We start from the raw sequence: 72,089 nt of genomic DNA on the forward strand, positions 1-72,089 counted from the left end.
AAACCTTGCCGATCATCACCTAATCTCAACTGCCTGACTTCACAGCTGGAGCTCGGCAACCGAGCTGCTCTACCACGGCCATGCCATGCTTCATACCCAAGCGCCTAACCGGATAAACACATGGAGGACCGGGCTAGGCGGGATCCCGGCAGAGCCTAGCCCGGGTACCTCCTTTGGTCGGCCTTCTTGCCGGTCAAACAGTCTCCTCGGTTGACCACGCCTTTTCGGGCGCCGGTCACTCAGCTTGTCTGGCTTCAGCCATCCCCTGATCAGGCAGCTCGGTCCAACCAAGCGCTATCTAGCCGAGCTCCTTCTTGGGTCGGGGCGGCTCACACTTGGCCCAAGTTCTGCCCAGCTCAAGTTCTGGCAGCCCACTTCTTGGCGGATAGTCAATCATCTCGGCTCCATGCACCGTTGGGCTCTCAATCTGCTCGGCCGTTACCTCGGCCCAACTCCTGATCATAAATCACCCTCTCAGATATATACATATATGTCAAGGATCATCATTCGTTCAATGTATCAACAAGAAAGGATATATACATATATTTGAGACAATTTTCTCTGTGTGGATATGTACATTGTCTTCCTTTCACTAGTTTCACTATTACATTTGTGGTTCTTCTGGAGGTAGTTCAATTGGTTCAGTCCATGACCGGCCAACTTCGGTCACAAATCTCTCTATGAGTTCTGCCCTCAGCAACCTTATCTCTTGTGTGGACAATTTGGAGCTGATAGGTTCATGCTTGCTATATTGTTTCATTATATAGCAGACAAAGAGGCCACAATCCAGACTGCATACAAATTATAGGTATGGTTAGTTTTAAGTAACATGCAATTCAAATTATCTTATTTATAGATGTATGAAACTTACGAATCGCTTTCTTGTTGTGGAGCATTGTTGACATACTCAAAGTCGTAACTTGTGTTTTGTGAGTTTATTAATTTGAAAGAGGGTTGTGATTGAGCGTCTCTTTCAAGGCAAGCTTTCAAAAAATTCTCCACGTAATCTTGCTGCAAAAAAATAATTTTTATATAACAGAGAAATTTACGGACAAGTCAATGGTTTTCGATGAAAATTATCATCACATAAAGATGATGATGGATCAGAGAAATTTGCACTCGTTACCAATTGTTTTGCATCTTTGAAATATTTGTCTTCTGCATCATCCCTCCTTGGCCTCAGTGAGTTGTAGAACCTCCATAAATTGTCTTGTTTGTCCAGGACAAGTAAGGTCCAGTGATTTCCATGTGTGGACTTCTCATTACCTCCAGTATTTATTGGGAAATGGAGGAACCTATAGTTCCTCCATGCTGTTTCAATGTGCTTGTCAAATAAGGATACTCGAAAAGTTTGATTTTCTGTCATCTTAATGAAATTCTGTGCTCAGAGAAAATCAAAAAATGGTTTTGTTATGACTAGTCACACAACTGACTTCAAGAAGTATATTAAGAAGAGAAAGTAGAAAGTAAATTCCAGAGAAAATCAAATAAAATAGTAGTAACATACTAAGCACATGGATGTGAAAAAAAATGAGGTTGGTTATTGTCTCTCTCTCATTTGGTCAGCCAAAAGGATCTCTCCATAGCCATCAATGACCTGAAAAATATGATTTATAATTGTAATATTGTTTTATAAAGGCTGATGGAACATTGCAGAGAAATTTTGATGAAAGGGAAATACTTACATTGTTGGCAATTTCTTTTTGCTTTATTAGGTTTCCAATGTCTTCAAAGGTAATGAGATTCAACTCACTTGTCCAAATTAAAGCTCTACAAGATGACAAAGAATGGATTGAATTGTTGTTAATGCAACATAAGTTTGTAATTTGTTGTTTGCTATGTTCTATTTTGTTTGTTGTACTTACTCAAGCCCAGACACATTTGATATGTGCTGCAAGATGTCTTTTATATGATCTTTTATCAATCTTGAAATTGGAAGAGTTTATGGAAAGACCCAAGATTTTCTGATGTTTATAGGTTGAGGCAAGATGTACGCATCAGCATCAAGCACTTCTTTGTCCTTCGTGCTTTGCTCAACTTGCTTTGCAGCTTGTTTTGAAGCTCTAGTCACTTTCGCAACTTTGGGATATTGGAATTCTGGATCATGCTGCTTTTCCTTCCTTTCTTTTGCCTTTAAATTTTTTATCATTGATGTCGGATCTTTTTTGACTGTAGACAGTGAAAGTATTAGGAAAAGTGAAATTTCTCTGAAGCAACAGATGATATTTCAATATGTAAATTTATTTAATTCAATATTTTGCAGTTACCATAGAGTTTCTTCTTTTGTTTCGGTTGTTGTTTGTGTGGCATTTGTTGTTGTTGGGTTGTTGGTTGTTGTTCCACTTGCATTTCAACTATACACAGGAAAAATCAAACAAGCCCCAAAAATGGAATAAGAAAATATACAGAGAGATGAAATGAGGAGTAGAAATATAACTAATGTGTTCAGAGAGATGTAACTTCCAGAGAAAATTACCAATGACAGAGAAAATTATAATAAATAGAAATTTCTCTGAGTTATGTTGGCACAAGGACATAACTTTTTGTGGCTCAAGATTTTCACTGACCTTGTGGTTGAAGTTGTGTTGGTGTTCGGTATGGTTGTGTTGCTAGTTGGACGGATAGTTCTTGAACTTGTTCATGCAATTTAGCATTTTCAGTTTCAAGCTCCGAATTTGAACACCTCAACTGTTGAATTGTTTTTGTATCATCTGCTTTTTCAACCTCCAACATCCTTAGTTGCATTCGGAGTGTGCTTTCTTTTTCTTGAAGTTCTGAGTTATGTGATGTCAGGATTCTTATTGAAATATCCTTTTCAGCAAGTAATTCAATCCAATTTCTGTCTTCTTCTTTTCTAGATTGAGACAGTGCCTTCAGTCTTTGACGTAGATCAGCAATTTGGGCATCCTTTGATTCCTCAAATTCTTTAGGCTGATGCATTGTTGAGCCACAAATGCCATCATGTTGTTGGTCCATCGGCTTATTATTTTCTTCTTCATCACTTTCATCCTTGTTCTCTTCTTGTTGTTCATCTTCTTCTTCATCTTCTTGTTCACTGTCTTCTTCTTTTTGTTCTTTTTGTTCTTTGTCTTCTGGTTCTATATCTTCACTTTCTTCACTGGTTTGTTCTTCTGTGCTGCTTGCTTGATGTTCTTGTGCATTGCTGGCTTCATATTCTTCTGTGTTGCCTTCTGCTTGTTCATTCCCTCCATCTTCAGATGGATCTTGTAATGTCTCCTTGAATATGACAATTGCCTTTTTTAATTCTTTCTTCGTCTTTTTGCCAAGACAGAACTCCTCAGATGGGTTTTTGACTAGCTACTTGTTATCAATCTATAACAGGAGACTGTTTTATTAGAGAAATGTTACAAAATTCACTGAGAGAAAAAATTCAAATAAGGAAAATAAAATTCATCTAAATGATACTAATGGGAAACAAACTTCAGAGAAAATTGTATTGGGCCAGAGAAAATTAGAGAGATGGAGTTAATTTTATGGGGCAGAGAAAATTATGAAACAAGCAACATAATTTAGATATCAGAGAAAATCAATCAAGGCATATAAGTTAATGTTTTACTATATTTGTGTCAGAGAAATTTGAATTCCAGTGAAAATTCATTAGAAGGGTAGAAATAAACAGTGTTTATCAAAGATGCAAGGCACACAAGTGATGGGCAGAGAAAATTACACACAAGGAGATAAAATTTGATGGGCTAGAGAAAATTATGTAACAAACAACATAATTCAAATATTAGAGAAAATCAATCAGGGCATATAAGTTAATGCGTTACAATTGTGGCCAGAGAAATTTGGATGACAGAGAAAATTGATTACAATGGCAGAAATAGACCAGTGGTAAGCAAAGAAGAAAACATAAATTGATATTTCAGAGAAAATTAATCTTAATCAATCAATGCACAAGGAGGGAAACAAAGCAGTGGTCAGAGAAATTTTGGAATTTCACTGAGATTTCAGTAGCAATAGGAATCTAACCTGTCGAGGTGCAAGAGAGTGGACTGGTGTCTTCTGGAGCTGTTTCGTCAAGGTTTGAAGGTTCCACTTGGCACATCTTGGGAAGTCTGTTGTGTTACTGTCTTCCGAGTCAATGATAGTTGCATGTTCACATAGCCAATACTGTGATGAAAATGAAAGTAAATAAAATTTTGTAAACGCACAAATTTGTAAGTATGATAACTGCAAATTTGAATGGATATTATACTTACCAGCAATGCAATGACACACCCTGTAACTTTTTCTGGAGTTCTGTGCAATGCCATGATAGAATCAATCAATGTTGATGTGATTGCTTCCGGCCAATCATACTGTTTCATTGATTCAAGAGGTTCCACATACTTTATAAAAACCCAACCTATTGAATTCCCACTTGTTGCAAAAAATAGGGTGAGACACAAGTACAATGTAACAATGATTGCTACATCTTTGAAGTCAGTTGGTTGCTTGCCTTTCATTGCTTTGATCAAGGCATTTTTAAGAACAGGACCAGTGAGCCTTGTGTCCTTTTGGAATCTTCTCCTGAGGAATGCAGATTTTGGCTTTTTAGAGTATCTTAATGACATGGCTCCTTTACCTCATTCCAAACCAAAAATCAAGGTCATGTCATTTGTTGTAAAGGTCAGGTTCTTCTTCCCAACTGTGAATGCTTTTGTTTTTTCATTGTAACATTGGATTATGGCAACTACATCATCATCGGATTTCCTAGATTTCTTTGGATCCATCCTTCCAGTGGTTAGAGCTTGGCTCAAATACCAGAATGGGGTCTTTTGAAGCTCTAGAAGATGTTTTGAACTGAATTTAAGTGTTTGAAAGAAGGAGACGACAGATGAGAGGTTGGATCGGAATTGAATGCTGTAGTGAGCTCTCTTTCTGTGGAGTTTAACAGGTTTTTTCCCCCTTGAGCTTGAGTCTTTTGAAGTTGGGGTACTCATCTGGATGCTAGTTGCTTCATCAGCTTGGACTTGTGTGTTTTGGAAAGGAGTTTGTGGTGTTTTAGTGCTGGTTTTTGATCTTAGATGATAAGAGGACTGAGAGAGTTGTTCTTTCTTGCTTGGTGTTTTTAGTGTTTTGCTGCTGGTTTTTGATCCTAGTCCATAAGAAGACTGAGAGAGTTTCTGTTTTTTGCTTGGTGTTTCCGGTGTTTCGCTGCTTTTATGTTTTGCCATTTCTAGACAATGATTAAAGCATAGAGATGTCAACATTAAATCCCAGAGAAAAATGGACATGTCAGAGAAAATTACAAATAAGGGAGAAAATTGGAGATGCCAGAGAAAATTACAGATAAGGGAAAATTACAGAAAATTTGAATGCCAGAGAAAATTGGACATTAAAAATTAAATGTCAGAGAAAATCAACACAGCATCATAAACATGGAAGAGAAATTTTCAATAATTGTTTAAATTACAGATAGAAGTAAACATACCAGAGAAAATGAATGATAGAAAAAAGTAAACATGGCAAGTGAAAGAAAATTTCCATTCCACAATTAGCAAAGATAAAATAAACAAAGTAATGTAAACATGCCACTGAGAAGTACACCATATTGAAATCGAGAATTGAACAAAATAAACATACCAGAGAAAAATGCACATTCTGGAGAAAATTACACATTCTTGAGGAAATTTCCATTCCAGAGAAAATTTCAATTCCTAATATTAAAATGCAAGAGAAATTTACATACAGAACCAGAGAAAATTAACCATGATAGAGACACTCAAGGGACGAAAGTGGCGCGATGTGGTCAGAGAAAATTATAAATACCAGAGAAACTTAGACAGGGGCAAGAGTGTAATAAACATTGCAGAGAAAGATACATATTCCAGAGAAATTTACAAAGCAGAGAAATTCAGAGACAAAATGACAGAAACATGTTCAAGAATAAGATCAAAATTCAGAGAAATAACTTTTTCTCAAAGTACATATGGCAGAGAAAATTCAAAGAAGAAACATTCATTCCAGTCCATAATATTAAAATTCCAGAGAAAATTAAAAATGACAAAGACACAAGGGAGGAAAGTGATGTGATATGGTCAGAGAAAATTATAAATACCAGAGAAACTTAAGACAGAGGCAAGAAAGCAATAGACATTCTAGATTAAGAAAGACATTGCAATTAAAAATACATATTACAGAGAAATTTACGGAGCAGGAAAATTTATAGGCAAAATTACAGAAACATGTTCAAGAATAAGATAAAAACACAAAAAATTGTTGTGAAAATAAACATGCCAGAGAAAATTGAAAGAAGAAACGTACATTAATAAAAAATCAGAGAAATTCAAATACCAGAGAAATTTACAGATAAAATCACACAAACATGTTGAAGAATAAGTTCAAAATACACAAAAATAATTTTTTTCAAATTCAGGTAGCTTTTTATTACGAAATTGAAACCCTAATTTATGAAAGGTTATTATAAAATGCTATTAACTGTGTTTCAAGAGAAAATCTAGTTGTATTGTAGAAAAACTCACCAGAGTTAGGATGAAACTTGAATGACGAGCTGATATGGCCCGCGATGAAGATGCGACGTGACGAAGATGGACTGAGATGATGATGAGCAGTGAAAACGAAGCTTTAACCTAGGTCAGAGAAATTTGTGAGGAAGGAATGGGAATGATTTTTGGAGAAGATAACGAAACTCTAATGTCGATGGTGCAGATGATGTTGAAACCCTAATTCTGCTGTTCTCCTGTTCGTGAAGATGCTGGATGTTTGGAATGTAACTGAGACGTCGGAATGAGTTTGCTTCTGTGTTATTTTGGCGAGGGTATTTTGGTCCACAAAATAATTAAAAACGCGCGCTAAGTTGTTTCAGGGACGTGATGCATCACTATCTTTTTGTGTGTCATTTATCCTCTAAATTGTTATAATTAGGGACCTTAAAAAAATTCCCCAAATAAAAATAGAAAAAACTATAAATAAGAAGATTAACTATTATAATTTTGAATTAAAAGATATAAAGTGATGATAAACAGTAATTTGCCCATTTATTTATTTGGACAATATTTTCCTAATTTGGCAAAGGAGAACATATTGTGCTTGGGTCCACTGATTGGCCAATTAGTAGCTCTTTGGTTGGATCTTGTTAAATCATTAGTCCGTTACCTTTTTTGTTTTAAACGGAACATTAGTCCGTTACCTTCGTATTACCTTTTATACACATCCACTAGAAAAATTATATTGGCTAATAAGACTAGATTGAAAAAAGATTAATCAGTATTTTTGGTTTGAATTTTCTGAGTTAAGTTTTTTTTAAAAATTGAGTATTTTGATTTTCGTATTTTTTTGTTTTTAGTGAATATTTTTCAAATTTTAAATATTTTTTTTGTTTTTTTAGATGTACCTTACTTAGATGTATTTAAAAAATAAAAAAATGTGAAAAAATATTTTAAAAAATTAATAAATACATAAAAATATAAAAAATGTACTGAATTATTGTATTTTTTTTTATATTTTTGGTATTTAGTGAATTTTTAAAAGATTTTTTTTACAATTTTTTTTTTTTACTTTTTAGGTGTATTTATGTTAGGTGTGTCTAAAAAGTAAAAAAATTGCTTAAAATATTAAAAAAAAATCAGTAAAAATAAAAAAAATACGAAAAATAAGAAAGTAAAATTTTCTGAAAAGTGTTTTTAAAAAAATGGAACCAATCAAGCTGATGTCATCTACAGTTTTCACATAATTATAATTTTAAAACATTATATTTAATTCATTAATAATTTGATAATTATACGGATGAAAATAATATTATCGTTTCTTTTACACTACAATATATATTTTATCTTACTTATCTTTGTATTTTCACAAAATTTATGTTAATTTGATCCATTTAACCTTACAAAAAAAAATTATTGTAATTATATTAAAATTATAGACTTATTTTAGTTTTTTTCAGATCAAAGAGTTGATCAGTATAATTTATCCAATTATATTATCCTCTTAGGACAAATACAAGTGATTCTAAATTAAATTTGATTGGCTAAAACAATACGATTTATCATTTTTGTATCACTTTTTAAAAATAATAGAACAAATAATGCTCTATTTGGTCATCGAAATGAAAAGAAAAGGAATGGATTGGAATATTGATTCATTAGCCTTTCATATAAACTGATCATTCATTAAAATGGTAAAAGATAATCTTATTTATAATGTATTTGTCATTATGTTTTTTAAGCTAACGAAACATAAAAATAAATATTTTTATAAATAATAATAATTTAGACTATTAAAAAATGCATCATTAATAGTACTAATGTATTGGAAATGACAAAAAAAAAAAAGAAGCAAAAACAAGACATAGAAAGTAAGCGGAGCCCACTGTTACATCATTAGTACTATTTTTAGTGCTCCCAACATTTTTCTTTTATAAAATAATCATTTCATTCTCTTATAGAAATGACCACCAAATAGTCAAAAGTTAAAAGGGGAATTACTTGTCAGTAAGCTCAGAAAAAATAAATTAAAACTCAATGGTAAAATTTATATATTTTAATAATTAAAATGTTATATTTTTTTCATAATTTTGTAATTTTTTTTCATTGTAGCACTGTATAGTATTTTTTTTTTTTTTGGTATTAAAATAAAAGAGTTGCATAAGTTTCGCAAATCCCTAATCCCAAATTAAAATATTACTTGAGACCACGGATAAGGGTGCTGCGTCGAGAAACAATGAAGGATCAAACCAAGATGAGAGTGTTTTTGGACTAGTAATGTTAGAGATTTTAAATAATTTATCAAATGTGTGAGATTCACACAAACCTATATATGTATAGATCCCATATCCGTGTGAAGAATTTAATAAAATATTTAATAATTTATTTGAGATCTCTAATATTTTTCTTTTTAGACAGATCGCTAACCACTAACCTACCTTCAAACCACTGAACCCACCCATCCGGGGCTGTAGCACTGTACAGTTATTCCCCAAAGTTAAACGGTTCGACCCAGCGCGTGGCGGGAACCCGACCGTTGTAATTCCTCCGTTTTTGTCTCAAAACAATTACCTAAATCCTGAGCCGTTAGATCCATCAGAAAGCTATCATCGAACGGCTAGTGAACAGCAGAAGAAGACGAGAAGGAGGACAGACCATGATAATTGATGGACCTTCTTAAGAATATGATCTCACTAAACCAAATTCATTTATAACTAACTGTTACACAAAAGAAGAATTCTCTCTCTCTCTCTCTCTCTCTCTCTCTCGACTTCCTTATTTTTGGAGTCTCCGTTACTCCACGCTTTCTTTAGATTCCTTTCGAAATCTGGTTCAACGTCGCCTCTGATCTTGTAACTCTCTCTCTCTCTCTCTCTATATATATATATATGTGTGTGTGTGTGTGTGTGTGGATGTGTTATGTAATGGAGGCTGTAATGGAGTTGATGTGCTAATTTGTTAGAATGTTTGTGCTTTGATTTTTTTTTTTTTTGGATGACTATTTGTGTTTAATTTGTAGTATGGAAGGTTAATTAAGTAAAAATTTTGAAATTGATGCAGATAATTGTGGAATGCGAGCGATTGATGCTTGAATTGTGTGGCCATGGCTGGTGAAATTGAAGAACCTTTTAGTCTTAGTTTTCGGGTATTATTTTCAGTTTTATGCATGCAAATTATGGATCTTAACTGTGATTTTCGCTAATGATAAATGATTTGTGTTGGTGTAATCAAACTCCAACAATTTGCATTTTGGTGATTGGTTCTTACTACTAAATACTTGTTTGTTTCTTCTCTTTCAAGATTTCCATTGGTAGTGACCAAATTACTGCCTTTTTGTGCTCAAAATTTCATTGTTGCAACCAAGCCGTGCCCTTTATTTGCCTATGCTGGTGGATTTGGCTAAGTACTAGCCATGGAACTAAGAATTGGTTTGGGAGGTGGCTTTTTTGGTGTTTTTTTTTTTGGGCTAAATTATGAGGTGAAAAACCGGAATTGTCTGGTTTGAGAATGACTTTTTGACTTTTTATACACACACAAAAAAAAAAAAAACCAAAAAGTACCAAGGATGAAAATGAATTATTGATTTTTTTTTTATTTCTTTATGACTTTTTGACTTTTTTAGTGGTTTTTGGCTATGTTAGACTCTTTTAAAATCAATGTATATCTCCGGTAAGTCACCAATTATCTCATAAGTTTAGGCTGTTAGAGAATAGACACAACAATATAAATAAATACAGAGTGACTTGAAGCCAAGAGCTCCCCACACCAATTGTGTCAAAAGGTAAGGCTATTCCGAGATGAGCCCAACCGACAATGTATATCTGCAATCCAACAATATACACAAGACATTGATTTAATATTTATTTATATTTTAACTTTCTGTTTACATTTTAATTTTTAAGATTGATATATACATTATATGTGCATGTGTGTATTTGTCGATGGATCCGTAATTTTGGGATGTCATTTATCAGTTTTGTTTTTTAAACATTGGTTCTAGCTTTCCCTCTAAATTGATAATGTGTTGTGTTCTATGTTCTATGAAAGCATGTTGTCGTTAGATTGAATTGTATTTCATTGTTGGTAGCATTGAGTAGGGAGTTCCACTTAAGCACTCATTTCCATGGATATGATCTGCACTCATCTTTCTACATAACTTACATTCAGTTGTATTTTTGTGGGAATTTAAAGTTCGGCTTAATATGGTTAATAATTGCAGCTTGTGCTTTGTAATGAGAGCAATGATCCTTTCTCATTATGTAGGGCAAAATTATGAGACAAAACATTCAAGATTCAAATCTAAAAGTTTTATTTGGCATCAGTAAGCTTTAGATATGTCAGCCTAGCTGGAGCAGCAAATTTGGGGTATTGAAAGTTGAGCGCAAGGCAAACATTCTTTATTAGAAAAAATGAAACATGTATTAAAATTCTGGAATTAATTGTAGGTATTGCTAGTGTTGCAGAGACCATTCACCATAAGCATTTCTTTTGTGTATGAGCTGTGATGTGCACAATTGTATAATTATGTTAGTTGAATTTTATGAGTCTGCAGATTTTTAAATTTTATTTGAACAGACTATAATACCTGACATTGACTCATGTATTAAAATTCTGGAATTAATTGTAGGTATTGCTAGTGTTGCAGAGACCATTCACCATAAGCATTTCTTTTGTGACTGAGCTGTGATGTGCACAATTGTATAATTATGTTAGTTGAATTTTATGAGTCTGCAGATTTTTAAATTTTATTTGAACAGACTATAATACCTGACATTGACTCATGGCTAAAACGCACCTAATGACTGTCATTGCTGATTTTACTACATATGTTTTGCTTCAGCGAAGATATGACCAACTAATAAATTTAACTTGTCTGTTCTTCCAATATAGTGTCTGTGTTGCGGTCTAATTTTTCTTCTTTTAACAAAGCTCTTCTTAAATTGGGCAGGCAGATTCTATACACAATGGATCAATCTCATTTGGAAGGTTTGAAACTGAATGCTTATCTTGGGAGAGGAGATCATCCTTCTCGCATAACAGGTATCTTGAAGAGGTTGAGAAATACTCGAAACCAGGTTCAGTAACTGAGAAGAAGGCTTATTTTGAAGCTCATTTCAAAAGGAAGGCCCTTTTGAGCCGAAGTTCATCCGACAGCCAAAATGGTATACAATGCCAAACTAGTGAAAATGACACCTCAGAGAACATGGATTACAAAGATGAATTTGAGCACACTAATGAAGGTGGTCATTCTGTACAATTTGACGAGAGTTTTGATGGTTCAGAATATGATGGAGATTGTGACTTGATGGAATGTGTACGAGGTGACTTGAGAACTTCATGTGCTGAACCTCAGTTTCAAACTGATCTCAACAATGTCAATGAAGCTGAGCAAGGAGTTCCTGAACATGTCAACCCTGACAAAGCATATCAAACTGGAGCTGGAAGCTTACCTGCCATTGATGCCGATCAAGGAAAAGAAGTCATAGAGAACCTTAATGACAAATCAGCAAATGTGGGTTTGACATGTAAGCCTGTGCATCTGTCGACTAATTGTCACTCCACTGGGAAAGATGATAGTGTTAATTTGGAGCACCGACAAGAATCTTGCCCCAAGGTTTGTGTTTTTAGCATGTTATAGTTTGATAGCACCTCTCTCTTTCTATACTAGTGGGTCAAAAACTACTGTCTTCCTGTATATTTTTTAAGAGCAATAATGCAGTGAACCAGAAGATATGTCTAAAGATGAGCTTTATGGCTTTGTTTTATCTTACAGCACATGATTGTGTCATGCATACAATTTTTTTTTATATATTTTTCATGGATGGAAAAATCAGATCTTGCCCCATTGTACTTTTCACGTGTCTTACTTGATGCCCTGACTCTAGGTGGGGACCAAATTGGAAAGCAAACTTGCAAAGCCCAGATTGAAGTCTTCCACTCAGGTTCAGAGAAATGTTTCTAGTGAGCCATCTAAATGCTCTGCAAAGAAACATATTAGATCAAAAAGCGAAGACTCACAGAGCACAAAAACAGAAAAACACTCGTCGCACACAGCCATTCTAACCACACGTTGGGTATGCAGAACTTCAAAACCAGAGGCAAGTATTTGTTTATGATCTATAAGTACCTTTGAATATACCGAAGTAATGGTTCCAATAGGATGTTGCCCTGGCCCAAGTTAATGTTCTTAAAATGACAATTATGCATTTTGTTTTTTTGTTTTTGTTTCATTGATATTTTTAAGTAGCATTCCCTTATTTTGGAATATTGTTCATTTGTTCTTCCCTCATGTTATTGGCTGGTATTCTTAACAGGATCCTAAGGGTTCAAAGTCAAAAGTTATTCATGATAACAGAAGGTATTTTATTCCTTTCGAATTTCTGCACAAGGAAAATCTATATCTGCAATGGGTATGCTGCTAAAAAATACTTCTCATTAGCAGTGAAAAGGAATTGAAGACAAAAAAGGTTGTTCATGAACCTAAGCCTTCTGCCTCAGAGAAGCTTGTTCCTAAAGCACGTCAGAATGCAAACAGGTTTATGAAACATCATATGCAATGCTTCATTACTTGGATGTTTTGACCTTCTGAGGTTTGACATAGAGTTACTGTTGTGCAGGCCCAAGCAGGTTGAGAATGCAACTAAGTCAGGCATGAAACAAAGCTTGGCTGTGTTCAATTTCAAAAGTGAGGAACGGGCAGAAAGGAGGAAAGAGGCAAGAACTCATGCTGTTTTATTAATTTTTATTTAAAAAAAAAAAGAAAAGGAAAAGAATCATGGCTGTGACTTGTTCATTTGTCTGTTTTCCTCTTTCATCTTAGTTTTACATGAAGTTGGGGGAGAAAAAGCATGCAAAGAAGGCCGGGACAAATCAAATTCAAGCAAATAAACTGGTACATAAATTCTAGCAGTTAATTTTTTTTTTTTTTGGGTATTGAAATTAAATAAATTTGGTGAACATTCTCTGAATAAACTCATTTTGTATCCATGTCATATTGCTATTACACCATATCTGGATTCTTTATTATCAGATTCAGATTTTTCTTTGATTTCTCTATGTTAAATAGTGCTAACAAATTTACCAGGAGATACAACCAAACTGTGATCATTTGTTGGACTAGACTTAATTCATATTGAATCAAATTGCTTCATTTCTGTATAGATTTTTATTCAGATAATATATTACTGCCTGCTTGCACTAAGAATAATTTGAAGATGCTTAGATTGGAAATTACTGTATCTGCAGGAGAAGACAGAAGCTGACATTAAACAATTCCGAAAAAGTCTTGATTTGAAAGAAACACCGAAGGTTTGTAAACAAGTCTGTTAACACTGACATTTTGTGTATGCTTTATTCTCATATCTGGAGAAACTGACAAGTTCATATATCTAATTTGTCTTAATAATGACTTGATTATGATTTTAACATGAAACATGAGTAAAATTACAATATGTCCCAAACTTGGGAGAAGTTTTCTCATTACACCTTATATATATACACTTTCTAAAATAGATTTTCCCTTCACACAAATATAGGCTTCCTGCAGGGGGCTTCAGATCCTTTGAAATGAGAAGGCATGGGTTCCATCTACTTTACCATCCAAACCACAACCCCCCCCCCCCCCCCCCCCCCCTCTAGTAATAGGTTGCTTTGAATACAAATACAGGGAACAGTTGATGCTTACAGCACCAAGTTCTAATGGAATCTTGTTGCAATACTTATTTTGAGCAGCGTTCTATGGTTGATTCGTGATTTTTTATTGTATATATATGAAAACTGCTTCAAGATTCATTTTTCTATGAAGTCACTGTTCAGATCATAATCCTTCCCAGAGTAGATTCATAATTTTTTTTTTTTTTTAATTTATTTATTCAAATAGAAATGATTACAGGAAGAAATTCTGAAAGGGAACAGAGAAAGAATAACAATTTAATTTTAAAAAGGTGGAAGTAGGTAGTAGATGATATGCAGTACTAAAAAGAAGTTGATTGGGACATAAAGCTAATACTTCATTTTAAGAAGTTGAGAAGTTTGTTTGCTTCCAGCCGTTGAATGTGAATTAAGATTATCTGAATTCTAATTGCTCAGAGCACATGTTGTTCTCTTGGTGACCAGTATTCATAGTTGACTTGAGAGACTGGTCCAATATCTGAGATTTTACATGTATGATCCAGCCCCTCCACCCAACCAGCACAAGATATTTAATTTGGTTTTAAATATTTTATCAAAATTTGTATGCTCTTGCGATGTTGTGGCTAACTGGTAACTAAGAATTTAGAATAATTTTAAACCAACTCCAGAAAGCCCCAAAGCCGAATTACTTGCAGGCTACAACTTTCTTTTCCACCATTCAATCATCATGCCTGATTTTTATCCACACGCTTTAGTCAATGCTCATGTTTTAATCATTTGTAGATTATATGGAATCATAAAGCATGGCTGGCCTTATTGTTATATCGTATAGATTTTCCCCCCCCCCCATAATTTGGTATGTTCTTAATTCTCACACTGCACTGCACTGTACTGCACACAAGATGCTTGCTTTACTTCATTCATTGCTAATTTTTGACTAGCTCTTCATCTGCTCCATATTATATGGATGAACAAACCTATGTAGCACTTTTTAAGTTATTGAAGTCCTGAATTTTTGCAATCCCCTTCATTTTTTATTCCAGATATTTGTAAAGTCTTAGTCATATAGTTTCTCATAGGCCACCCCATCCAAAAAACATTCTAGAAGTGGGGTGATCTTTTTGAACATATTGGCTTCAATTTGATGCTTATGAAGTGTGTGCTTTTCGGAAATCAGCGTCGTTAGAATTTCTTTGGCAAGAAATGCCTTTTTGGACCAGAAAACATTGTGGTTGCATTTTGGATGGATAGATCTGAAATAAAGGGTGAAGTCATGTAGGAGGTTGGCTGTTAAATTAGATTGGGAGACCTAAAGGCAATACGGAGATATAAAATATAAGAATCCTCAGCCAACCAAAATTCTTCTCACCGTGGATTCCAAATGTTTTCATTCTCCTTGTATTTAACATCAATGCAAAGAAGGCCTTTAAATATATTTATTCATGCATCTTGAAAATCTAATGCTAAGCTATTATATCTGTGCATGTAAATTATGGTCCTTGTTTGTGCTATGTTTGGGATTATGTTTCCACATCTTCAACATATAAATAAAGAACAAATTTGTAACAAGTCAAGGAAAGCAATATCTGATCTCCATAGCTTTATCTATTTTTATTCCAGGCTGTTTCAAGTAACACCAAATCAAGTAAACTTCAAAGCAAGTCATCAAGCCCCGGCTGTGGAGCAGTGATCAGCCTCAAGCTTCACCACCGACCAACTGCAGTGTCCTCAAACAATCAGAGACCGTCCTCCACAAGATGAATTGAACACAGTGAGGTAACTGGGGAAAGGAGCTTCTGAACGAAAATGAAGTGGATTGGCAGAGTTGACGGAAAGCGTAAAGTGGAAGCTGTGCGAAGCATCAATGACATGGTGAGGAAGGACATGAATGGTGTAGGCATTAGCAATGCTTCAGAAATGGGTCATTTAGCTTCTTGGTGTTCCCTTCTGACCATGTGCATTGCCATTCTCCATCCATTCATTACCCACCCACATCCATGGGCATCATAACAAGAGTGTATATCAGCAGGCGGGCAAAGGGGAATGAGGCCAGATCTTACTCTATGCCCTTGTCCTGAGTCACCACTCTATTACATGATGGGCCTCTCTTGCTTGATTGTGTGAAGGAGAGGATGCCCTGCGTCAATTATTGTATGTTGAATCTTCTTCACATGCCCCATGCTACAAATAACAGTTAATGTGTTTTAAATGACTAGTTATTGCGGTCAACAAAATCGTTTCATCTGTATTATTTTCACCTTATTCGTATCCACCTACCAATTTGCCCAAATCGCTCTTGCGGATTTTGAAACCATAGGTTGTTGGCTATGGATGTGATTTTCTTAACCAAAACCCCGTTTGATCAGAATTGGGATCACTATTGTGCCTTAATTTGAGGTGCATTATCGGCTTATTTTTATGATTTTAACCGTTCATTTTATAAGATTTGTTGAGTACTTCATGTCTCCAAAAATCATGTTAATCGGATATCAACAACTATATGATTGATAACTAAAAAAAATAAACAATAAGTTTTTCTTTTGAGAAATAATATAAAAAATATGTAATTCAATCGTATAGTTATTGATATCCGATTAATATGATTTTTGATAGGCATGAAGTACTCATATCATAAAAATAAGTCCATAATGCACAGCAGTGACCCTATTTCCCATTTTGATCCGTTGATGGATGACATGCAATCTGCCCAACTCGACTCCGGAGCACCGTAGTGCAATTTTATTGGTCAATAAAATAAAAAATTAAATTACGACAATGCAAACCTTTAAAATTTTCTTTTTTCTTCACAATTTCATATTTAATATATAGATATATTTGAAAGATCTCAAAAATAGAATTTCTAAAATATAAATTTTATTAAAAATGAATATATAAAACTGAAGTTGTAACAATTTAACGTTTAGATTTAAAAACAAAACACACACAGAGACAAGAAAGAGGAAAGACAATAATATATATAAAAAATATATATATATTAAAGAGGCAGTGATTCTCACTACTAGTGTTCCAAAGATCAATCCTTAATTCTAATGCCTTATAGGTGAATTTACAATCCATTTTCCCTTTATTTAAATAGTGAGTATAATTTTTGTGATACTGAACACACAGTTGTCTTAATTTGTTGGGCAAATTACGCTAACGGTTCCATTTGAGACTTGTGTCACTTTGATTCCTGACTTTTCAATTGTGACACATTTGAACCTGAATTTTGAATCATGGTTCAAATAAGGACAATTGAAAATACCATTGTTTAATTTTAAGGGCAAAATTGTCAAATTGATAAAATATAAACTAATTTGACAAAATAAATATCAAAAATATTTTTTAATTTTTAAAAATTATTTCTACACACTAAAAATAAAATTATATAAAATAGATATATCTTTTATACATTTATTTATATATTTATTTTATCAAATTAATTTTTATTATGTGTTTGGATGATGATCATATAATGGGTGGTTGTTTTTATTTTCATTAAATTAGTTTCTATTTTTTCAAAAGTCAAATATAGTGACAACTTCGATATCATTATTAAACCAATTCGTTAAATCAAAAAATCCAAAACTAAAAACATGTCATATATTAAATATATCGATTACACATTAAATTCTAACAATCATCCATTACATAACTATCATCCAAACACATAATAAAAATTAATTTGGTCAAATAAATAAATAAATGTTTAGAAGATTTATCAATTTTATATAATTTTATCTTTTGTGGATAGAAACAATTTTTAAATTTTTTTTAAAAAAATTGGCATTTATTTTTATCAAATTAGTTTATATTTTATCAAATTGACAATTTTACCCTTGAAATTAAACAATAATATTTTCAATTATTTTTATTTGAAACAAGATTCTAAATTTATGATCAAATATATCTCAATTAAAAAGTCAAGAACCAAAGTGATATGAGTTCTAAATTATAGAAACGATTAGTGTAACTCGCCCTAATTTCTTTATTGCAAATTTATTTATTTATTTATTGAAGGCAATGACAGAAAGTAGTAGACATCAATGTAGCAATCTTTTGCGGTCTACAGCTAGACGTTGAATGATACTGATTACTATTGAATATGATATATGACCTCAAAAAATATGGTATGCATAGGTTTGCCTGTCAAAATGAAAATGAAGCACCTGCCATCATGATCATGGCCATGGTCATTGTTATCAATAATATTTCAGAGCTTTAATTTGAGAATTTTAATATAATTTTAATGATGTAAAAAATATTTATGTGATGGTAGAGTTAACAATTCTCTTTCTATCTCTTTCTACTCGCTCTCTGTTCTACTTTACTAAAGTTCCATTTAAAACTCACAAATAAAAATTATGTATCATTATTCATTATACACCTTTTTTGATTGAGACTTTGATGTGTCCTCCCTTCATATACTAGCAGATGTGTGTTGATTTATTTCAAATAAAAAATCTCATTAAAGTCACTTAAGTGCCGTTTGGTAACACTTACATTTTCAATTTTTTGTTTATATTTACAAAAAATTTTAAAATTTTAATAAAAACTTGTTTGGTAAAATTTTTGATTTATAAATCAGTGGTCTCAGTTTATAAATTTGGCCAAAAAATAAAAACACAAAAAATATGTTTCCGTTTTGAGTTTTGAGTTTTTTTTTTTTACCACCCAACACTAGCCACCACCCGCTACTATTTTCCACCACCACCCCTCGCCGCCACCACCACCACCTTCACCTTCCGCTACCACCACCCACCCCTCGCCGCCACCACCACCACCACCCACCACCCACCTGTCATCCACTCGCCACCACCCACCACTACCAGCCATCACCATCCGCCACCTACTTGCCACCACCACTCACCACCCACCTGCCACCACTAGCCACCCACCACCACCACCCACCCGCCACCACCACCCACTACCCCCCCACACCCGCCACCCACCTGCCACCACCACCCCCCACCACCACCACCACCCATTCGCTACCAGTTTCCACTCGCCACGGTCATCCACCCACCAACCACCACCACCATCCACCACCTACCCGCCATCCGCTATCCACCTGCCACCACCACCACCCACCACCCGTCACCACCACCACCACCACCACCACCCACTCGCTACCACCTACCACCTGCCACCGTCACCCACTCACCCACCCACCCACCATTACCACCCACCACCCACCATCCGCCTACCACCACCACCACCACCACCCACTCGCTACCACCGTCACTCACCCACCCACCACCCGCCATCACCACCCATCCGCCACCACCCACCACTACCCACCATCCGCCATCCACCTACCACCACCACCGCCACCACCCACTCGCTACCACCTACTACCCGCCATCGTTACCCACCCACCCACCCACCACCACCAGCCACCACCACCTATCGCCACCACTTTTCACCACCTTCTTTCGCCGCATCTTGCCACCACTTGCCATTTCTCACTCTTTTTTATATTTTTAAAATGTTTTAAACATTTTGTCAATTACTAAACGCGTTTGTAATTTTTATTTTTCTAAAAATAAACAAAAATCAGTTTATAAAATTTTTGTAAATATAAACTGAAAACGTAAACGTTACCAAACACACCCTTACAATTTTAAAAATACTATTCACTATGTTTGGTTCCATTTTTCTAAAAACAGTTTTCAGAAAATTCTATTTTCGTATTTTTTGTATTTTTTTTTGTTTTTACTGAATTTTTTTAATATTTTATGCAAATTTTTTACTTTTTAGACACACTTAACATAGATACATCTAAAAAGTAAAAAAATTATAAAAAAAATCTTTTAAAAATTCACTAAAAACCATAAATACAAAAAAAATACAAGAATTCAGTATATTTTTTTTATATTTTTATGTATTACTTAATTTTTTAAAATAGTTTTTCACATTTTTTTTTTACTTTTTAGATACATCTAAGTAAGGTACATCTAAAAAAGTAAAAAAAATGTTTAAAATTTTAAAAATATTCACTAAAAACAAAAAAACACGAAAACTGAAAAACTCAGTTTTCAAAAAACTTAATCCAGAAAGCTCAAACCAAACAATCAGATTACTATATTATTTTTATAGTATTTTTTATATAAATTTTATGGGACATTTGCATATAAATTTTAATTTATGAACTTATATTCCATTAAGTCCTAATTAAGATTTTTTAGACTTTCAAGTCTCATTAAATTTTTAATAGTCGGAATTGCCTTTCAAAAAATAATTGTTCATCATTTATGATTATTTATAAAGAAATATGATGATTTGACATTTATTTTAATTTTCAAAACTTTAAAACATCAACTTTCAAATTGAAAAAAAAAATTATGTGCAACAAAAAATTGAAAAAATTTAATTATTTTTTATGCAAAACTGAAAATTTTGTGTATATAAAGGAGCATGATGATGGAATATTGATGTGCAAAACTAAAAATAAAAAAAAAATTGATAATATTCTCAATTTTAAAATTGGAAAAAACTGTTAATATTCTCGATTTTATTGGATGGTTGAATCAAACCAATAAGTAAAAAGACAAAAATATTATATCTCGTGCTCTGTCTTTTTCCCATCAATTAGTAAAACAATTGTCTAAAACATTATTATGCAAAATTGATAATGTTCTTAGTTTTAAAAATTAGAAAAAAATAATAATATTCTCAATTTTACTAAATAGAATTTATTAATTTAAAAAAATCTTAAATAAGATCTGAACTATCATAATATTTATAAATAAAATTTTTAAATAATTCACTCACTTTTTATTTGTAAATTATTTTCTATATTAAATTGGACAATACTGTCGCATTTAATTTTTCTTTAGCTGACGTGATATCAGGTTGAATCTTTCAAACCTTTGAGGACATCCCCACTAGGGGTGGGCAACGGTTTATCCGAACCGCTCAAACCGCCCAATCCGCCCAACCCGCATATAAATGGGCGGTTTCGCAAACATAATGCGGGCGGATGCGGTTTGAAATATGACAAATTTGCGGGTTGCGGGCGGGTCACGGTTTAAACCCGCAACCCGCAAAAACCGCCCGCACTTTAATTATTATTATTATTATTTTTTTTTATATACCAACTTTGTAACTTTTACAGGAGCACCATTATATTCTCTATGACACTAGGATCCTTATTTTTAAGTATTTCTCAACTTTCTTAATGCCGTAGAATTATCAAGTCCTAAACTTGGTTTCTTATATGATTTTCATTGATGATTCATCCACTTTTTCCTAATAAAATTTTCCTTCTAATGGTCGATGGAACTTATAGTTTGATTATTGATTACTAAACTGGCAATTCTAATTGAGTACAACCTTTAATGCATTGATATACATTTTCTTCATGGCAAAAATGCTAGTGTAGGGTCTCTTTGTTTTGGGTACTTTCATTTAATGCATTGATATTCAATTTTTATTTGTAAACTCATCAAAAAATTGTTATCACAAATATATAAAATGAATCTGATGCCTAAATTCGCTGGGAAAAAAAAACTCGAAAATTAATTTTTAAAGAAAAAAGTGTAAACCGCAAACCGCCCGCAACCGCCCGCACATTTGCAAACCCTATCCGCACAAACAGCAAACCGTACTGCGGGCGGTTGAGGGTTGACTTTTTCTCAAACCGCATAGATGCGGGCGGGTCAAAACCGAACCACAAACCGCACAAAACCGATCCGCGAACACCCCTAATCCCCACAAGTAAACAGCATTAGAAGGGGGGGAAAATTTCGAATAAGCGTATGTTACAAAAGATTATTGGGTAAATTACAATTACATATTTGAAATTTGATTAAAGTATAAGTTATCTTTTATAATTTAAAAAATTATAAATATTTTTTTATTAAATTTTTTTATTCAACAGAATTAACTAAAAAAAAATCATAATTATTTTCCTATACAATAATAAAATTACCTAAATTATTAATTAAAACATATTTATAATATCATTAAAAATTGTTAATTGATTTGATGATTTATTAATAAAGGGGAGATTTATTATGAAATTAGAAATCTTAGGGGGTGGAATGTAAATTTCAGAACCACAGGAGGCGATTTGTATTTTAATCAAATTTCAAGGGCTGTATTTGTAATTTACCTCAGATAATTACATATCTGGGGTGTTAATTTCCGACTACACAATCAAACAAGGAATTTAGTTGGAGCGCATGTGGTAGAATAGATTAAGCCAACCACCTACCACCAAGAAAATGAGAATACTGAGGTAATATTTTCACCTGGGAGCACTTTGACGATCAAAATGGTCAAATAATCTCTCAAAAAATCTCACACAAGTACTCAATACACAAATTAAAGTATACCTTAGACCCACGAGGTGTATCATCTTTAGAGCCAGCAATGCCTTAGTCCCCTAAAAGTCTCACTTTATAGGACTTAAGTAAAATATTCATCTTGAACTCTCAATTAGGTAAGGATAAACTTCTTAAGAGCTTTAATCTTATCTAGACAAAGAGTTCCCTCCTATCTAAGACTCTTGTCTCTTATCCTGATATTCTATAATTCCGGTACTACTGCATTGAATCTTGGCAATACCGTAATCATCTCAACAATTATGACTTGCCTATGTTGCACCTTAACAGACATCTCGGAGCCATCCCGGCCATGTGGCGTCATTCATAGAGTACTTCCCCACAATATCAATGATAAAATTTATAGAAATTAATAATTAAATTCTTAAAATTTTCAACTAACCTGTAATAATTTATTGACAGTATCACTGAGAAGTAATTTTCTTTAGAAATGGTGTAATTTGATGATAATAATAATAATAATAATAATAATAATAATTGCTCGTTAATTTGAAAAATGTCTTAATAATTGCAGTAAATATATTGTTTTAAAAGTAATGCTCTGATTATTTCATATTTTTAATTGTGACTCTAAAATGATGGTGCTGAGGTTATGGTATATACGTGTGGATAGTGGCAGTGATGGTGATTGTGATGGTGATGGTGATAAGTATCGGTTTAATATTCTTTTTTGATGTTTTTAAATTAATGAATGGATTGATTAATGGAGAAGGGAGGTGAAGGATGAAGAAAATTACTCGACAGGTTGTTGCTCTGTTGTGGGCCATTTGGAAACAAGGAAACATTTTACTTTTGAGGAACTTACTGATAAGTCTTATATACAAAGTTCAAGACCCAGTTAATCCTCAAACAAAATATTTTACACCAATTAGTGCTATACATTTTTAATTGTTACCAAATTTTTTTTTTTTTTAAATTTACAGACACTGTTACATTTTACTACCATCGGACTTCCGTCAAACAGTCGCCGGAGACTCGTTAGAATGTTCAACATCACCGGGAAGTCGCCGGAGTATCGTCGGAAGTTCACCGGAGATTTAAGAATGTTAATGGAAGTTGCCAGAATGTCTAGAATATTGCCAAAAAAAAAAAATAAATGGAGAAATTAGAGCGAAAAAACATAGCAAAATGTTCTAAATATTGATAAACTAAAAGGAAAAAAAATGAAACGACAAAAAACAGCAACAATGAGAAAAGCATATGTTATTTTTCAATTTTTGTAAAGTTTAAGCAAATAATATCCAATATTGATCAACTTGAAAAATAAGTTTTGAAACTGTAAAATGTTACAGTTTCAAAGCAAAAATCTATTAAGCATTTATCCTTATTAATCAAACTGAAAAACATGTTATGAAATTGTAAAATTTTACAGTTCTAAAGAATGTTATGAAACTGTAAAATTTTACAGTTTTATACCATGATTCGTTTCAGCACCAAAAAAATTTGAAACTGTAAAATTTTACCATTTTCACCGCCTGTAACTAAAACTCGAAAACTACTTGTTCAAAGTTTGAAAATTTTCTCCATTAGAAAATAAAAAAAAGAAGTGTATAGCAGAGAAAATATAAAAAAAATCAGAGATCGAAGGAGAAAGACGGATATAGAGAGAGAATTGTACTCCGATAATTATTTTTTGTTTAGATCTAGCCTACTCAGATTTGATGTAGATCTACTCAGATCTGATGTAGATCTACATCAGATCTAAATAGATCTACTCATCTTCTTCGTCGAAAATATATCTTCTTCGTCATCGGTGAAGGTGAAGTCACGAGTTGATTTCGATGGTTGATGGTTACCGGTGAACCCCAATCAATGGTGGTTGTCGGTCACTCGTAACTATATATTAGAAAGAGAAAGAGAATAAGAATGATGTGATCACCGGTTGTTATTCATAACAAAGAAAATGAGAGAAAAATGCAAAAAAAAAGAGAGACGAAAACGTAAAGAGTGAGGCAAAAAGCAGAGAGACAAAGAAAGAGAAAGAGGAAAAGTAAGACTTTTTGATCTATTCAAAAAATTATTAAATTAAATAATGTACACATATTTTAAATAGAACGCGTGGATAATTTTCCGTTCGCTTTTTGAGGATTTCAAATTTGTTTGTGGATGGATCATGGAGGTAGGAGCATGGAATTCACTACAAGAAAACTGGGTATATGAGACGGAACTATTTGCGACGGCACACTTGCCGTCTCAAAAAGTCACTTTTTGCGACGGCAGAAAATGCCGTCTCAAAAAAGCAGAGTATTTGCGACTGCATCATTTGCTGTCTCAAAAAAGCAGAGCATTTGCGACGGCACTAAATACCGTCGCAAATACTCTCATTTTTTGAGACGGCAAATAGTGCCGTCGCAAATGCTCTGCTTTTTTGAGATGGTAAATGGTGCCGTCGCAAATACTCTGCTTTTTTTAGATGGCATTTTCTGCCGTCGCAAAAAGTGACTTTCGTGTTTTTTTTTTAGTGAATATTTTTAAAATTTTAAATATTTTTTTTAGATGTACCTTACTTAGATGTATCTACAAAATAAAAAAATTATGAAAAAATATTTTTAAAAATTAATAAATACATAAAAATACAAAAAAATGTATTGAATTATTGTATTTTTGGTATTTAGTGAATTTTTAAAAGATTTTTTTTACAATTTTTTTAATTTTTAGGTGTATTTATGTTAGGTGTGTCTAAAAATTTTAAAAAATACTTAAAATATTTAAAAAATTCAGTAAAAACAATATAACACGGAAAACAAGAAAGTTTAATTTTCTCAAAAGAGTTTTTGGAAAACTCTAACCTAGCATAGTGATTGTGGTTTTGAGATAGCTTCATATATATACAGTCACAAAATGGTTTGAATAAATTCAACGGTATTTTTCTGTCGCAAAAAAAATTAAAAAAAATAATGTCGTCTTACTATTTTGATATACCATTTCTCTTTTCATTCATTTTTTCATCTTCCCGTCTCTCTGTCTCTATCTCTCTCTCTCTTCTCTTTATCTCTTTCACTTATCACTCTTCTTTCTATGTCTGCCTGTTTCTCTCTCTTATTCTCTCTGTGTCTCTCGCCTATCTCTCTTCTCTCTATCTCTCTCATTTCTTTTTTCTCTCTCTCTCTCTATTTCTCTCGCTCATTTTTCTTCTCTTTCTGTCTCTCTCTTTTTTTTCTGTCTCTCTCTCGCTCATCTCTTTTCGCTCTATTTCTCTTTCTTTTTGTCTATCTCTCGCTTATCTCTTGTTTCTCTCTCTCTCTCTCTCTCTCTATCTCTCCATCTCTCTCTCTATCTCTTTTTCTGTCTATCTCTCTCTTCCTGTCTCTCTCTCACTCATCACTCTTCTCTCACTCTCTCTCTGTCTACTTGTCTATTTGTCTATTTCTCCCTCACTATGTTCGCCTTGTTCACTCTCTTACTCTCATCTTCTCTATTTATCGAGCTCCTTCTCGATTTATCGATCCACTATAAGAAAATACACTTTTAGCAACCACTTTGTCTATCTCTCTCTCTCTCGCTTATCACTCTATCTCTGTCTCTCTCTCTCTATCTCTCTTCTTTATCTGTCTCTCACAAAATTAAAATATTTTTAAAATATTTAAAAAATTGATTTGAATTAAGTTTTGAAAAGAGTTTTGAATTATCTGTCTTCTTTATTTATTGAGCTCCCTTTCGATTTATCGATCCACTACAAGAAAATGCATTTTTAGTGACCACTTTGTCTCTTTCTTGCTCATCATTCTATCTCTTTCTCTGTCTCTCTATCTCTTTTCTCTATTCGTCTCTCATTCATCTCTCTTTCTCACCACCCATCTTCTCTACCACATTTACCACTACTGCAAATGCCATTTAACTACCACCACTCTTCTCTTTCTCTTTTTCACTCATCACTCTTCTTTCTCTGTCTGTTTGTCTATCTGTCTGTTTGTCTGTCTGTCTGTGTGTCTTTCGTTCATCTTTCTTCTTTCTATCTCTCTCATTTGTCTTCTCTCTATGTCTCTCTCGCTCATCTCTCTTCTCTCTATCTCTCTCATCTCTTTTCTCTCTCTGTCTCTCTCGCTCATCTCTTTTTTCTCTCTCTATTTCTTTCGCTCATCTCTCTTCTCTTTATCTCTCTATTTTTCTATTCTCTCTCTCGTTCATCTCTTTTCGCTTTCTTTCTATATGTCTCTCTCATCTCTTGTTTTTCTCTATTTTTCTATATGTCTCTCTCTATCTCTTTCTCTCTTTGTCTCTCTGTCTCTCTATATCTCTTTCTTTTTTTATCTCTCTCTCACTTATCACTTTTCTCTCTTTCTTTCTCTCTCTATGTCTGTTTGTTTGTCTCTCACTCTTTTGTTTCTCTCTCTTTCTCTCTATGTGTCTGTCTGTCTGTTTGTCTCTCTCCCCCATTGTGTTCACATTACTCACTCTCTCCCTCATCGCTTCTCTATTTACTGAGCTCTCCACTACAAGAAAATGCACTTTTAGCGACCACTTTGTCTCTCTTTGTTCTTACCCCCCTCTCGAGAGATAGACGGCGACGGCGGAGACAACCGGTGACTCCACCACCGTTCCTAACCTAAATGACTTCCCGGACCTCATCCTCCTCCTCATCCTCTCATTTCTCCCCACTCTTGATGCTATTCGAACCACCTGTCTCTCTCACAAATGGCGAAACCTCTGGTTCTCTCTCTCCTCTCTCAACTTCGACTACCCTCTCTTCTCTCCCTCCGACTTTCCCTTCGACACCCGTCGTCTCTTGGGTAGGTGAGGATGGAGGGTATGGTGAAGAAATATCAGCAAAAATTTAGAAAAGTCGTCTTCTCTATCTGTCTATCTCTCTCTTTTTCTCTATGTTTGTCTATCTCTCTCTTTTTCTCTATGTCTCTCGTCCATCTCTTTTCTCTCTATCTCTTTCATATATCTTCTCTCTCTGTCTCTCTTCTCTCTCTCTTATTTTTTTCTCTCTCGCTCATCTCTTTCTGTCTCTCTCTCTCTTATTTATCTATTTTCGCTATTTTTTCTCTCTCTCTCTCTCTTTCTTTGTCTATATCTTTTCACTCATTTTTTCATCTTCTTCTCTCTCTTTTCTTTCTCTCTCTTATTCATCACTCTTCTCTCTCTCTCTGTCTATTTGACTCTCTCTCTCTCTCTCCGTGTCTTTCATTCATTTATCTCTTCTCTCACCTATCTTCTCTCTTTTTCATTGACCACAAAAAATTAACTTTATTTTAATGGAAAATATTATTCCTACTTTTACCAAATAAAAAAATAATAATAATTTTTTATTCATTAAAATAAATATAAAACAAATAAATTTTTAACTTTACCAAATAAAAAAAAAGAATTCATCAACTATAAAAATTATTTTAAATCTAATATTATTCCTACTTTTTTTTTTTTTTTGTTCCCCTGCTTTCAAATCTAACCGTCCATCTCTCACCATCTCACTCACCTCATCTATGACAAACAAAAGAAAAACCCCTAATTGCTGTCTATACCTCACTCTCTCAGTCTCATCTCATCTCATCACTGTCTCTCTCACTCTCTCGTTTCGTTGTTAATCTTCATGTTTTGCACCGATCGGCGATCACTCTCATCTTATCACTGTCTCTCTCTCACTCTCTCGTTGTTCATCTCATCGCACCGATCGTCTCACTCTCTCATCGCACCGATCTACTCACGGGTAAGCCTCTATCTCTCTTAATCTTTGTCTCTCTCTCTCTCGCCCCGATCGAATCTGAATCTGTGTTTTGTGTGTTTGTTTTGGTCTGAATCGCATCACACCGATCGTCTCACTCTCTCATCACACCGATCTACTCACGGGTAAGCTTCTGTCTCTCTCTCTTGCCTCGATCGAATCTGAATCTGTGTTCTGTGTGTTTGTTTTGGTCTGAATCGCATCACACCGATCGTCTCACTCTCTCATCGCACCGATCTACTCACGGGTAAGCTTCTATCTCTCTCAATCTCTGTCTCTCTCTCTTGCCTCGATCGAATCTGAATCTGTGTTCTGTGTGTTTGTTGGACCAACAGATCTGAATCTGTGTTCTGTGTGTTTGTTTTGGTCTGAATCTGTGATCTGAATTTGTGTTCTGTGTGATCTGAATCTGTTTGATCTTAGATCAAAGGTAAGAGTATACGTCTGTTATCTAAAAATCAAGGTCTGAGTTATGATTCAAGATTCTTTACAGTGATTTTTTAATGATTAGGATTTAATTTTATAAAACTTGAAAATTAAATTTGAATGTTTGTGTGGTTTGTGTGTTTTGGAATTAAATTACACGCTGCAAGTCTTCTTCTCAATTTTGGTCTCTATTATATTCATTTGCTTGATTCTATGTTCGTATCCTATTTGCGTTCAAATTGTGCTTTTCACTGTGGAAATTTTAGTCTTTTTGATTATATATAGGATGGTGAAAGAGTGAAATTTTCATTTCTCCCCCCCCCCTTTTTTTTGCTAATTGGAAGTGAACAAGTTTTTTGTTGGCTCTGTATTTGAAGGTTTTCGGTTCTTATAGCATGTTTGATTCCATTACCAGGAACTGTATTTTTTAAAAATAAATGTAGGAAATAAAATGACATGGAAATAAAATCATGGGGTCTTTTATTTTGTTATGGATTTCTTCAATATGAAAAAAGAATAATTGTTTGTGCGTGTGTTTAGTGAAGCAAAACAGTAAGGAATAGTGTATCATTGAAAAATGCTTGTTGTTCTAAAGTTTTCGGAAAGTTTGATGGTGAGTTTCGAGGAAAAAACAAATGTCATTACATATGTTTGTTTCTTTATTTTAGGTTTTTGAATTTTAAACAGTGGGGTCTTGCTATTGGAAGTGTTTGTTAGTATGCCAATGGCTTATACTAACTTTGGAACCTTGGGGAAATATATATTACTTGTCATTTTTTTAATTCCAATTTGGGTTTTAGAACTGCTTGATGTAGCTTTATCTGCTTGTCATGCTTTAACAGTATAGTTACTTATATCAGCGGATTAGATGGTGAGCTAAGCTAAAATACTGCTTAGATGTTTTTAACAGATAAATTTGGTAGATGGAAATTTGAACAGTTGCCACTTCTACCACCCTAGCACCAAGTGTCTAAGAATTGGGTGTAGTTTGATTTGGTTGTTTGGAATTTATGAACTGATCTAACATGGTCATGACACTTCACTTATTGATAAGTATGTTATGATCCAATTTATCAAAATTTGAATGTTTGTAATGGTTTTAATCAATGTTGTGCACCTAAGAACATGTTTTCTAGATGTTATTGAATTTTAGGTTGGTTTTAAGGCTTAAAAAGTGGAGAATTTCGTCTAGTAGGGAATTGCACTATCTAGAGTATTTAGAAATGCTAGTAGAATAGATTAGATAATTCATAAAAATATAGTAATTGTAAGTCAATATTTGTTGTTACAATGGTAATACAAGTAATATGACAACACTAGTGGCTAATATAAGGTATGCTATATGTATTACCTCATTGATTCATGAGTTTACACGTAAAACAAATGACGTATATGACTCTTAATTTTTTGAATTAGTAGATTACCATTTAAAATTCATAGTTTTTATTTTAAATCAATAAGTTAGTAATATAGATTAATGAAATTAGGATTTTCAATTAAAGAATATGACAATGAAGAATTTAAAAAGAGGAAAATAATTTAAAATAAAAGAATAATTTGAGTGTTAATGTTTAAGGAAGAATAAGAGATTTTCAGTTTAGAGTTTTACTTTTAAACATTTTTAATGTCCTAACAGAGGTAAAATTGAATATCGTACCATAACAGTGATGTAATGGCTTGTAATCTGCAGTTGCGTGCAGCTTTGACTTTTTATGTTATGGAGCTCCAAAATCCCTTTATGTAACAGCTATTACATAATGTAGTGGCCGTTTTTTAAACTCATGGTTGTCAGTCTTGATTGCACAGAGCCAAAGCTTTCTGGTTAATTCTGGTTGATGGCTTCAAGTTTAATATATAATGTCATGAGAACTAATTTGTTTACATTAGAAACACCTTGCATTGTATCCTCTTGTTTAGAGATTGAAAAACTTGGGCAAGTGATTGAATCTTTCCTCTTGGTTAAGTCTAAGCTTTGTTATGTCTTTTCTCTTTTGGTGGTAATAAAAGCTTACTTACCAAAAAAACAAAAAAAGAATGTTACAGATTACTTGACAAAAGCTATGATATGGATAAATTAAAACATAGAAAATGATACATTGTTTATTTTTCAGATTTAAAAATTCAAGTATTGTCATGTTGACAAAAATTCAAAACCTATTGCATATTTTTGCGTGTCATTTGTTATTCTCCAATCATGAAACACTAAGTTCTCTGTTTTGTTTACACATGCATGTCTATTACTTATTATTTTTTTTATACATGATTAGGTTCATGTATGCCTGTTATATCTTATCTTTTATGGATTTGTTTTATCTTAGCATCTTTTGTTTTAGTATGGCTGAAAAAATATGATATATATATATATATATATATTGTACCTGTATCTGCGTCTGCGTTTGCACCTGCACCTGCTGCTGCTCCTACCTCTACAGTTACTGCCATGTGAGTATTTTTCTTCTTTGGTTAACTTGTGAAGACTGAAGAGCATGATTTTTTTTTGTCTGTTTATTTAATTTGGACAATACTGGTTACCTTTGTTAATCCAATAATGTGTGTTCAACCAGACCAGAGTCTAATGTCTATGGTCAAGTAGCATCGAATTTGGTTGCTGGAAGTAACCTTGATGGAGCGGTCCGGCAAATTCTTGATATGGGTGGAGGGACTTGGGATAGGGATACTGTTGTTCGAGCTCTTCGTGCTGCTTACAACCCAGAGAGAGCTGTTGAATATTTATATTCTGTCAGCGTCTTTACTTGTATTTGATCTCTTTTGTGAATTTATTTTTCAAATGGGAAGTGCAGAAGCATGACAAAAATTTTTGTTTTTGATTTACGTTATTTAGATTTGTGAACAACATTATGTATTTGATAATTTTGTTGATGTATTGTTATGAATGGAAGAATATTTTAATTATGGATGAATTATTATTTTTATACTGGACTTTTTATATTATTATGTAATTATTGATTTTTTTTTTAGTTATTTTTCATTTAATACAGGTTATTTTCATATATTTATTTATTTATTTTTTGAGAGGGCAGTCCACTCACCTTCTCAAATAGGGGTTTTTTGCGACGGCAGTAATGCGTCGCAAAAGATAGGGCATTTGGTTGAAAATGAGGACTTTTAGCGACGGTGTAATTTGCTGTCGCCAATAGTGCATTAGCGACGGCACCAAGTGCTGTCTCAAATAACCCTTTAGCGATGGTACTTGTGCCGTCGCAAATACCCCTTTTAGCGACGGCAAAACAGTGCTGTCTCAAAAAAATTTCAAATTTTCACACGTTAATGGCGACGGCATTTTTCCGTCGCAAAAGGCTTCTTTGCCGTCGCAAACCAAAGGCGACGGCGTCATACCGTCGCTAAAGCCCTTTTGCAACCCCCTCTGTTGCGACCCTCTACTTGCCGTCGTAAAAGGCCACTTACCGTCGCAAAAAACCTTTTGATACGGCGTTTTGGGTATTTGCGACGGCATTTTACCGCCGTAAAAAATCAATTTTTTTTGTAGTGGAAGTACCGGAATTGCACGGGCCCATCGTGTAAATGACTTCCTACTTAATATATATCTATTTTTGTGGTGCTCAAAAGACAAAAAGAAAAATTAAAATGAGACTTATTACGTTTTTAAAATACTAAAAACTTTGACACTAATATTTGCTTTTATATTTTCTTAATAGGCACATGTAACAAGTTAAGTGATCATCTAATCGTGAGAGCGTCGCCTCTATTGGTGATGAGGGAGGCAATGACAATAAAGTTTAATTTGGCATAATCTAAAAAAGTTAAAAAGTCACTATCTTATTTAAGTTATATCATCTTATTTAAATCATATCATCTCTCTACCACATCATTTTAAACTCAACCCATATTTCACATTTTTTCATAAAAAGTCAAAAAGTACACTTATTTAGACTATCCCAAACAACCCCTAAAACTAATAAAACTCTTGTATGTCTCGTTATTATGATTGAAAAATATTATCCACATTTGAAACTGAAAAATATTTTTTCTCTAATCATTTATTTCTTCTTGACCACCCAAATTTTTTTTATTAATTTTTGTTTTCCACCAGATACAGAACCAAAACGTATACATACAACAATTTTCACCAAATCAAATAATATATAGGGTGAATTACACTAATAGTTTCTATAGTTTGGAATTTGTGTCACTTTAGTTCCCGACTTTTTAATTATGACACATTTGATTCTGAATTTTGAATTTTGTTTCAAATAAGGACAATTGATTAGATTTTTCAAGGGAAAATCGTCAATTTGATAAAATATAAACTAATTTGACAAAAATAAATGTCAAAAAAATATTTTTAAATTTTTAAAAATTATTTCTACCCACTAAAGATAAAATTATGTAAAATTGATAAATCGTTTAGACATTTATTTATTTATTTACTAAATTAATTTTTATTATGTGTTTGGATGATGATCATATAAAATTAATTACTAAAAATTAATCATGTAATTTTTATTAATTTTGATCAATTTTACATAATTTTATCTTTGGTGGATAGAAATAATTTTTAAAAATTTTAAAATACTTTTTTGACATTTATTTTTGTCAAATTAGTTTATATTTTATTAAATTGATGATTTTGCCCTTGAAATTAAACAATGATATTTTCTAGGAATGAGTAGCGGATATACCGATTCGTCTAAATAGACCGAACTGAACCGAACCGCCGCATTTTGGACGGATATGTGATGACGAACGGATGGTTACAGATTGATTTTTTTCAATCCGCCTAGTTTTAGACGAATGACTGATTTGAGATTCCTTTGGCTACAATCGAACCGCCAAACTGCGAGCACTGGTAGTAATTTGTAAAATTTTGTATTTTCAATTTGTTTAGATATTCTATTTATGTTTTCAATTGAAAAAAAGTTTAAATATTCTGTTAAAAAAAAGTTTTCGATTTGAATATATTTTTTGAATTGAAAAAAATAAATGTATTATTTATCTATATTTTTTGATTTTTAAATCTAACTCTAAAAATAATAAATAAAAAGATAATATGTGTTGGTTGGTTTTTGTTTTTAAAAACAGATATAGATTTAGCAATACAGAGACCTACATGTAGTGATTGTAATATTTTTTAAGTATTTAACTGTAATACTTTTTTTTTTTTAGGAAGTGCACAAGTTGAATTATGTTAAAAATTTATAAAATTTTAACTGCCAAACCGATTCGCATCCATATGTCAATCCACTTAATCCACATCCGTCGGATTAACGGACGGATGCGGATTAATTTTCTTCAATCCGCCAATTTGACGGACGGATGGCAGATTGGAGGTTCCATGACCGTAACCGACCCGTTCCCACCCATCGTATTTTCAATTGTCCTTATTTGAAAGAAGATTCAATATTCAGGGTCAAATGTGTCACAACTGAAAAGTTAAGGACTAAAGTGACACAAGTTTCAAACTATAGGGACTGTTAGTATAATTTGCCACATATATAAAGTTGGGAAAATTACAATAAAATGTTTTTTTTTTGGATAACCGAGTGTCCGAACTAGCTTATGCCCACTTGAGTAATTTCAGGAGACCAATCCCATTATCCACTAGCGAGGACTTCATTTAAAACCAGAGCAATTGCCTGTACAAACAAATATATATCATTTTTAATTAAATAATCTAAAAATTACTTATTTTAAGATTAATAGTCCATTACATTATAGTCCTTACCTCATCTGTCTAAACAAAGAAAAATGACTTAGACTCCCACAGAGATACCCCCACGGCCTCCTCTGGTTGTGATTGGCTAATTTTTTTTTTTCTTTCCTTCTCCTTCTCCAATCACCAAACCCCACATATGTTTGGGGGTGATATAATTGGTGATCGGAGAAGATCTCAATCACTTCTGCTAAACAAATATGCCATTGGTTATTATCATATATTTAAATAATAAAAAAGGGCAGTGGCGAGCCTACCAGATCAATTTTATCACCTTATATATGCGGTAGATTATAAATAAAATGAATAGGGCTATTGGAGAGCAATCCATATCTATATATTATATAAGGAATAAGTGATTTTTAATCTACAAATTTTGTGAGAGTTTTAATATTTCAATCTTAATTTTTTAATTTTTTGATTAAAAAAAAATAACCTCAGTATTTATTGACTTCTCCCAATCCGTTAACCTTTTTGACTTCTCTCATAGTTACTGCAGTATCATTTTTAACTTCTCCCATATACTATGGTTAGTGATAGGATTGTTAAATTATTTTTATAAAAAATCTAAAAAAAAATAATTTGCATATTAAAAAAATATCTAAAACAAATAAAAATATTTATATCTATCTATCTATACTATATATTAAGCAAAAGAGGATTTTTAACCCCCAAGGCCTGTGGGAGCTTCAATATCACAATCTGAATTTTCTAAATTTTTTATTTAAAAAAAAAAAACTTAGCATTTATTGATTTAGTCAAAATTCTCTGATTAACATTTAAAATCCCCTCATACAAATAATTATAAATATAATCCGTGTATAGTTACTGCAGTACCCTTTTTAACTTCTCCCATACACTATGGTTAGTGATAAGATTGTTAAATTATTTTTATAAAAAATCTTGAAAAACATAATTTATATATTAAAAAAAATCTAAAACAAATATAAATATCTATAATTATCTCGTGCATAGAACAAGTGATAGGCTAGTATATTATATAAGAAAAAGGGGATTTCTAACGAGAAGCCTCTTAAGAGCTCCAAACTCTCATTCTAAAATTATTGAACTTTCAGTTTATAAATATTTCATAATTTTTCCATCATAATCTCTCTCACCAATTTTTTTTTTTTAAAAAAATAAAACTTGCATTCCTTTTCTCTCCTTAATCAGATAATATTTTTCATGAAAGTTGTGAGTGTCTGTTTATAACTTATATATTATAACATAACAAAAAAAATTAAAATTAAAAATCAGATATACAAATAGATAAAATTAATAAATTAGATTTTTATTTATTCAGTTAAAATATTTCTTTTGCCTCTCAATATCCAATTTTAAATTTTAAAAATCTATAAAGTCTATTTAAACAAATTTGATTTGAAAATATCTCCCACTATTATACTTTAAATCAATAAAACTCACATATTTATCACATAGTTAACTCGCATCATAACTTACCTAAATAATAATAATTAAAAACAAATAGAAACCACAGATAAATTAAATTTTAAATAAATAAATAAAAACCTACAACTCTATCTAAAATAAATTGAAAAAAAAAACCACACAAAAATAAAAAAGATAAGAATTTAGATATGAATTTCAAAAAGATATAAAAATATCTATTTTTTTGATGTATTTCTATCAAAATTTCAAATCACTTAATAGGACAAATTAATTAATTTTCTAAAATTATTGATTTTTCAATTTGTAAAATAGATTTAAAAAAAATTATTAACTGATTTATTTATTTTATTATTTTAGAAATAATAATTATCCTTTAATTTATGAATTTCAAATGGAAATATATCAAAAATATTTCATCATCTTTCTATCCTAATCTCTCTCACTGATTTCCAAAAAAAAAAAAAAATATTAAAACTTGCCTGCCTTTTCTCTTCTCCAAAAAATCAGAAAATATTTTTCATGAAAGTTGTGAATATCTATCTATATCTTATATATTATATTATAACATAACAAAAAAAAAAACCCTAAAAATCAGATAAACAAACATATAAAATTAATAAATTTGATTTTTATTTATTTAGTTAAAATATTTTTTTTACATCTCAATATCCAATTTTAAATTTTAAAATTTATCTAAACAAATTTAATTTGATCGTGTGCATTGCCATTCTCCATCCATTCATTACCACCCACATCCATGGGCATCATAACAAGAGTGTATATCAGCGGGCGGGCAAAGAGGAATGAGACCAGATCTTACTCTCTGCCCTCTCTCTTGCTTGATAGGGTGAAGGAGGGGATCCCCTGCCTCAATTAGTGTATGTTGAATCTTCTCCACATGACCCATGCGCTACAAATAACAGTTAATGTGTTTTTAATGACTAGTCATTGCGATCAACAAAATCGTTTCACCTGTATTATTTTCACTTGATTCGTATTCACCTGTCAATCCACCTAAATCGCTCATGTCGATTTTGAAACCATAGATTGTTGGCTATGGATGTGATTTTCTTAACCAAAATCCCGTTTGATCAGTTAATAGATGATATGCAATCTACCCGACCTCACTCCGGAACACCTGGAGTGCAATTTTATTGGTCAATAAAATAAAATAAAAAAGTAAATTATGATAAATAGTTATACCTTATTGTGATGCAAACCTTTAAAATTTTCTTTTTTCTTCACAATTTCATATTTAATATAGATATATTTGAAAGATCTCAAAAATAGAATTTCTAAAATATAAACAAAACACACAGAGACAAGAAAGAGGAAAAACAATAATATATATAAAAAATTATATATTAAAGAGGCAGTGATGCTCACTACTAGTGTTCCAAAGATCAATCCTTAATTCTAATGCCTTATAGGTGAATTTACAATCCATTTTCCCTTTATTTAAATAGTGGAGTATAATTTTTGTGATACTGGACACACAGTTGTCTTAATTTCTTATTTATTTATTTAAGGCAATGACAAAAAATAGTAGACATCAATGTAGCCATCTTTTGTAGTCTACAGCTAGACGTTGAATGATAGTGATTACTATTTGAGAGGGTAATTTTGAGTGAAAATTAGGCCGAGCTATGAGACGGACTTTATGGCCCAAAGTATGACAGACTGAGTAAAAAGGGCCGAAAAGTTACTCAGGCCCAAGGGAGATAAAGTTACTCCGGCCAAAAGAGATGAAGTTACTTCGGCTCGTAAATTGTTAAGCTACTTCGGCCCGGGAGCAACTTGAAGTTAGATCGGTCTTGAAGGTACATCGTTCTTGAATTTATACCGGCTTTAGAGGTATACCGGTTTTGGAGTTATACCGGTCAAAGTCGTTGGTTCGGTCCAAGCACACCATGAGTTGAACAAGTGAGAACCGAGATAAGGAAATATAAGCGGAAGGGCCAAACTAAGGATAGTTCGGCTTACTTTGTGGCTCAGCATAGCCAGGTTTATCTCGGTCGGATGATAGTTCGGCCATGGTGAAGACCATCCCACTTGGTTTAAGCAGTGGGGGGGGTGTAAAAAGATAAGCATTATCTTTTAGGAGCATGAATCCTAGGAGGACTCTGCATGGAGAAATAAAAGTCCTACTAGGATTATGCCACTCGAAACCTATAAAAGCTCACAAGTATCACCTTGGAGGAGGTAATATAATACAACACACAATTTTGCTTTCTGAACACATTGAGCTTTGTCTATTTGTCAAGTTTTCTGACTTAGGCATCGGAGAGGTTTCCGGCACACACCCGCCGGCTAGCTCACGTTTGTGTTTTCAGGTGACAAAGCGACATCGTACGGAGGAGCGTGGACTTAGTCAACAGGATTATACGAGGAGAATTATTTCTTCCCCGTACAATTGGCACCGTCTGTAGGAAAAACAGACAGAACAAAACCTCTTGACTAAGCTTCTCCTTTTCACATTCAATGGCACACATTGAAGAATTGCCGCAGTCCGCCGTCGACGGACTAACTCCAGAAAGGGGCGCAAGGCGTGAAGGATTACCTTCTGTCCCTCCCATGGCGGACTTGGAGCCCCAAAGACATACCTCCAGGAGGGATGCTAGGGGGAGACGGACTCACAGCCCCCGTCGATCCCATTCTCAGAGTCCCGACAGACAAAGACGGAGAATTGACCCTCAAGCTCTGGAAGATCGCGTGAAAGAGCAAGATGAATTAATAAAGAAGATGGCGGCGGACATGGAAGCCTTGAAGCGCCAGATGAAGAAAAAAGAAGTGGCGACAGGAGAGGGGCGCAAAAACAAGACGCCCCCTCGCCACTCAAAAAATCGTAGTAGGAATACTACACCCTCGCAAGGAGACAGCAGAAGCCTCAGGACAGGCGACACTCAATCCTGGTCTTTCAAAACTCGTCATTCCAGGTATGAGAGGACGAGATCTGAGAGATCATACACTGAAGGAAGCACATATTGGCTTTCACATTCGCACCAAACCAGATCTAGACAGACAGAATTACCCAGATCATCCGACTTACGAACCGTGCTCGAAGAGAAAGCACGATGCAAGGAGGATGCCAGGGCAAGGGATCCACATAGAGTTTCAGCCTTACAGCGGTTGGCTCCTCGGACGCATGGAAGCGTCGAGGTTGGAATGCCAATACCGCGACCGGCCTACGAACCAACGGACAAAGCATTGGCAAGACTACAGACTTCGCCGTTTGTTCCAACAATCGAAAACGCGCCCCTACCGTCAGGCTTCCTTCAACCGAAATTCACTACATATGAAGGGAAGACGGACCCGTATTCACACTTGAGCCACTTTCGCCAAGTCATGGCCGTATACAGACGAAACGAGGCCTTAATGTGCATACTCTTCCCATCAAGCCTTGGCGACCTAGGCTTGACTTGGTTCGAAAAACTTCCAGAAGGCAGCATAGCCTCCTGGGCTCAATTGGCAGAAGCGTTCGTAACAAGGTTCCGAACAAACACAAAAACACCGGTGGAGATCGACCAGTTACTCTCCATCGACATGGGGGATAAACAGACCCTTAGATCCTACAACAGTCGCTACTGGGAAACATTCAATCAGATTGGGGACTGCCCCACCAATCTCGCCATTGCACAATATAAAAGAGGCCTTCTAGTTGGGAACAGACTGAGGGACTCGATTACCATGACGCCACCCCTCACTATGGAAGCCCTGATGGAAAGAGTGCATCAGCACATCAGGGTAGAAGAGGATGGCGCACGTGCCAAAGCAAAATCTAGTACGATCGCAGTACCTGAAAAGAAGACCTCAGCAAAGGTCAATACAGTAGATCGTCAGAGCAAAAACGGACGTGGCAGACGAGATAACGGAGAAGACCCTGATAAAAGATGGTTGAGAATCCGTACTGCCATAACCACGGTGTTCAAGAAACCGATATATCGGATTCTTAGCGAAATAAGAGATGAGCCTTACGTCAAGTGGCCAGCTAAGCTAGGAGAAGCCCAGAAGGATTATGACGAAAGATCGCGGTGCACCTTCCACAAAGAAAAAGGGCACCGCACTGAGAATTGCACACCATTGAGACAACACCTGGAAGAATTAGTGGCAGCAGGCCACTTGGATAAATACATTGAAGGAGGGACGCAACCAGCCCCCCAGGATCACAATAACCCCAACGGAATGCCAATCGACGCCCCACCTCAAGGCATTATCAATGTAATACATGGAGTCTTTGAACCTGAGCGTGTATGCGAGCTCAGGGGATCAATCAAGAAGGCTGAGCACTTTAGAGAGGTGCTAAGTGCCCAACCAGCCATCAAGAAGGGGAAGACAGAGGCAACAAATGTTATGACTTTTTCGGATAAAGACTTGGATCGAATATATTGTCCTCACAATGATGCTCTGGTCGTCACTCTTCGAGTCAAGGATTTTGACGTCAAGCGGATTCTGATTGACCAGGGTAGTTCATGTGAGATCATGTACTACGACACATTTAAACAACTGAAGCTACAAGACAAAGACTTGGCGCTTGCAGTTTCTCCCCTAATTGGATTCAACTCCATGCCAGAGTGGCACGTCGGCAAAATAATTCTTCCAGTCAGAGCAGGAAGCGTAACAAAACAAGTGGAGTTCTGGGTATTGAAGGTCCCCTCCACTTACAACATCATCTTGGGCAGAACATGGCTGCACGCCATGCGTTCGGTGGCGTCATCCTACTATCAGGTAATACGGTTCCCCAACGACACCGGTATAATTGAAGAAGTCTATAGAGATCAGATCATGTCAAAACAATGTTTCGCCACAGTAAATGGTAGCCGCGCTGCCAAAGGATACGTTCATTCGGTGGAGGAACCTAAAAGTAATGAACTATTCACGGACGTCGGTAAAGAGGCTGATCAGAAAGCGGTGGAGGACTTGGTGGAAGTAAAAATAGATGAGAAGAACCCGGATAAGTTCTTCTTGCTTGGCTCATCGTTGTCCAGCGCTGAGAGATTAGAGGTCTTGGAATTCTTGACCTCTAACATCGAAGTGTTTGCCTGGACGCCCTACGACATGCCAGGCATTGATCCAAACTTCATCAGTCACCAACTCAATGTCCACCCATCCGCCAGACCAGTCATTCAACGCACACGCAGATCGGCACTCCACCACGCCGAAATAGTGGCGGAAGAAGTAGGCAACCTGCTGGAAGCAGGAGCAATTAGAGAAGTGCACTACCCAAGATGGATCTCCAACACAGTCGTAGTGCCAAAGAAAAATGGCAAATGGCGAGTCTGCGTCGACTACAAAACAGTCAACAAGGCGTGCCCAAAAGACAGCTTTCCTCTACCCCGGATAGATCAACTAGTGGACCTGACGGCAGGGCACAACCGACTTAGCTTTCTGGATACATACAGAGGCTATCACCAAATCGCCATGCATGAACCAGACCAGGAGGTCACATCCTTTACAACACCAAGGGGATTGTACTGCTACAAGGTCATGCCTTTTGGCCTAAAGAACGCAGGGGCGACATTCTAACGGATGGTCACCAAGATGTTTGAACCATTGTTAGGCAGAACAATGGAGGCTTACATCGACGACATGGTGGTCAAAAGCAAGGATGAGAATGATCATCTTAGGGACTTGGGAGAAATGTTTGAAGTCTTGAAGAAACACAAGTTGCGCCTCAATGCATCCAAGTGTGCGTTCGGTGTAGGATCCGGCAAATTCTTGGGCTTCCTTGTGACCAACCGGGGTATAGAAGCAGACCCCTCCCAGATCAAAGCAATCCAAGAGTTGGAGAGACCAAACTCAGTCAAAGAAATGCAGCATCTCACAGGCATGGCAGCTGCGCTCAATCGGTTCATAAGCAGATCATCATACAGACTACGACCATTCTTTTAAGCTTTGAAGGCCAAGTTTGAGTGGGATGAAGAATGTGACCAAGCTCTGGAAAGCTTGAAGGAATACATGTCTTCCCCACCTCTGCTTGTTACCCCAATACCTGGTGAAGAGCTCTTCTTGTACCTGGCAGTCTCTCAGCACGCAGTCAGCGCAGTGTTGGTACGTGCAGAAGGAATCCAACACCTGCCCATCTATTATGTCAGCAAGACATTGCTGGGAGTCGAAACGAGGTATTTTCCATTAGAAAAATTGGCATTAGCCTTGATGATGGCCTCCAGAAAATTGACACACTACTTTCACGCCCACACCATAGTCGTCCTCACAGCTTTCCCACTAAAAGCTTTGTTTGAAAGGGCAAACTTTTCTAGGCGAATTTTGAAGTGGGCAGTAGAGTTGGGACAATTCGACATCAAGTTCCAACCCAGGACCGCAATAAAAGCCCAATCTTTGGTAGACTTCATCGCAGAGTTTACTCCTGGAAGTCATCATATCTGCCCAGTCGACCTAACTGACACAACCGAACTAGGGACGGAAGTTGACGCCGGAATAGCGCAACCCCTAGTAGAAGATACTCAGTCAAACTCCAAGGCAGACCAAACTAAGGACAATAAGGAAGAAACAAACAAAGATTCACCAACAGTACAATCAGATAACGAAGGGCAGACAACAAACATGAACCTTGAAGAAAACACCATCCTTGACCCCACGACATCATCTGACCCCTCCACGTGCTGGAAGTTGTTCGTTGGGGAGATGTGGAAGCTCTTTGTGGATGGAGCATCCAACCGGCATGGTGCAGGGCTTGGCATAGTCCTCATCTCCCCAGACGGCCTGGTTGTAGAGCAAGAAATCAACCTTGGTTTCCCAGCATCAAACAACGAAGCGGAGTATGATGCGCTTCTTGCAGGACTCAAATCAGCATACTACATGAAGGCCACTGAACTAATGGTTTACAGCGACTCACAACTGGTGGTAAATCAAATTTCTGGCGACTATGAAGCGAAGGATGACAGGATGGCCAAGTACCAAGAGTTGGTCAGAACAGAGATCAAGAAATTTGAAGTAGTAAGGATAGAGCAAATCGGCAGGGAGGAAAACAGCATAGCAGACGAACTAGCAGGCTTCGCCTCAATGGCAGATTCCTCCATACCTCATCCACTACTGATCGACTATTTACCAAGACCAAGCATAGAAGATCCCGAAGCAGAAGAAGTATGTTGCGCAGAATTAGGCCCCTCTTGGATGGATCCCATCATCCTGTTTCTAAAAGACGGCATCCTACCAGAAGAAAAAAAAGAAGCCAACAGAATAAGGGCGAAATCACAACGATTTTGGCTATCTCCATCTCTGGCATTATACAAGAAGTCATTCTCAGGGCCTTACCTAAAGTGCGTTCATCCCAGCAAAGTAGAAGCATTCTTGTTCGAAATACACGAAGGGGTGTGCGGAAGCCATCAAGGAGGAAGGTCACTAGCCTACAGGGCCATTTCGCAAGGTTATTGGTGGCCATACATGCAGGCAGACTCAGAGAAATATGTGAAGAAGTGCGAAAAATGCCAGAAATTTGCACATCAAATACATCAACCAGCTAGAGAACTCCTACCATTGACTAGCCCATGGCCTTTCGCAATGTGGGGCTTAGACATAGTAGGACCACTTCCAACAGCACCCGGCGGCAGGAAGTTCTTTCTCGCAGCAACAGACTACTTCACAAAGTGGGTTGAAGCAGAAGCATTGGCATCAATCAAAGAAAAAGATGTGAAGAAGTTCGTCTGGCAAAACATCATCACTCGATTTGGCATACCAAAAGCCCTAATCTCAGACAATGGCACACAATTCGACGGCAGAATCTTCAGAAGCTTTTGTGAAGAATACAAGATAGAATTCTACAATTCTACACCGGCATATCCTCAAGCAAATGGGCAAGCAGAAGCATCAAATAAAGTCGTCCTGGATGGACTAAAGAAAAGGCTAGAAAAGGCAAAAGGCAAGTGGGCGGATGAACTTTCTCATGTTTTATGGGCTTACCGCACCACACCTTAGCGATCAACAGGAGAAACACCATTTTCCTTAGCCTACGGAATGGAAGCAGTAATCCCACTGGAAGTTGGCCTCCCCACAATTCGAAGCGAAAATTTTGATCCAGACTTGAATGGAGAGTCCATAACATTGGAACTTGACCTTGCAGAAGAAAGAAGAGAAAGAGCATTGGTTCACATCGCCGCATACCAACGAGAGTTAATCAGAAAATACAACAAAAAGGTGCATCCAAGACAATTCAAGATCGGCGATTGGGTATTGCGCAAAGTAATGGGAAACACCTTGGTTCCAGGAGACGGCAAGTTAGGGCCAAACTGGGAAGGTCCTTACAAGGTGGTTGGGTTAGCAGGCAAAGGGGCATACCACCTAGAAGACAAGGATGGCAAAGCAATTCCTAGGCCATGGAACACGGCCAATCTCAAGTTATTTTATTTTTAGCTTTTCTTTTTCAAACATGTAATTTTTTCTTTCTTCAATAAAACAAGCAATTCTTTTTCAGCACAAGTTGTTCTTTGTCAAAATTAGCTTTAGTAAAGGTTAGGTACGTTGCGAGCATTTTATTCTAAGTTAGCTGGAAAAACTGACTTAGAGGTTGGCTGGAATAAACCAACACCCTTCCTAAGCCCAGGATAAGGATCCAGGCTGCAGGACATTTGGTCGGAATAACCAAATATTATTCTAAGTTAGCTGGAAAAACTAACTTAGAGGTTGACTGGAATAAACCAACACCCTTTCTAAGCCCAGGATAAGGATCCAGGCTGCAAGACATTTGGTCGGAATAACCAAATATTATTTTAAGTTAGCTGGAAAAACTAACTTAGAGGTTGGCTGGAATAAACCAACACCCTTCCTAAGCCCAGGATAAGGATCCAGGCTGCAGGACATTTGGTCGGAATAACCAAATATTATTCTAAGTTAGCTGGAAAAACTAACTTAGAGGTTGGCTGGAATAAACCAACACCCTTCCTAAGCCCAGGATAAGGATCCAGGCTGCAGGACATTTGGTCGGAATAACCAAATATTATTCTAAGTTAGCTGGAAAAACAAACTTAGAGGTTGGCTGGAATAAACCAACTCTTGTTACTTTTCAGCCGAAGTAAGGGTATGGCTAAAGAGTGGTTGGCTGGAATAAACCAACTCTTGTACTCTTCAGCCGAAGTAAGGGAATGACTAAGGAGTGGTTGGTTGGAATGAACCAACTCTTTTTACTCTTCAGCCGAAGTAAGGGAATGGCTGAAGAGTGGTTGGCTAGAATGAACCAACTCTTTTTACTCTTCAGCCGAAGTAAGGGAATGGCTGAAGAGTGGTTGGCTGGAATGAACCAACTCCTTTTACTCTTCAGCCGAAGTAAGGGTATGGCTGAAGAAATGGTTAGCTGGATAAACCAACTCTGTATACTCCTCAGCCGAAGTGATTATATCGGCTAAGGAGTGGTTGGCTAGTGAGCATAGGTTAACCACCTAAAACCGAAATAGCAGTTGAAATAATAGAGGGCATTACAAATACAAGCATACGAATCAAAACCAGAATAACAGTTCAAGCAAAATTTTTCATTCATTAAAAAGCCATTACAAAGAAGGGGCACAGTTCGGTTACAAAGATAAAAAAGCAACAGAAAAAGAAAAAGTACATAATCAAGAGAAAAGTTCTTCAATATCGGCATCAAAAGCAGCATCAGCATCAGCATGAAGACCGGCTTCAGAAGGGAGCTCACTCACGGTTGGAAGAGTGGTTTCGGCTGGAACCACGGTTTCACCTGGAAGATCAATAGTCAGGTCTTCCACCGGGGGCTCCAACCGAACTGTCTGGTCCACACTAGCAACCGAAGTATCCTTAGAAGAAGAGTCTTCATCAGAATCTGAGCCTTCAAGGAACTGCTGCTGCATGGCATTTGCATACTCCGCAAGGGAATTCGGTATGAAGTAGGCTGGAGGGTTGAAGATCTCGGTCTGTTGATCATGACCGAGCTTCTCAACAGCCGCCGTCCAGCCACACTTGAAGAACAGCTCCTTGGTAGCATTGCATTGCTTGGCATAAGCATCCTCTGCCTTCTTGAAGCCTTGTTTGCCGGCTTCCTTCGCGCTCTCTTTTATCTCGGCATCTTTCTTTCTTTCGAGCTTTACCAGCTCGCGCAGGTATTTGTCCTTCAGAGCTATGGCAGCCTTCTGCCTTTCTGCCTCGGCCGAACTAACTAGTCCGGTCAGTCTGCTGTTCTCGGCTTGTAGTTCGGCCATTTGCTTCTTGATATCTTCTACCTCGGCCGACTTCATTTCGGCTTCTGCCACAGCTTCCCTTGTAGTTTTTCTGAGTTCCAGCACTTTCTTATGAGTATTGTAATTTTTCTGAATTGCCTGGAAAAACAAGGACTTCTCATGAGCCGAAGTAAAAGTTTAAAAAACTAGACAGAAAAGCGGACAGAGCTACCTACCAGGATCATGGACTTCGTTGCAGACCGAATGGACTTTAATTCGGTGTTTAGCTGCTTTTGGTGGTGCTCCATATCCTTGGGGAGGCACACACTCTTGGCCAGACTAAAGGCCAGCTGGTGATCTTTTTCAGCGACAACCGAATCAGCATCTAGGACGTCTCGGTTGTTAAAAGTAAGTTTCGGTGCCCAGCTGGTGGTAGTTCGGTTAGTGGGCTCCGGTTGGGGGCTCGGTGGCAGGATCGGTGGAATAGCAGTCTCATCTTCGTCAACCAAACTTGGTTCAGACTCAGTGGTTCGAGCGCGTTTGGTTCGGCGCGATGAAGATGGCTGTTGAGAGGGGAGGGCCACAACGGCAGGCTGCGTTTGGCTTGGCAACGGTACTTCGGGCCGGTTTGCCTCGGTCAGAAGTGCCCTTAGTCTGTTCTTCTTGGCCATTTCTTCTTCAGCTGTTAATGGAATTAATCTTATTTGCGGCAAGTTTGGGTTCGGCTCTGGGGCGTCTTCGAGAAGAAAGTCAGTTACTCTGGCTTTTCGGCGACCGCTGTACCGGTAGGTCGGCTCAAAGTTTAGAAGCTTAGCCCAACTCCTTTCTTTAAGCCGTAGTGCAGCTCGCAAAATCGCAAGGTTAGGATAGCTGTATAAGGAGTGGAGGTGGGCGGAATCTGCGAAAGAAGAACTGTTAGTTCGGTTGATAGACTAACAAGCCGAAATAAAAAAATATATATATGCAAGAAAGATAACCGAAGTTAAATTACCGGGCTCTCCTTTCTTCCAATTTATAGGTCGGCCAGGAATTTGGGCTTGAAAATCCTCAAAGTTCCCAGAGACCCAGAAAAAATCATCGTCGTTTAAATCTTTGTCCGGTGTATATTTAATTATCTTCTCTCGGCGGCGACGTATTCTAAGATAATAAACCCACCCATCTTCTTTTGAGCCGATGGAATATTGGTGGAAGATTTCGGCCAGGCCAAGGTTTAGTTCGGCTTGGTGGTTCAGTGCGGCTATTTCCATAATGATGCGATATGAATTGGTGGACAGTTGGGTAGGGCATAATCTGGTCTGCCTGAGAAATTCACAGATCAATGGTTGGACTGGAAACCGTAGTCTGGTTTCTATAATGGATAAAAGGGTGAAGGGGACAAAGCCCTCATTATCCCATGGGATGACATCTTTTTTGGCTAAGGTCAAGTGGACATCATCAGGTATGTTATAGTCCTTCCTGAATTCGGCTAAACCGCCCGGAGTATCTACTAGATACCTATACTTACCCATTTCTGGTATAAATTAAGGATAAGTTAGATCGGTGCAAAAGTTGTGCTCAGTAGCTCGGTTGAGCACACGCGGGAGTGCCTGGGCAGCCTAAGTCTGCAAAGTAGAAAACAAAGGGGTTAAGCACAGATCATTGGACCGTGCTACAAATTAAAAGCAAGGTACAAGAGCCCTACTTCGGCCTTAAAAACTGGTTCTACCTCGGTTCGTCAAAAGGTTTGGTAGCTCGGTTTGAGCAGGTTGCTTGTTAGACCGGTTCATCGTCTAGGGGCAGCTTTCTGAGTTCGGTCTAAAAAACTAAGAAAGCTGGTTTAGCCCCAAAGGCCTAAATCGGTTGAAGTATGAATAAAGTTACTTCGGTTGAGCCTCTAGGGGCAGTTTTTTGGGTTCGGTTTAGAAACTAAGAAAGCTGGCTTAGCCCCAAAAGCTTAGTTCGGTTGAGAACCGAGGTTCCTAGCTTAATATGTTCAAACCTCGGTGATCTTATTTCGGCTAAAGTGAATCAGGAGTTGGTGACTCATTGAAACTTTCGTTATTTATTCAAGTTCTAGTTCGGCTATTGACTACAATGATCTACCTATATAGGACAAACAGTATCCTAGTTCGGTTGCTACCTAATTTTGGATCTAAGACTAGTTTTCTACAGAAGTTCATACACGCATGGGTTCTGCTAATATTTTTTCATAAAAGTATAGAAGCGAAGCAAAAATGGAAGAAAATGTTTTGCAAAAAATACGGTAAACAAAATACATAGAACAGATACGAAAGCAAAACAAAGGAAGCAAAATGAGTTTACTTACCAGGTTGAAGAAGAGGGATATGGAGATGGGAAAGTGGCAGCAAAATCAGTCTTCAGAAGCAACGGAAGAACAGCAAGAGCACAGAGAGAGAAGATGAAGAATGGAAAGTGAATGATTCAAGAATAGAAAGGTTGTTTTGTGAAAGAGGAGAGAGAAAAAGAGGCAAAAAGGGGCGGGACTGTTCAAAAATTTCCAAGTACGAGGGCGGCGTGATAACAGCTCACAGCCTATCAGAACCTGCCACGTGTCATTGGAAAGTGAAGCGTTACAGTCAGTGATTGAAGAGACGTTTTGACCGAACAATTAGGGCCGGAGTGAAAATAAGCTCGGCTGGAGAGGCTAAAACGATGTTTTAGTTCGGCTGGAAAGGCTTGAAAACATTTGGCTCGGCTGGACACTTGGTAATCCCAATCATGCTGTGCAGATGGAATTAAGGGGTAATTGAGAGGGTAATTTTGAGTGAAAATTGGGCCGAGCTATGAGATGGACTTTATGGCCCAAAGTATGACAGACTGAGTAAAAAGGGCCGAAAAGTTACTCAGGCCCAAGGGAGATAAAGTTACTTCGGCCAAAAGAGATGAAGTTATTTCGGCTCGTGAATTGTTAAGCTACTTCGGTCCAGGAGCAACTTGAAGTTAGATCGGTCTTGAAGGTACATCGTTCTTGAATTTATACCGGCTTTAGAGGTATACCGGTTTTGGAGTTATACCGGTCAAAGTCGTTGGTTCGGTCCAAGCACACCATGAGTTGAACAAGTGAGAACCGAGATAAGGAAATATAAGCGGAAGGGCCGAACTAAGGATAGTTCGGCTTACTTTGTGGCTCAGCATAGCCAGGTTTATCTCGATCGGATGATAGTTCGGCCATGGTGAAGACCATTCCACTTGGTTTAAGCAGTGGGGGGGTGTAAAAAGATAAGCATTATCTTTTAGGAGCATGAATCCTAGGAGGACTCTGCATGGAGAAATAAAAGTCCTACTACGATTATGCCACTCGAAACCTATAAAAGCTCACAAGCATCACCTTGGAGGAGGTAACATAATACAACACACAATTTTGCTTTCTGAACACATTGAGCTTTGTCTATTTGTCAAGTTTTCTGACTTAGGCATCAGAGAGGTTTCCGGCACACACCCGCCGGCTAGCTCACGTTTGTGTTTTCAGGTGACAAAGCGACATCGTACGGAGGAGCGTGGGCTTAGTCAACAGGATTATACGAGGAGAATTATTTCTTCCCCGTACAGTGATGCTCACTACTAGTGTTCCAAAGATCAATCCTTAATTCTAATGCCTTATAGGTGAATTTACAATCCATTTTCCCTTTATTTAAATAGTGAGTATAATTTTTGTGATACTGGACACACAGTTGTCTTAATTTCTTATTTATTTATTTAAGGCAATGACAAAAAATAGTAGACATCAATGTAGCCATCTTTTGTTGTCTACAGCTAGACGTTGAATGATAGTGATTACTATTGAATATGATATATGACCTCAAAAAATATGGTATGCATAGGTTTGGCTGTCAAAATTAAGATGAAGCACCTGCCATCATGGTCATGGTCATTGTTATCAATAATGTTTTAGACTTTTAATTTGAGAATTTTCTTATAATACTAATGATATAAAAAATATTTTTGTGACGGTGGAGTCAACAATTCTTTCTTTATCTCTCACTACGCGCCCTCTCTTACACCTTATTAAAGTTTCATTTAAAACTCTCAAATAAAAGTTATGCATCATTACTCGTTATACACCTTATTTGATTGGGACTTTGATGTGTCCTCCCTTCATATACTAGCAGATGTGTGTGTTGATTTATTTCAAATAAAAAATCTCATTAAAGTCACTTAATTTTAAAAACACTATTACTATATTATTTTTATAGTATTTTTTGTATATGAATTTTATGAGACATTTACACACAAGTTTTAATTTATAAACTTATATTTCATTAAGTCCTAACTAAGATTTTTTAGATTTTCAAGTCTCATTTTTAATAGTCGGAATTACTTTTTAAACAATAATTGTTCATCATTTATGATTATCTGTAAATGAACATGATGATTTGACATTTATTTTAATTTTCAAAACTTTAAAACATCAACTTTCAAATTGAAAAAAAAAAATTAAGTGCAAAAAAAAAATTGAAAAAATTTAATTATTTTTTGGTGCAAAACTGAAAATTTTGTGTATATGAAGGAGCATGATGATGGAACATTGATATGCAAAATTGAAAAAAAAAAAAAAAAAAACTTCAAAAAAGAAAAAACTGATAAAGTTGTCAGTTTTAAAATTGAAAAAAACTGTTAATATTTTCGATTTTATTGGATAGTTGAATCAAACCAATACGTGGAAGGACAAAAATATTTAATCTCGTGCTCTATTTTTTCCCATCAATTAGTGAAACAATTATCTAGAACATTATTATGTAACATTGATAATATTCTTAATTTTAAAAATTAAACAAAACTAATAATATTATTAGTTTTACTAAATAGGATTTATTAGTTCAAAAAATCTTAAATAAGATTTGAAGTACCATAATATTTAGGCCAAGTTTAGCAAGTCCAAAAAAAGTCAAAAAGTCAAAAAGTTACTCAAAAAGTTAAAAAGTTAACACTATTCACCAAAAATCAATAATTACGGCTTTACAACTCTCAATTCTAAAGTATATATGTAAACGAATGTAGCTCCTGCTGGCAGCAACGGCGGAGTTGATAATCAGCTCCTTTGCTCGAAGCAAGCAATTGCATGGCTTCAAAAGAGCGAAAATGGCGAACGAAGCATATGGCTCGTAAACCCTAGACGAAAGACAACAATGCAGGTGGGTAGGTTTATAGATCCATGAAATCAGGTTGAGAGATCTAGAAAGTACAGAGAAAAAAAAAAGGAAGAGAAAAAGATTGGGAGGTTCTGCTAGAGAGAGAAGAATCGGGCAATGAGGTTTTGAGGAAGAGAATCAAACCCAGTCAAATTTCTCTGATATATGTTTAGGGACCTTAGACATCAAAAAATAATTTTGTGGATCTCTTTCATTATGAAAAGTGGGAGAGAGATCTTAAACCAATTTTCCCTTTAAAAAATTAGAAATATCTCCTTGTTAAATTTTTTTATTTAACAGAATTAACTAAAAAAAAAGAAATTCATAATTATTTTCCTATACAATAATAAAATTACCTAAATTATTAATTAAAACATATTTATAATATCATTAAAAATTGTTAATTGATTTGATGATTTATTAATAAAAAGAGAGATTTGTTATGAAATTAGAAATCTCAGGGGGTAAAATATAATTTCCAGAACCACAGGGGATGATTTCGATTTTAATCAAATTTTAGGGGGTGTATTTGTAATTTACCCCAGATAATTACATATCTAGGGTGTTGATTTTCAACCACACAATCAAACAAGGAATTTAGTTGGAGAGCATGCGACAAAATAGATTAAGCCAATTACTTGCCAACAAGAAAATGAGAATACCAAGGTGGTTTTTCCACCTGGGAACACTTTGACGATCAAGACAGTTAAATAATCTCTCAAAAGATCTCACACAAGTACTCAATGCACAAATTAAAACATACCTTATACCAACGGGATGCCTCACCTTTATAGCCAACAATGCCTTAGTCCCCTAGAAGTCTCACTTTATAGGACTTAAGCACAATACTCATCTTGAACTCTCAGTTAGATATGGATAAACTTCTTAAGAGCCTTATTCTTATTCTGACAAAGAGCTCTCTCCTATCTAGGACTCTTGTCTCTTATTCTGATATTCCATAATCCCGGTATTACTGCATCGAACCTCGGCAATACCGCGATCATCTCGGCAATTATGACTCGCCTATGTGGCACCATAACCGACATCTCGGAGCCATCTCGGCCACGTGGCGTCATTCATAAAATACTTCCCCACAATATCAATGATAGAATTTATAGAAATTAATAATTAAATTCTTAAAATTTTCAACTAATCTGCAATAATTTGTTGACAATATCACTGAGAAGTAATTTTCTTTAGAAAGGGTGTAATTTGATAATGATAATAATAATAATAATAATTGCTCGTTAATTTGAAAAATGTCTTAACAATTACAGTAATATATATTGTTTTAAAAGTAATGCTCTCATTATTTCATGTATTTAATTGTGACTCTAAAATGATGGTGCTAATGGTTATGGTATATGCGTGTGGATGGTGGCAGTGATGGTGGTTTAATATTGTTTTGATGTTTTAAATTAATGAATGGATTGATCAATGGAGAAGAGAGGTGAAGGATGAAGAATTTACTTGACAGGTTGTTGCTCTGTTGGGGGTCATTTGGAAACAAGGAAACATTTCACTTTTTGACCACCCTTTCTTAAATTGCCATCAAACTAATGCTCTCACACAAGATTTATTTTTTTTCTTTTGATATGAGGATGGGGGTACAAGAATCTAAAGAGAGTAATATCTCACTGGATTCAATCTTGAGTGCTTCATAATCCCATTTAAATCATTCATGTATCCTGCTAAATTCTATTCCTCATGACGTGGAGTTTTAGGATTTCAAATTTGTTGTGGATGGATCATGGAGGTTGGAGAATGGAAGTGCCGGAATTGCATGGGTCCGCCGTGTAAATAACTTTCCTACTTAATATATATATATATATATATATATATATCTATATTTGTGGTGTTCAAAACAAAAAAGAAAAATTAAAGAATTATTTAGAATAACCTAAATAAGTGTACTTTTTGTCTTTTTACAAAAAGACGTGCAAAAAAATAGAGAGATGATGTGATAAAAAAAAGATAAAAAGATAAAAAATATATACTTATTTAAGACAGCTAAACTTGACCTAAAATGAGACTTATTTTATTACGTCTTTAAAAAATTACGAGCTTTGACATTAATATTTGCTTTTATATTTTCTTAATAGGCACATGTTACAAGTTAAGTGATCATCTATCTATTAGTGATGATGGAGGCAATGGCAATGAAACTAAAAAAACTCTTGTATGTCTCATTATTATGATTGAAAAATATTATTCACATTTAAAAACTGAAAAATATTTTTCCTCCAATCATATATTTTTTCTTGACCATCCAATTTTTTTTTATTAATTTTTTCTTTCCATCATATACTGAACAAAAACATATATATATATATATACATACAATAATTTTCACCAAATCAAACAATATATATATAAACTTGGGAAAATTGCAATAAAGTGTTTTTTTTTTTTAGATAACCGAGTGTTCGGACCAGCTTACACAAACCTAACTAATTTCAGAAGATCAATCCCACCATCCATTTGCGGCAGCCCTATTTAAAGTCAGAGCAAATGCCTATACAAATAAATACATATTATTTTTAACTAAATAATCTAAAAATTACTTATTTTAAGACAAATAGTCCATTACATTATAGTCCTTATCTCATCTGTCTAAACAAATATGCCATTGGTTATTATCATATATTTAAAAAAAAGAAAAAGAAAAAAAAGAAGGCAGTGGCTAGTCTACCAGATCAATTTTATCACCTCATATATGCGGTAGATTATAAAAAAATTAATAAACAAAAAAAAATGAATAGAGCTATTGGAGAGCAATTCTGACTTATGGCTATATCAGAGCAATATCTAATAGTTTAATGCTTTCAATGTTTCAATAAAATAAAAAAAAAAAAAAAAATTCAATGTACAATTTTCATTAATAAATGCAAAAAAGAACTAAGCAAATACCTACACAAGAATAACATTAAGAGGATCATTCCCTCCTTTTGAACCACAAAAAACAGAGTATTCCCAACCCTTTATACATAGATTTTTTACATGATACATAACATGATATTATTAACTTTTTTTGATTCTCTAATAATTATTTCTAAATAAAATAATCAATCATGATGATTTATATAAACAGTAATATAAAATGATAATAAAAAATCAATAACATATTACATTTTTTTGAAATAGCATACTTTAATAAGCAAATAAGCCATCATCATCATCTTGTCCAGTTTTTTGCCATACATTTTAAATAGTAAACATGGTCATTGTCTTGATGTTAATCACTGAATTTTTGCTTGTCAACAAATACAGAAGAAAATTAAAATTACCCAATCTCTAATAATTTCTAAGCATTATTTATTATTATTATTATTATTTTTTCTGAATGAAGTTATAGGAGAGAGCAATCAGGGTATAGAAACCTTTATATCATAAGAGCTCCTCATCCCAGTCCCACCAAAATTATAACAGCAAGAAATCGATGACTTAAGATTAATAGGCATGAAACAAAGTATATGAATTAAATATTCAATTAAAATTAAATATTGAAATCATCCTATGGGATCATATGAAACAAAATGGCAAGCCACAAAACAGTACATAGAATCATTCAAACAGGGGATGTAATTAAAACATTTCAAAATATTAAAATTGCATTTGAATTATAAATTTATATATAAAAAAGGGGATAAAAAGTGACACAAAAATGAATAAAACATAAATTTTTTTTTTCATTTTTTTTAATCTAAATTCATAACCCAAACAAACAGTATAAAATTAAATAAAAGAATAGAAAGGCATGGAATCCAAAACTTTCAAATTCCTGAGTGATCCATCCCATACTCCTCCAAACACAGGCGATGTAATCAAAATGATTTGAAAATTCAAATAATCAAAAGCAAAGCCAAAGGGAAAAAGCTATCCACACCGAACAAAAAAGTCAGATTCTTGGAGCTACCATCATCGTGCTAGGGCTATTTTTAGGGCTATTTTGAAAAGATAATTATAATCCGTTTTTTTGATTAAAAGCTGATTATAAGCCGATCATAATCAATTTTTTGTGAGAGATCTCAAAAGACCCCTTACAAATAAATAAATTTAAAAAAAAAGCCTCTTTCTCCATAACTTCTGACCATAATTTTAACATTCATCTGTAATTCCTAACCATACTTTCACATACCCATATAACACCTTAGCTACATCAAAATCTACAAAATAAGAAAAAACCCAAGAAAACCAAAAAAATAGGCTATGGAAATCGTGACCGTTGACCCTTGAAGAGCAGTGGACGATGATGATTGATCAGACTGATGAGGAGGCTTTCTGTAGTAGTATGGAAACCATGGCACAATAGGGTCAGGTGGTGGAGGGGCGTTGCCAATAAAGGGTGGTGAGAATGGTAAATAACCACTTGGTGGAGGGTAAAAAAAGGCAGGTGGAGGTGGGTATGACGCTGTTTGGGAGGGCGGAGTCTCGATGGTTGACGGCGGCGTTGGGTTGTTTACGGTGCCTGTTGGTGGCGGATAACATGGGTATGGGCACTCTTGGGAGATAGTGGCTACCGGAAAATTGAGAATTATGGAGAGGAGGATGAGGGTGTAGAGGAGTTGGTTGGGTTTTGGAGCAGCCATGTTTGTGAGAAGTGAGGAGATAGAGACAGGGTAGACAGACAGAGTGAGGAGAGGGGAAAAATTTATAGACAAAAGATAGGGATCATGAAAAAACTTTCATGAAATTGATTATGAAAAATTTATGACCCTATTATATGTCAAAAAAAATTTATATGTCAGAAAGTGAGTTGAGTGTGGAAATGGCCCTATTATAAGGAAAAATTATTGTGACATTTGTGTATGTTTGAAATGTTATTATTTTAATTGATTATTTTAATTTTTAGTTGTTTTAATAGATTAAAATTTTTGTGTTTGAAAAGATAATCACTTTGTTTGTTTTTACTTTTCAAAAAATATTTTTCAGAAAATTTTATTTTTTTATTTTTCGTGTTTTTTTTGTTTTTACTGATTTTTTTTAATATTTTAAGAAATTTTTTTATTTTTAGACACACCTAACATAAATACACCTAAAAAGTAAAAAAATTACAAAAAAAATCTTTTAAAAATTTACTAAATACCAAAAATATAAAAAAAAATATAAGAATTCAGTACATTTTTTATATTTTTATGTATTTATTAATTTTTTCAAATATTTTTTCGCAATTTTTTTATTTTTTAGGTACATCTAAGTAAGATGCATCTGAAAAAGTAAAAAAAATATTTAAAATTTAAAAAATATGCACTAAAAACAAAAAAAAAAACACGAAAATTAAAAAAGCCAATTTTCAAAAAATTTAATCTAGAAAACTTAAACCAAACACACTGAATTAGATTTTTTCTTAATTAAATGTGATGTTTTTAAAAATATAAAATAAAATAATTATAAATTTGATGTGATATTTTATCTTATTAACTATTTTAACTTATTTTATCATTTTATAAATTTCAACCTAAAAAACTGATAAAAACCTTTGTCAAACACCCCTATTAATCTCATCTTATTAAAGTCACTTGTAAGTTTCTATAATTAAATGAATTTGATGTGATCATTTTAATCTTGCAACAATACCGTAAAAAAAAATATAGAATAACATCTCCCTAGTTGAAGTCATATGGACTTACCTTAAGGAGCCTTTCAAGAGAAATGATAGAAAATAAATAAACAAAATTGATACAATTTACAAATAATTTCATTTGTTTAGTGTGTGAGGGAGAGAGAGAGAGAGAGAGAGTGCTCGTTTAATCAAAAAGTGGGTTAGAAAAATACAGAGATGGTGTATGTTGCACGTTTTCAGGTAAAAATTCTCCAGTGTAGTTATTTTTGTATGGGCCTGGAGCCCTTCTAGTCATTCACCTGAATTTGAGGGCATTGTTTGAATTAGTTAGCCTCCGTTTGGGAAGTGGGTTGGCTTTTTGGCTTTTTGATTTTTTTGGCTATTTTAGCCTGGGCTAAAAAGTTTGGTTTGGGAAGGGTTTTTTGGCTTTTTTGGCTTTTTTTGTGAGAGAAGAATGTAATGATTATGGATTGGATGTGATGTTTTGTTTGTTATGGCTAAAATAGCCTATTTTGTTTTTTGTGGCTAAAATAGCCAAAAAAGCCTGAAAACCATCTTGCCAAACAGAGGCTTATTATTGATCTCGTTTTAATAATTTATTTTATCGAATATTTTATATATTTTATTTAAAAAAATTAAATTATTTCAATAATCTTAACTTATTCAACAATTACGTATGTCACCAAAAAAAAAAAAAAAAAAATGGGCGATCAATACCCAAAGACATAGAATAACTTCTTCCCTAGTTGTAGACTTGGAGTCTTTGTCCGGACTCCACGGAGAGAGAAAGTCAAGGTGGTAGGAAGGGATAGAGCACCCAGCAAAAACAAACAGAAAAAAAGAAAAAAGAAAAAAAAAAAGGTGAAATAATTAATAAATAGAATTTTTAAAAAAAAACTTTAATGATGGAAGTGGCAATATTAAAGTTATAAATCATAATATAAAGTGCTTAACATTGAAAAATAATCTCATTTTCACTCACTTACTTTTTACATATTTTTTTATAAAAAAATTTAAAAATTATTTTAGGCACAGTTTGGGAAGGGATTTTGTGGGTTTTTTTGGCTATTTTAGTCACAATAGATAAAATATACTATTAGTCACAACAAACAAAACATCACATCCAACCCATAATCATTACACTCTTCTCTCACAAAAAAAGTCAAAAAATCAAAAAGTCCTTCCCAAATCAAACTTTTTAGCACATGTTAAAATAATCAAAAAAGTCAAAAAGTCAAAAAGCCAATCCACTTCCCAAATCAAACCTTAAACATATATACATATATCTCGTATTTTAACTAAAAAATTAAAAGATCACTGAAAAAAATATATTCTCAAATAAAGTCTTAATTAAAAGTGAAAAAGTAGAATTACACTTACGTGGAGTCAGTGAAACATATTTTTCAAAAGATAAAAAAATATTATAAAAATTAATAATTAATATCATAATTTTTTTTTATTAATTTGTAAATATTTTACACTGACACCACAGGCAGGTAAATGTCCCGAAATGAAAAGAAATATCACTTTTTTTTATGAAAATTTTGTATAAAATTTATATTTATATTCGTTTGGCAAGAGGCTATTTTAGCCAATTAGTCAAAAAGTTACTAAATTAGCCAAAAAGCCAACAACTCATACCAAAAAGTCAAAGATTCTCTTTTCTCTCTACTTTTTGCACATCTTTTCGTAATTAGCTAAAAAGTCATCCCAAACATACAAGTTTTTTTTACCTACTTTTTTAGTCAAATAGCCAAAAAGTTACTAAATTAGCCTGTTCCTAAAAGAGGCCTTATATTTATATTTATATTTATATCTATATCATTACCCAAAGAAAAATATAAAAAGCGTTAGGTCACTTTTAGATTTGTTTTGGTGAGGAGAGGGTGACACTTGTCCGTCATGCACCAGTAGCTGTGCTGTATTTCACAAGCTTGGGTTGTGAGTGAGTGACTCAGTCAGAAACTCGGCCGAGTTGGTTTGTTTACAGAGAGGTGGGGTTTTGCTTTTTGCAGTTTGGGTGGGCTCGAGAGAGTGTTTTGGGAACAAAAATGTAATGAAAAAGGGTTGAATGGGCAAATTAATAAAAATAAAAATAAAAAAACTGTCAAAACAGAAGGATTGTTGCAAGCAATTTTCAAAAATAGTTGGTGGCTATTTATTCTTCTAAAGTCTAAAAGTACTACAAATTCATCATTTCATACGCAGAAAGGTGAACCTCAAATATTTTTTTGAACAGAAAAAAAAGGGCCCTGTTTTGATAATTAGGTTAAAATTAGTTTTTTTTTTTTTAATTTTTTAATTTTTTTAGATCACATTATTTTTTTATACATTTAAAAAAAATAAAAATAAAAATTTAACCTACTTTTTAAAACAAGCAAAAGTATGGCATTATTTTAGGAGTGTCACTACATACCGACCATGCTCAATCAGAGCACATATATTATTTAGTAGAAAAAATATTTAAGACTCACAAAAAAAAAATCTCTCTTAATTTGGTTTACAATGATGTGGTATGATTCATGTTAATTTTTGATTTCTTAGTTACTCAATTATGTGAAATTTATCTCTCTTATCACATCAATGTCGATAAATTTAAGAATCTAATTTATGAGTCTCTAGCACTACACTATTCAATAGTTTTAAAGTAAATCTTCATGTCATTTATATTGTGTAATTTTTTTAATTTTAAAAATCAACATAAAAATGATAAATTTCCCTATTTGGATTAATAAGAAATAAAAATAAATTAAAACACCATATAAACTTCTCCCAAGGTCACACCATATAATTTTCAGTAATGATTCATATCCTTACAAAACATCACCTCCACTCATTTGTGATTAGCCCAAGTAAAAAAGAGAAAGAAAAAAAAAAAAAATACAAACACATCATTAGTCCACATCACTGTGAGGGTGATGGGGGTCTCCCCAAAAAGGGATCCCAAACATTTTCCTATAATTTTCTTGCTCAATTGATTTGTCTGTACGTGTATTTACATCTTTTGAGTTTGGCTCATTCGGAGTTTATTTTGGATCTCATTTGTTGTTCCGAACCATTCAAATTTTAATAGGTTTCAAGTCCATGAAAAAAATTAACATGTCCAGACTACATTTGATTTAAAAATATGGATGGAAAATTTGTTAAATTCTATTTATTATTTATTTTTTAAGAACAAATATGATACAAACATGTGATTACTAATCAGTAATACTAAGTATCATGAAAGTTTTGTAACTCTTGAATTACACTTAAAATAAAGCACCACACACTAATCAAGGTAATCCAAAGATCGTAAATATTTCATGATCATTTTCAGAAAAAAAATTTCATGATCCCTAACTTTTTTCATTACTAATATTTGATTAACTTAATTTTTTTTTACATAAATAATCTATACAAGATATACCAAAAAATGATGTATTCAGATTAACAGATGAAACCAAAAATGAGCAACTACTGGACCAAACTGAACCTTCGAGTCCAAACAATGGACTGAAGGTGAAAGGAAACGTCGTATCCAGTTCGGATTGCCAATTGCCTAGTGTGCTCCCAATGCCCCACTAATTTTCAATAGCTACGCTCATAACAAGATTTAAAACAATAATTATGAATTTCAATTTCAACAATAACGTAGTGCTAAGTCCAAACTGAGATTTGTATTGTTGTCTTGGATCTTGTTTATCTTGGTTTTAATTTCCCAATAAAATATCAAAGTTTTTTTTTAAAGAGCTCTCAAACAATCTCACCACAAGTTGTCAACAGTCTATTGATGTTGGTGATTTTAAAATTTTACCTCCATGTAACTCCTAGGGAACCACATGTATGTTCCCTTGGATTAATTTTCGCAATAGCCAAGCCCAAATCACATAGCTTGCAATACATTTCTCTAATTTCTTAGCATTTGAGAGGCCTATTTTGTGCAAATGAAGATAGTGGTACTAGTCAATCTTGATGTCTCCCTGGGCCAAGGAAAAAAGAGTTTATTTTGTGTAGGCAAAATTGTTTCATGTCATTTGTGATAATATCATAAAATGGACTCAACTCTCTACTTATGTGTGCTTCGCCGTTGTTTGTAACTTTGGCGTTTTAACTTTTTAAGTTTTTTTTTTTTTTTCTTTGTCTTTAGTGATTTTTATTAATTTATTTTTTTAAGTTTAACCCTTTCAGATTCTACTTGACTATACGGACTAGTGAAGTAAAATAAAAAAAAAAATTTGTCAAAAAAAATTAGTATTAAAGCCCAAATAATGTAAAAAATGATTAGTTTTTCAATTTTTTAAGTTATTTTTTTAAAGATTAAAAAAAATTTATAGTTCTTTGTACATTAGATGGATATGGAAAGTAAAAATATTTGACACAATTTTAAAAAGAAAAGAACTAAAGACAAAAACGAACTAAAACTTTTTTAATTGGATCTCAAACTTAATTAACTACTAATAATTGCTCCTTTGAAAGAGACATGGTTAGAGATTCATGATGAAGTATCCATGTTGCTTACTCTGGACGTTGTGTGATTCCAATCTTCAAAATAGATTCCACAAGCAAAGATGATGAAGAAGAAAAAGGAGGTATGTGAAACAATTTACAGACACAAACTTTGTATGAAAAATATTAACATGATGTGTCAATAATAGTTGGCATTTTAATTAAAAATAAAGAGATCACAAACAATTATATCATTCTGTATTAAAATTCTATATATATATATATATATATTATTGGTAAATACATATGGAAGGTACAACTAGGGAAGTTTTGGAATGGTGAAAGATTGGGAGGAGTGGTTTGGTGTGGTGTGGTCCAAAAGCAAAACATGAGCTTGGAAAAAAGTTCAAAATTTCATTACTATCTTTCATTAATTAACAAAAAAAATGACTAGTTATTAATAGCTATATATGACGTACCTATCAACAAAAGCCACAATAAAAAGCTAGGTGGCCTTTGAATTATCAGTGTCTTTATTAATTTTCCGTTCACAATTCATTCAAATTATTAAAATTAACCATACTTAGTATTATAATACAATAAATATTGGAATTTATGAATTTGTTGCCTAGTGGTAGATTGGTGTTGGGATTGCAAAAAAAGCAAGATGTTAGGTGGGAGTCATGGTTACTAAATTTCTAGCGTCGGTTGGAAATAACATTTTATTCATTTCTATACTTTAATAAGCAATTAGTTTGACATGTTGTAGTTGCTACAACCACCAATAATTCAAGGCATTGAATCATTCACAACATTTGAATGTATAGAAAGAATAATATTAGAGATCATAAAAAAAATATTATAAAATATTTTATAAATTTTTTTATCCTTTGATTAATGTGTGGAGTTTTATTATATGTGTAATCAAACAGTGGAGAATCTTTTATGATCATTTTCATGATATTTTTGATCTCTAGCTTTATTCGTATAGAAATATGAGAATTTTTTGAGTGCAGACAGGGTAGGTGTCATGTGATACCTTTCTCTTCTCTTATTGGTTATATTTTTCTTTATATGGGAAATGCTCTATCGTATGTATTTCTATATAAAATTATGTAAATTTTTAAGAATTTACATAAGTGATCACACAAAAATATATAAATTGAACATAAATTTGTATAAGTTTATGAAAACTTATGTGATTACGCGAATTTGTATTAAATTTATACATTTTTGTGAGACTACTTATGTAAATTCATGAAAACTTATGTAATTTTATATAGAGGTTGCATATGGTGTGCAATACACACCCAAGAATTTTCTTATATGTATATATTATTCTTTGACTTGCCAATAATCAAGTAAGTATTTTATTCAAACTGAGATAAAATTATGGGGGCCATGGCCTCTCTATTTCTGAGAAAAATTATGTTTGCCATATATAGCACTTCTATATATATATATATATATTGTCACGACCCAAACCCGTTCCTATGGGTTTAGCACCGTAACCGGCCAGTAATCCAAGATTACCGAAGGCCTGCTTAACAGTAATACAGTAATACAGTAATACAGAGTACAGGGGCTGGCGGAAGCCAATACAGTAAATAAACAATGTCCAATGAGCTGTGACAGTCTGTATGCAAAAAGACTTTTCATTCAAATATATACAGTCAGACAAAACAGTATGTACATATATACAATCATTCAGTTCAGGGACCTAATCCCTATTAAACAGTACCGTTACAATCTATACAGTCGCACAGATCAGATACAGAGACAGACGGGGAAATTAAAAATACCCCTAAGCCGTAGCTTGACAGGCTCGGAACCTCGCATTGAGACACATAGGTTGGCTCGACAAAACTGGAGTTTACCCCGATGCTTCTAGCTGCGGTCTGGTGCCTGTACACCTACATATATATATATGAGCAGTGAGCTAAAACCCAGTGAATAACACAATGCGTAAAGGGGTTAAGAATGAATGTCCTTACAGTAATGAAAACAGTTCATTAATTTAGTGTATCAGTCATTCAGTCATATGTGGTACATCCATTAGCATAACAATACAGTAAACAGTAGGTCTTAAAAGACTGAACAGTAAATGATGGCCATCAGTCAGTAAACAGTAGTGGTTCCAACAAGGGAACCGACAGAGATCTCTGTAACAATAACAGTAAACAGTAGTTGCTAAGGATGCTACAGTACAGTTCAGAATATAGTACATACATTCATTCAATTAACAGTAACAGTTCAGAAAGCAGTACAGTTCAGTTGTTCAGAAGATAATCATTTTGAACATATCTTTACACAGTTGTTACTCACAGAGTTCTGGGCTACAGTAAAGCTAGAGCACGTCCCCAGTCGCCAACCCTACACAGTTACAGATTGAACACACACTAAGCTACACAGTTGGGAAAGATAACAACTTAATCCCTAATTTGCCTCGGTGTGGTTCTACATCTATATCCTTATTAAGATGCCTTAAACTAGGCCTAATAATGCCTAGGATGAGATGAGGATGCAAAGATGCACTTTAAAAATATTTTCAGAATTTTCAGAAAATAAGGGTCACGCTCGAGCGTAGGTTACTCTGCTCGAGCGGACATGCAGACAAAGGTTTCCGCTCGAGCGTAGACTTACCCGCTCGAGCATTCTGCAAAATAGTCAAAAGTGCTGGATGGGTGAAAAATCACCCTCGATTGGGCGCTCGACACCCGCTCGAGCATAAGACATAATGTCCCGCTCGAGCGTAAATCATTCTGCTCGAGCGGACTTCAAAACAGAACAAAATGCTGGGAGTACGAATTTCACGCTCGAGCGCTAATCACCCCGCTCGAGCGTGAGTCCAAATTCTGGAAATTCCAGATTTGAACCTCAAGCTCAAAACCAAGTTTTTAAACCATAAATTCGATCCTCTTGGGCCAATTTTTCTGAAAATATCCCAAAACTCATACTTTAACATGATTCAAAGCTCAATTGTAAAATCAAAGCCCAAGGGTGTTTCAAACAACTCCATTCAAACAAATTTTCATGAATATGGAGAACATGCAAACATGCATGGATTAAAACCATTTCAAAGCTTCAATTTGATGCTCTAAGGAGCCAATTGTTCAAAAAACAAGATGAAAACATGGTCCTAAGCATTAACATGGACATGCATGCAAAAATCCATGAAGAACAACCTCAAAAATGCAAGAGTATGCCATGCACGCAAAGATTAAGCTTCAATTTAACACTTTTGAACCAATTCATGACTTAACTCTTTATTCTACCATGATCCATGCTAGAAGGAACTTAAATACACAATAAGGAGGATGAAATTCATACCTAGGTTCCTCAATTACAAGTCTAGAGGCTCAATTATGCACTTAAGCTTTCAATTCTTCAAGATTCAAGCCAAAACTCTCAAGAACAACTCAACTCTCTCTCACTCTCTATCTTGGTCGGTTGGCTTCTCAAATGTGGCTGAACAATGTGTGTCTAAGTGTAATAAGGCTCACTATGTTGAGGTAGTGGCCACTAAGGATGGCAAAATGGAAATAAGGCCAACTATGCAATGTCAATATTTAATCTAATTTAATCATACCTAACCAGTTTTCAGATAAATATGCCATAAAATCCTACAAATTCTAACTAACACAGAACATCAATCAGTTTTAGATTCAGCCGCCGATAAGGCCTTCAATTCGCAATTTAACCATAAAAACACGAACAGATCAATTAACAATCAACAGATAGAAAATGCATTTAAACAGACACAGTCAATCAATCAGTTTCAGATTTCAGTCAGTCAGTTCAGTAGTTTATTCAGTTCACTTATTAGTCATACTTAGTTTTAGTTTAACGGTAATCAGTGGTTATTCGGTAAACAGTGACGAGGGTTGTTACATATATATATATATATATCTTATTTCATAAATGTAACAACCACCTCCTTAATTAATTAAGTTAATCATACGATTTGCATTTATTATGTGTTAGGTGCTATTATGTGCCAGGTGTGAATTGCAATGTGTTATTGTGAACAGATATGGTTAGGATATTAATTGAACCTGTCTGAATCAGTAATTTATACTAGATAAAATTAAGTTATTGGACAGAGAATTAAAGCCTAATTCACATTAGACTATAATGGTTAAGTATGCCTTTGGTAATCTTGGATTACTGGCCGGTCATATCTCTAATCCTGTAAGACAAGAGTTGGGTTGTGACAATAAATAAAATGACCTCTTAATATAAAATATATATATATATATATATATATATATATATATATATATATCATTCTTTTCCAATCTTGCATTCTCTTTTTATTTTGGGTAAGTTACAAATACACCCCCTAAGATTTGATTAAAATACGCTCCTTGTGGTTTTGAAAATTACATTCCACCCTCTGAGATTTCTAATTTCATAACAATTGTCCTTTTTATTAATAAATCATCAAATCAATTAGTTGTTTTCAATGATGTTAAAAACATGTTTTAATTAATAATTTAGATAATTTTATTATTGTATAGGAGATCAATTATGAATTTCATTTTTTTAGTTAGTTCTGTCAAATAAAAAATTCTAATAAGAAAGTATTTGTAATTTTTTAAATCACATTGGGCAATCTATATTTTAAGCAAACCTCAAGGGGTGTATTTTTAATTTAACCTTTTATTTTCTACCAAAATATTTCTTCATCCTATTAGAGATTGTTTCTATGATATTTGATTTTTTTTGTATATATATAATTTGTATATTGTATTGTATATATATATGTGTGTGTGTTTGTCTATATAATAAAAAAATATTATTTATTTTTGGGATAAATAAAATCCAACTTCCGTCCCTGTATTCAAATGCTCTCTTTTGTGAACGTAGAGGGAATTTTGAAAGGACTGTGAATCTTCAGTTTCACTCTCTTCTCTCTTATTTCAAATTTCTTATTTGTTATAATACTAAAATAAATTAAGGTTTTAGAAATAAAAAATTTAGAGACAAAATTATTTTTTAGGAACAAAATATTTCGTTGCCAAAAGTGTCATTTTTAACGATGAAATTAGACATTTAATAATGAATTATTATCTTTCTGGAATCATTTTTTTTTTTTGGGGCAAAAAAGTGAATCTTTTGGCGTCAGTCTCTAAAAGTGTATTTTTTAGTGACATTATCAAAATTGTGATAATTTTATTTTTTTTTATTTTTTTTTTAGCGATGACCCCATGACGATCAAAATTGCTCTTCAAAGATTTTTTGTAATAAATTTTCACTTTTGAAGATAAAAAATTTTAATCCTTAATTTTTATATGTTATAATGGGATTAGAGTATAAGAGATAGATCATATGATAAATAGGTGATTTGAAACACTGAGATAAAATGTTTAATTCTATTAGAGTTATGAAATTTATAGGAGATTATCTCAAGGAAAGAACCTGGAACTTTCCTTGAAGAATCTTTAAACTTTCAATTATCTCATAATTTAATCTCTTTAGCTCAGCTATCACCACTTGGTGTCCAGTTCAGTCCTCTTCAACCTTTTATAATCCCATTGTGTCATTTAATTAATCATATGCCCAATAACTTTTTTCCATGTATCATTTTCTGCATAATGAATTTGTTGACAAAGGAGAAAATTTGTTGAACCAACTCTCTCTCTCTCTCTCTCTAACACTTTTTTTTTTTTTTGTTTATTATGAAATTCTGAAATCATCATTATGTTTAGTTAAATTCACAATTTTTGTGAGCATTTTCAAATAATAGCCAAATAACGCAATATGATAGCACAAAAAATAAATGGGTTGAATTAGTATTGAGAAAATTATAACATGAACTTTTTTTGAGCTGAAAGGCTCGAAACATTTTATTAACCACAACAGAGGCTGCATTAGCAGTAGATACATCAGTAGATAATAAGGATAAGAGACTATCTGGTGGAAACCCTGCCCAGGATACAGGAAGAACCTGAGAGGCTTGGGATGTGGCCACCCAATGTGCTACCCGGTTGTTGGATCTGTGAGTCCACGAAAAGGAGAGATGATAGACAGAAGCGAAGTAGCAAATATCCATAATAATGGCACTCAACTCCCAGGGAGGTACCTGTTCTGAAACACACAGCTTGATGACCATTTGGTTGTCACTCTCAATCTCCACAAAGGACAAGTTATGGGCCTTAACCATAAGGCAAGCCATGCGGACAACGCAAGCCTCAGCTTGGGAGGCTGAAGAGGCTGAAACAGTCCTGGCATTACCATCAATTAGTTGGCCAGTGGAATCCCGAACAACTGCTGCAATGGCAGCCCTGGAGTTCCGTTGGCAAAAAGAGGCATCGCAATTTATCTTGAAGGAACCAAAGCTGGATGGTATCCAGCCTGAGACAGGGGAAGAGGACAGAGAAGTAGGCCGATGTTCTTGAGGGGTGATAGTGCTGAAGAGGTCTGCCGATTCAGTCCATGAGTGAGCAATTCGATGGAGAGTTGCCAAAGGATCCACTGGGTTATTATTGAAGACGAACTCGTTCCTCGATTTCCAGATGAACCAACCCACAATGGCAATTTTGCTGAGAGAGGCCTTGGCATCAGAGAGGGAGGAGGCTTGGCTAATGATATCACTGGTCCATTGAGACACATTAGGGATTGAGCCAAGGGCTATCCGAAGGTTAAGTGAACTTCCAAACCACACAGCTTTGGACCAAGAGCAATCAAACAACAAATGTTCCACTGTTTCAGTTGCAGAGAGACAGATTGGGCAGACCGCTGAAGTGCCACATTTGCGCCTGAAAAGACCAGCTTTGGTTGCAAGGAGGTTATGACAAGCCTTCCACCAAAAGTGCCGAATTTTGGGTGGAGTCTCTAATCTCCAAATAATCTTCCACATATTATGGACGAGGGATATAGAGGATGAGGGAGAGGTATCCGAGGACCGGTCCCTAAGAGATCTGGCTAGAGCATATCCTGATTTAACTGAGTAGAGGCCGGACTTGTTGTGGTGCCAAATGACCGAATCATCACGTCCTTCCATGGCAATAGGTATAACTGATATGGCGGCAACTTCGGCTGGAGAAAGACAGTGCAACAGTGGGTCTAAATGCCAAGACTTATGAACCTGATCAATTACGTCTGCCACCGTCAGAACATCGCAGGTGGGGGGCTTTGCTGAATTAAACATGAACTTGAGATGACATAAAATGAACTCTACATGACATGATACGATCTTAGTGATGATTGTGCAATTTTAACGTTTAAATTTTACATTTACTATGTTACTAAACTTAAATAGCAAAATTGATTCAAAAATTTTAAACTCAAATAGTAAAATTTTATTTTAGTTTTTTGTTGAGGAATTCATAATTAAGATAGATCTTTCAATAATTTTAATTTTATAAAAACTAATACCAACATAAAAATATACGTAATTTTAAAATTAAAAAAATGAAAAGGGTATTGCTGACTAGAAGTAACTCATTGTGCGTGCCGTGGGGGCATTTTGCCTTTAATGATACGAAAATAATGTGCTTGTCATGGTGGCTGGAAAAACTTAATGCCCAAAAGTTCCCTCAAAAATAAAAATCATTATTTGCTTTTGTAGTTGAAAAACAAGAGATAACTCAATTAGGGGTTGTTTGGAATGTTCTAAATAAATATATTTTTTGACTTTTTATGAAATATAGGTTGGGTTTGAAATGATGTGGTAGAGAGGTGATGTGACTTAAATAAGATGATGTGACTTAAATAAGATAATGACTTTTTGACTTTTTTTGAAGATGCCAAACTTAAGTGTGTTTTTTTGCAACTACCATGTGCCAATTTGGGAACGTAGTAAAAAGTCACGTTTTTGGATAAAATATCAAAAAACGTGGCTGTCAAAAACACAACAAAATCCCTTTGGGAAGTACCAAAAACGCAGTTCTAAAATTACAAATTAGGGCCTATGAAAAAAAAAAAAAAAAATAAATCTCTTATGTTAGGTAAGGATATTTTGATCATTGTAATTTGATTTGACACCATAAATAAATATTAAACTAAAAAGTAAAAAGTCAGCTTTTTACTAACTTCCCAAATCACTTCCAAAAAAGCCAAAAAACTTAGGGGTTGTTTGGGGTGTCCTAAATAAGTGCACCTTTTGTCTTTTTGGAATAAAAAATTGAGATTGAAAATATGGATGTTTGGATTAACTTTTTAACTTTTTATGAAAAAATATGTAATAAAAAATTGTAAAAATTGATTTGTAGGGAAAATTCGAATTGGAAGTTGTGCAGCCGTAATTGTTGACTTTTGGTGAATAGTATTAATTTTTTAACTTTTTGAGTAACTTTTTGACTTTTTAACTTTTTTACAAATTCTCAAACTTGACCTTAATAAAAAGTTAAAAGCTAACTTTTTATCAACTTTCTAAAATAACCCCATATAGACACCATATTGCATTGTACTTGTGAACTACGCAAAAAATTTCCCAATCAAAGTCGTCAATACGGAATAGGTTAATTTTGTCATCAGCATGATATATATTGATATCAATGCATTTTGGTGTACTATTTCAAAATTATCGCTAGAAATCTGATATATTAATTGAGTGTTTCAAATTTATAACTTTTATAAATAAATAAAAAAAGAATTTTTATTTAAATCAAGTACTTATTCATAATATTTTATTCACTTTTAAAACTATACCACTTTTATTATTATTATTATTATTATTATTATTATTGTACAAGTACGAAATAATCTTTTCGTATAATCTTGTTGATTAAGTTTGCACTCCACCAAACATCGTCGCTTTATTACTTGAAAATACAAACCTGAGCTAGCAGGCGGAGGTGTGCCGAAAACCTCTTTGATGCCTAAGTTAGCGAAATAGACAATAGACATAAAAGTTCTGTATATTTGAGAGTAAGAATTATGATACCTGTACATAGGTCTTGACATGAGTTTTTATAGATCCTACCTGGTACAATCCTAGCAGGACTCCAACTCTCTTTATCAGAGTCCTACTAAGAATTACACTCTCAAGGATAATGCCTATCCTGATAGCGCCCTACTCACTATTAACCAAATGAGATGCTTGCAACTCCTACCTCGGTTGGCACCAAACTTAACCGTGCTCATACAACTCGGTGATACTTTAGGCAACACTGTCTGTCTTGACTTTGAGATGACACCCTGCAGAGCTATCCTTTAGCACGGCCCTCCCTCCACTGATACCTCGGTCCAGGATAGCCAAGTCAGGCCACTGGTAGCCCACTTCTGACAGGCCTGATGCTTAGATGATCTAGAACCATGCTACATAAATAATTACTTCGGCCCGTAGCTCGGCCCAAATCCGAAATAGGAGATGTCTTTTTGGCCGAAGACCGAGCTACACTACCTTTTATATTGGCCCATTGCGCAGCCCAACTCCCAAAGAAGACTCTTCCTAGCTTGGCCCAATTTGTTCACAAATTACCCTCTCAATTGTCCCTTAATTCTATTTGTGTAACATGATTGAGATTATTTTCCTCCAGCCGAGCTAAGAACGCACAACTCTGCCGAGTTAGAAAAGTTGTTTGGTTTCACAACTCATTCGGCCCCAATAAGTCTTGTCAGTTGCACAACACGCCCTTCCACTAATCTGGCATGTCTAACACAACGTCATTCCTAGGATACGTGGCGTGCCCCCCATTATTCTCGTTCTCTTGTTACAACCGTTATGTACCTCTAAAAATTTGAACATCCCTACCTTTTTATCTTCGACATTTGTATCCTTCAGTTCGCAATCGTACGAGAAGGCATTCTTCCTGTTTAATCGGGCTATGTGTCTCACCTTTTGTAATCATCTTCCATTTAATGAAAATTTTCGATCTCTTTACTCGGTTATTGTGTTTCTTTTTCAATGTTTTGCATCATTCTGACCGCATGTCTAGCCGAACTAATTAGCTTGGCCTTACTTGATCCTGTAAACCTTCTTTGGCCGAGATTACTATCTTGGTCCAAGAGTTCAAAAATTTTGTTGGTCAAACCTACCAACTTTCATTGCCTTTAGTTGGGCAAAAAGTGAAAAAATTTTGTTGATCAAACCTGCCAACCAACTTTAGCCTAGATCCTCATCTTGGCGAAAGGGTGCAAAAATTTTGTTGGTCAAACATGCTAACCACATTTAGCCTAGATCCTCATCTCGGCGAAAGGGTGCAAAAATGTTGTTGGTCAAACCTGTCAACCACCTTTAGCCTAGATCCTCATCTCAGCGAAAGGGTGCAAAAATTTTGTTAGCCAAACTTGCCAACCACCTTTAGCTTAGATCCTCATCTCGGCTAAAGGGTGCAAAAATTTTATTGGTCAAACCTGCCAACCTTTTTTAGCCTAGATCCTCATCTCGTATAATCCTGTTGATCAAATTTGCACTCCTCCAAATATCGTCGCTTTACTACCTGAAAACACAAACGTAAGCTAGCTGGCGGGGGTGTACCGGAAACCTCTTCGATGCCTAAGTCAGCAAAATAGACAATAGACACAAAAGCTCCGTGTATTTGAGAGTAAGAATTGTAATACCTGTACATAGGTCCTGACATGAGCTCATATAGATTCCACATGGCCCAATCCTAGCAGGACTCTAACTCTCCTTATTAGAGTCCTACTAGGAATCACACTCCCAAGGATAATGCCTATCCTGATAACACCTTACTCATTACTAACCAAGTGAGATGGTTGCAACCCCTATCTCGACTGGCACCAGACTTAACTGTGCTCACACAGCTCGGTGATACTTTAGGCACCACTGTCAGCCTTGACTTTGAGATGATGTGCTGTAGAGCCATTCTTTAACTTGGTTCTCTCTCCAGTGATACCTCAGTCTAGGATAGCCAGGTTAGGCCACTGGTAGCCCACCTCTGACCGGCCTGATGCTTAGATGATCTAGGACCGTGCTATATAAATAATTACTTCGGCCCGTAGTTCGGCCCAAATCCGAAATATCAGATGTCTTTTTGGCCCAAGACTGAGCTACACCAGCTTTCATCTTGGCCCATTGCACAGCCCAACTCCCAAAGAAGACTCTTCCTAGCTCGGCCTAATTTGTTCACAAATTACCCTCTCAATTATTATTTAACTACTTTTTCCGTTTTAAAATTCACAATTTACTAAATACTAATCAGTGTGTTTAGTTTCAGTTTTTTGAATTCAGTTTTTTGAAAACTGAATTTTTTATTTTTCGTATTTTTTTGTTTTTAGTGAATATTTTTAAAGTTTTAAGTAATTTTTTTA

General features: G+C 34.5%; 5 protein-coding genes and 1 long non-coding RNA gene across 8 annotated transcripts; 1 reads left to right on the forward strand and 5 right to left on the reverse strand.

Annotated features, from left to right (window-relative positions):
- Positions 1 to 578: 578 nt before the first annotated feature.
- On the reverse strand, positions 579 to 1,219 carry LOC145790296 (uncharacterized). The gene is made up of 3 exons (XR_014328980.1): positions 1,127 to 1,219; positions 872 to 1,011; positions 579 to 791 (listed from the first exon to the last, which is right to left on the reverse strand). It is a non-coding gene; the product is annotated as an uncharacterized LOC145790296 (long non-coding RNA).
- A 1,025-nt stretch (positions 1,220 to 2,244) lies between these two features.
- On the reverse strand, positions 2,245 to 3,313 carry LOC145791942 (uncharacterized). Its single transcript, XM_082872395.1, has 2 exons — positions 2,568 to 3,313; positions 2,245 to 2,354 (listed from the first exon to the last, which is right to left on the reverse strand). The coding sequence occupies exons 1-2, from the start codon at positions 2,974 to 2,976 to the stop codon at positions 2,245 to 2,247; spliced, it is 519 nt and encodes a 172-aa protein (XP_082728521.1). The 5' UTR covers positions 2,977 to 3,313.
- LOC145790297 (uncharacterized) lies at positions 3,030 to 5,002 on the reverse strand. Its single transcript, XM_082868055.1, has 3 exons — positions 4,224 to 5,002; positions 3,994 to 4,134; positions 3,030 to 3,333 (listed from the first exon to the last, which is right to left on the reverse strand). The coding sequence occupies exons 1-3, from the start codon at positions 4,575 to 4,577 to the stop codon at positions 3,319 to 3,321; spliced, it is 510 nt and encodes a 169-aa protein (XP_082724181.1). The 5' UTR covers positions 4,578 to 5,002; the 3' UTR covers positions 3,030 to 3,318.
- A 4,044-nt stretch (positions 5,003 to 9,046) lies between these two features.
- LOC114302731 (protein WVD2-like 7) lies at positions 9,047 to 16,374 on the forward strand. Of its 3 annotated transcripts, none has more exons than XM_028247799.2 (10): positions 9,047 to 9,304; positions 9,513 to 9,597; positions 11,401 to 12,066; positions 12,338 to 12,550; positions 12,767 to 12,810; positions 12,895 to 12,987; positions 13,070 to 13,166; positions 13,273 to 13,344; positions 13,698 to 13,760; positions 15,705 to 16,374. In XM_028247799.2, the coding sequence occupies exons 2-10, from the start codon at positions 9,556 to 9,558 to the stop codon at positions 15,843 to 15,845; spliced, it is 1,431 nt and encodes a 476-aa protein (XP_028103600.2). In that variant the 5' UTR covers positions 9,047 to 9,304; positions 9,513 to 9,555; the 3' UTR covers positions 15,846 to 16,374. The 3 variants fall into 3 exon arrangements, with proteins under 3 accessions (XP_028103600.2, XP_082726904.1, XP_082726905.1); XM_082870778.1 differs by having other exon boundaries at positions 9,293 to 9,417; XM_082870779.1 differs by lacking the exons at positions 9,047 to 9,304; positions 9,513 to 9,597 and adding an exon at positions 9,753 to 9,889.
- A 28,700-nt stretch (positions 16,375 to 45,074) lies between these two features.
- On the reverse strand, positions 45,075 to 47,263 carry LOC145791048 (uncharacterized). The gene is made up of 2 exons (XM_082870780.1): positions 45,986 to 47,263; positions 45,075 to 45,908 (listed from the first exon to the last, which is right to left on the reverse strand). Exons 1-2 carry the CDS (start codon positions 46,418 to 46,420, stop codon positions 45,192 to 45,194), a joined length of 1,152 nt encoding a protein of 383 aa, XP_082726906.1. The 5' UTR covers positions 46,421 to 47,263; the 3' UTR covers positions 45,075 to 45,191.
- A 7,436-nt stretch (positions 47,264 to 54,699) lies between these two features.
- LOC145791049 (uncharacterized) lies at positions 54,700 to 55,547 on the reverse strand. The gene has a single exon (XM_082870781.1). It carries the CDS (start codon positions 55,465 to 55,467, stop codon positions 55,045 to 55,047), a length of 423 nt encoding a protein of 140 aa, XP_082726907.1. The 5' UTR covers positions 55,468 to 55,547; the 3' UTR covers positions 54,700 to 55,044.
- Between the last annotated feature and the right edge of the window lie 16,542 nt (positions 55,548 to 72,089).

Source organism: Camellia sinensis, chromosome 5, assembly GCF_055761805.1.
Source record: "Camellia sinensis isolate YWXY chromosome 5, ASM5576180v1, whole genome shotgun sequence".
Taxonomy (NCBI): Eukaryota; Viridiplantae; Streptophyta; class Magnoliopsida; order Ericales; family Theaceae; genus Camellia; species Camellia sinensis.

Excerpts from the sequence above, each read along its gene's own strand:
- LOC145791942 (XM_082872395.1), bottom strand. The coding sequence starts at position 2,976 with ATGGACCAACAACATGATGGCATTTGTGGCTCAACAATGCATCAGCCT. Across the intron at positions 2,355-2,567 it reads AACACAACTTCAACCACAAG|TTGAAATGCAAGTGGAACAA; the intron begins GTCAGTGAAAAT and ends TCCTGTGTATAG.
- LOC145791048 (XM_082870780.1), bottom strand. The coding sequence starts at position 46,420 with ATGGCCAAGAAGAACAGACTAAGGGCACTTCTGACCGAGGCAAACCGG. Across the intron at positions 45,909-45,985 it reads CAACGAAGTCCATGATCCTG|GCAATTCAGAAAAATTACAA; the intron begins GTAGGTAGCTCT and ends TTGTTTTTCCAG.
- LOC145791049 (XM_082870781.1), bottom strand. The coding sequence starts at position 55,467 with ATGGCTGCTCCAAAACCCAACCAACTCCTCTACACCCTCATCCTCCTC.
- LOC145790297 (XM_082868055.1), bottom strand. The coding sequence starts at position 4,577 with ATGTCATTAAGATACTCTAAAAAGCCAAAATCTGCATTCCTCAGGAGA. Across the intron at positions 4,135-4,223 it reads GGTGTGTCATTGCATTGCTG|TATTGGCTATGTGAACATGC; the intron begins GTAAGTATAATA and ends TTTTCATCACAG.
- LOC114302731 (XM_028247799.2), top strand. The coding sequence starts at position 9,556 with ATGGCTGGTGAAATTGAAGAACCTTTTAGTCTTAGTTTTCGG. Across the intron at positions 12,988-13,069 it reads GCACGTCAGAATGCAAACAG|GCCCAAGCAGGTTGAGAATG; the intron begins GTTTATGAAACA and ends ACTGTTGTGCAG. Across the intron at positions 13,167-13,272 it reads GGGCAGAAAGGAGGAAAGAG|TTTTACATGAAGTTGGGGGA; the intron begins GCAAGAACTCAT and ends CTTTCATCTTAG.